Consider the following 57,963-nt stretch of genomic DNA (forward strand, 5'->3'; position numbering starts at 1 on the left):
AGAGTTTTACCCCAATTTGGTTGAAATTTTGCACAGGGAGAAGATTTAGCATTATAGCTATGCCTGCCGTCGGTTGAAATCGGTTAAGATTTAGATATAGCTCCCATATGTAGCTTTCGGCCGATTTACACTCATATGACCACAGAGGCCAATTTTTTGCTCCGATTTAGTTGAAATTTTTCACAGGGAGTAGAATTAGCATTGTAGCTATGCGTGCCAAATTTGGTTGAAATCGGTTCAGATTTAGATATATCTCCCATATATAGCTTTCACCCGATTTACACTCATATGACCACAGAGGACAATTTTAGTTGAAATTTTGCACAGGGAGTAGAATTAGCATTGTTGCTATGCGTGCCAAATTTGGTTGGAATCGGTTCAGATTTAGATATAGCTCCCATATATATGTTTTTCTGATTTCGACAAAAATGGTCAAAATACCAACAATTTCCTTGTAAAATCGCCACTGCCTAGTCGAAAAGTTGTAAAAATGACTCTAATTTTCCTAAACTTCTAATACATATATATCGAGCGATAAATCATAAATAAACTTTTGCGAAGTTCCTTAAAATTGCTTCAGATAAAATGTTTCCCATATTTTTTACTAACATTGTGTTCCACCCTAGTGCATTAGCCGACTTAAATTTTGAGTCTATAGATTTTGTAGAAGTCTACCAAATTCTGTCCAGATCGAGTGATATTTAAATGTATGTATTTGGGACAAACCTTTATATATAGCCAACAACACATTTGACGGATGTGATATGGTATCGAAAATTTAGATCTACAAAGTGGTGCAGGGTATAATATAGTCGGCCCCGCCCGACTTAGACTATCGTTACTTGTTTTTTTTATATTTTAAGTCTAATTAATTTAAAACAAGTATATAAAGGGTGATTCTTTTGAGGTTAGGATTTTCATGCATTAGTATTTGACAGATCACGTGGGATTTCAGACATGGTGTCAAAGAGAAAGATGCTCAGTATGCTTTGACATTTCATCATGAATAGACTTACTAACGAGCCACAACGTCGAATTTTCAGTGAATGGGCCCTAGAAAAGTTGGCAGAAAATCCGCTTTTTTATCGACAAATTTTGTTCAGCGATGAGGCTCATTTCTGGTTGAATGGCTACGTAAATAAGCAAAATTGCCGCATTTGGAGTGAAGAGCAACCAGAAGCCGTTCAAGAACTGCCCATGCATCCCGAAAAATGCACTGTTTGGTGTGGTTTGTACGCTGGTGGAATCATTGGACCGTATTTTTTCAAAGATGCTGTTGGACGCAACGTTACGGTGAATGGCGATCGCTATCGTTCGATGCTAACAAACTTTTTGTTGCCAAAAATGGAAGAACTGAACTTGGTTGACATGTGGTTTCAACAAGATGGCGCTACATGCCACACAGCTCGCGATTCTATGGCCATTTTGAGGGAAAACTTCGGAGAACAATTCATCTCAAGAAATGGACCGGTAAGTTGGCCACCAAGATCATGCGATTTGACGCCTTTAGACTATTTTTTGTGGGGCTACGTCAAGTCTAAAGTCTACAGAAATAAGCCAGCAACTATTCCAGCTTTGGAAGACAACATTTCCGAAGAAATTCGGGCTATTCCGGCCGAAATGCTCGAAAAAGTTGCCCAAAATTGGATTTTCCGAATGGACCACCTAAGACGCAGCCGCGGTCAACATTTAAATGAAATTATCTTCAAAAAGTAAATGTCATGGACCAATCTAACGTTTCAAATAAAGAACCGATGAGATTTTGCAAATTTTATGCGTTTTTTTTTTAAAAAGTTATCAAGCTCTTAACAAATCACCCTTTACGACCTACCGAATCGTAATATAATTATAATTATGAATGGTGGTTAGAGGACCCATAGTAACACTACGTACACCATTCATACCGGATGAAATTATCTCATCCAAGAGGCTCCGCAAACCAAATTTGGGGATAGGTGTATATGGAGGCTAGTTATAAATATGGACCGATATGGACCAATTTTTTCATGATTATAAGATAGCATATACTAACATTGCGTACCAATTTTTTTACCAGAGCGAATACAAATTGCTTCTCCAAACAAATCTGGGTGTCGGTTTATATGGGTGTTATATCTAGAAGTGGTCCGATATAGCCCGTTTGCAATACCATCCGACCTAACAGGTTGGCTGATAAGTCCCCGGTCTGACACATACACGCTCACAAAAAATCGCTTCTGTAACATATACTCCCAAACATATTTTGCTTCAAGCATATACATTTTTGGGTATTGCCCAAACATTTATATGTTTGATCTCTTCCAATATATAATATGTTTGAAAGCATATTGGTCTAAAAAAATATATGTTTGGGTAGTCAATTTCCAAACATTTTGTATTTTTGCATCCAAATTCAATAATGTTGTCTTCCAAAAAACAATATGTTATTATGTGACCATATAATATGTTTGGAAGCATTTTGCACTCAAAAATATTATATGCTTAAAAAAATTCTCCCAAACAATATTGTGCTCTAAATTTTATTTATTTATTTATATATTTACAATCATAATGAATTATGAAAATAAACAGGTAATATAGGTGCTAACAACATAGGTTTTCGACCTGAATGCTCAAAATTTTGTTTCTGCCCAATTGTATATTCCCCCACATCTTTCTCACTTCCACGAGATTTTTTAGTTCTTAGCACCTTTTTCTGTAATACAAAAATTGTAGAATAAATTATTCAATTTTATGATTTTTTTTTTATTTTAATTTTACCTTTTGCCGGACGGGGATTCGAACAGCGGACCACACAGTTTGTAAGGATCAAAGAAGTAGCTGATCAATTGCCCAAGGAAAAATAAAATGTTAATTTTGTAATAACAAGCAACAACCACCAACTTAATTCAAAATCGCTCCCTGTTAAATAGCGCTCCAAGCTACTAAACACATATATGTTTATAGGCTATTTCTAAATTAATATATGTTTGCATCCAAGCATATTATATTTACAAACATTTTATGTCCCAAACATAATATGTTCTAACATATTAACATATATGTCCCAAACATGTTATGCTAGTTTATGAACATTATATGCTTGCACTCAAAAATATTGTGTTTAAAAATTTGTGTTCCAAACATATAATGTTTATAGCCAAACATATGAAAAACAGTCTTTTTCAACCGTGTAGATGGCATCGCTAGTATTAAATGCATATTATTTTTATATAGTACCAATCTTCGTGTCAATGATTCGTGTCAAAATTTGACGTCTGTAAGTCAATTTGTTTGTGAGATAGAGCGTCTTTTGTGAAGCAACTTTTGTTATTGTGAAAAAATGGAAAAAAAGGAATTTCGTGTTGTGATAAAATACTGTTTTCTGAAGGGGGAAAAATATGGTGGAAGCAAAAACTTGGCTTGATAATGAGTTTCCGGACTCTGCCTCAGGGAAATCAACAATAATTGAACGCAGTGGACGCTCGAAAGAGGTGGTTACCGACGAAAACATCAAAAAATCCACAAAATGATTTTGAATGACCGTAAAATGAAGTTGATCGAGATAGCAGAGGCCTTAAAGATATCAAAGGAACGTGTTGGTCATATCATTCATCAATATTTGGATATGCGGAAGCTCTGTGCAAAATGGGTGCCGCGCGAGCTCACATTTGACCAAAAACAACAACGTGTTGATGATTTTGAGCGGTGCTTGCAGCTGTTAACTCGTAATACACCCGAGTTTTTCCGTCGATATGTGACAATGGATGAAACATGGCTCCATTACTACACTCCTGAGTCCAATCGACAGTCGGCTGAGTGGACATCGACCGGTGAACCGTCTCCGAAGCGTGGAAAGACTCAAAAGTCCGCTGGCAAAGTAATGACCTCTGTTCTTTGGGATGCGCATGTAATAATTTTTATCGGTTATCTTGGGAAGGGAAAAACCATCAACAGTTACAATTATATGGCGTTATTGGAGCGTTTGAAGGTCGAAATCGCGGCAAAACGGCCCCATATGAAGAAGAAAAAGTGTTGTTCCACCAAGACAACGCACCGTGCCACAAGTCATTGAGAACGATGGCAAAAATTCATGAATTGGGTTTCGAATTGCTTCCCCACCCGCCGTATTCTCCTGATCTGGCCCCAGCAACTTTTTCTTGTTCTCAGACCTCAAAAGGATGCTCGCAGGGAAAATTTTAGCTGCAATGAAGAGGTGATCGCCGAAACTGAGGCCTATTTTGAGGCAAAACCGAAGGAGTACTACCAAAATGGTATCAAAAAATTGGAAGGTCGTTATAATCGTTGTATCGGTCTTGAAGGGAACTATGTTGAATAATAACAAGTAAGTAAAGTAGAAAGTCGGGCGGGGCCGACTATATCATACCCTAAACCACCATTACAGAATTAGTAATCATAAGCATTTGTGGGGTAACATAGAGGGATAAACCACAGTTGCATATTTAAGAAAATTAAGGGGTACATGTCTATGGGTGCTTTGTGTCAATCTGACTATAGCTCATAATCAATATTGCCCGGGAAAATGTTCGGTTTACCCTACAAGGACAAAAAAAGTTCCCTACTTTCCCATACATTCTCAAACAATTTTCTCTACTATATTTTTCGTTAAATTTAAAAAATTTTACAAAACAAAAATGGTTCTAAGTACTTTATTATCTTAAAACATGAATATGCAATGAATATAACTTAGAATATAAATTTGTATTACCACCACGTTTGCCACAGTTGGTAGAATTCTACCCAAATTAGTAATCTTTTTTGTTAAATCTCTATAAAAATAAAATTTTGGAAAAAGTTTCTATAAACAAATTTTTGTGAGAAATTTTTCTATAGAAATAAAATTTTGACAATAAATTCTATAGAAATAACATTTTGAGAAAAAATTCCACAGAAATAAAATTTTGAGAAAAATTTTTATAGAAATAATATTTTGAAAAAAAATGTCTATAGAAATACAATTTTGACAAACTGTTCTATAGAAATAAAATGTTGACAAAATTTTCTACAGGAATAAAGTTTACCACACATTGTTAAAGATCAAGCCTTGCCGGCTTCTAATTTCCTCCTCTAGAGGCACCAAAATGTAAAAATTATTACAAATTGTGTTGAGTGAAAATGTCCTACATTGTGGCCTTACGTCCCTACAAGACGCTAAATATTAGAAAAACTCTACATATAGGGAATTTCCCCTACTTCTAGCAACACTGGCTGTGTTGATATTGCGCCTACGGAGCTAGTATGCCACTAATATTGAAGTCCATTATTAAAAAAGAGAAAATCGTTAAATTAGTGTGGGTAATAAATACAAATTTGTAAAAATCGAGCAATATTCTTATGTAAGAGCTACAAGTACGTATAAGTACGATCGGCTAGTACATCAAAATTTGAAATTTGAGTAACATTGGTTAATAAATAAGAGTACTATGGCCAAATTTGGGAAAATCGAGCGATGCATATATATGGAAGCTATATCTAAATCTGAACCAATTTGCATAATAATTTGCGGGTTTGATTAATACCACAAAAGTTTACCTAGTGCAAGATTTGAGAAAGATCAGTTAAGAAATGAGGCCTGTATGGTCAAACATAAGGAATTTTTCATAATCGCGTGATACATATATGGGAGCTATATCTACATCTGTACCGATTTCGATGAAATTTTGCACATATACACACAAAGAAAAAATAAGAAAAGATTTCTTAATTCAAGCCGCAGCGGTGTCAGAAGTATAGCTAGTACGGTTTTTCTAACACCAAGCTAAGATTTCTCAATTCAAGTATAGAATTTTTAAGTACATGTGGCTTAAATTTAGTATTTTTTAAGAAACGGAATACTGATTTCAAGCTACGAACCACACTTAATTCAATATTTGAGCTATCTTGAATTAAGACATATAATGCTTGTATTAATCCCGAAGCTCTTTTCATTATAATCCCGAAAATGCTTCCTTTAAGCTTTCTTAATTCTTATTTTATGCCGGCTCAGTTCTTGATTTACGTTAACCAGTTATCAATTCAATCTATTTAGTACTGGATTCAATCCTGAAAATGTCTCAAATTTGTCATGATCAGTTCTTAATTTAAGTATGAAAGGTACTTAAGTTATGTACACACATTGCTTATTTTAAGATCGACCTTTTCTTAATTCAATCATTCATCGTACTTTATTTAGGAAAACTCTGCACTTAATTCAAGCTAGAAAAAATTGTATTTGAAGTTTTTATAAGTGCAATTCAATCCGAGAAATTACTTAAATTAAGAGAGAATATTTAATTTAAGTTTTGTATATATTCGATATAAGTCGGAAACAATCATAATTTAAGTATAATTTAATCCCGTATCCAAACCCCATAAATAAAACGCGTTTAATTTAGATCACATTTTTATTTACAACAAAAGTTTTATGGCTAAATTATATACATACAATAAGTAGTCAATGAAATAAAAAAGGCTAGTATACATGTTTGGGTCTGGCATATACTTTCCCATTATTGATGGGATACAAATGCATTGGAAATGTATTGAATTCATTGATATTTTTCATTTGAATTTGTTCTTTAACTGAACCAACTTCATAGGCTCTGAAGTGTTTATCGAAACTTTTAATTGAAATTTCTTTACATAAAATAAAAACATTTTCAATGTCATTAACATTCTTGTGATAATTAATATAAACATAATTAAGATATTAAGAAAATAAATTAAAAAATAAGGCGATAAAAAATATGTTATTTTAGAATAAAATATATACCTTCAGAGATTCCTCAGACGGCAAAACCCATACAATTTCATCAAGGAGCAAAGTGAATTCATTAATCCTAATTTTTATATCATTAGATACAGCCTCGCTTGTAATTATATTTATAAGTTCATCTCGATAGTCTTTCGTCAGACTTTGATACTTGCGTTCATATTGAATAATTGCCCTTCCAATAGCATTTTCGCATAATATGTCCGCCAAGCTCTAAAGAAAAAAAGTCCGTAGTTCAACTAACGCTAAATTTAACATACATGTTTTTAGTTAAATGATATGTTTTTAGTTAAATTTAATTTTTTTTTCGAAATTTTGCACGGCTCAATAAAGTTTCATACGGTTTCCAAAAATAGTAAGAATGCACTACTTTATGGTTAAAATGGTCATGATTTGCGCCAATGATTTTTTCTTTACTTTTAGTTTATTTCTTCTCTATTTCGTAAATTACAGTAAAAAATTAAAATTAAATCAAAAAATTATTAAATTTTCTTGTTTTAAACACGCTTTGTTTAAATCTCAAAATAGGGTGCACATTTTAGTGCAATTTTGCCACCAGGTTGTTCATTCTTCCTATATAACAGTTTACTTTTTTCTGTGTAAGAAATAATAGTTTAATTTTACCCTATTTAAATTTTTTTTCCCACGAAAATCACAATTCTTCTTGTGGACATCTTTCGCTTGAGGACCCGCGATTGGCATTGGTACCTCATCGTGGTGTACCTAAATGAAAAGAAATATTTTCAAATTTAAATAAAGCTATTTTTAATGGTCCAGTGTTACCTGTTCATTTCTCCATTTGTAAAGTTTTTCTCGAAATTCAATTCGAAGTCCGAGAACTGGAATGGCTTCCTTTATGCCTTCGTTTTGCAAATAAATTAAATTTGAGCTGTTTATTTTTGCGTCTACACAACACATAGATAAAAATTATAAATAATATTCTATTTAAAAATTGTTTGTTATTAAGTAGTGAAAAGTGAACATTAACGAAAATGTAGATTTATTTCTAAAATTTTAACAAAACTATTTCACTTATAGTAGCATGATATAATTATTATATGATATAATAAAGAATATAAATACAAAAATATAGGAATTAAAAAATTTTTGAATGTCTTTAACGCTATCGAAAGTTCAAAACAGGCTCAATTTAAATAGTTTTACTTTTGAACAATTTTAAACTCCAATTTTTTCCTTCAAAATATGATTTTTAAACTACAGGAAAAATTTAATATGTTTAATATTTATTTTTAATTAGACAAATCTATTAACTTATTTATATCATGCTGTTATTAGTAAATCTTTTTGTTAAACTTGTCAAAATAAATCTACATTTTCTTCCATGTTGAGTTCACTTTTTGGGCGTGAATAAACACAAACATCCACACATGCCTCATTAATACACTATAATGAAGAAGCTTACAAAAATAAGTATACACATTTTCTCAAACACAAGTCTCTTTTCGTTTTAAGTTTGGATGTATGTGCACATGCATATTTCAGTTTGGTAGTATGTACGTATGTATGAAAAAAATTGTTTGAAAACATCACATTCAATATTACTCACATTTTTTCAATTTCCTATTTAATTTCATACTTTCTTATTTCAAATAATAAATCGACCAATTCTAGTAAACTCTTTGAGAGAATCAAATAAAGGCACTATATACATTGGTACAAGCGCACACAAATATTGCTCTGCATACGACAAATATTACATTTTCTAAATAGTGTACCAAACGTTTTCGCACAATTTTTTCTTAGCTAAAAAAACTCGAACACATTTTACGTACATACATACCAACTTAAAATATGTATATGCACATACTACCAAACATAAAACGAGAAAAGGCTTGTGTTTGAGAAAATGTGTATACATACTTATTTTTGTAAGCTTAGGCATGCATGGGTGGGTGCCAACCAGAGTTTGTGTTTATTCACATATTTTAAATTGGTATGTATGGCATGTACGTGAAATATGTGTTGGTAAAAAAAAGTTTAGAAACAAAAAAGCGATCTTTCCTAATAAATAAATTATTGTGTACACAATTACACAAATAAGAAAACATATCTCCTAAAAACATTTATACCAACATATATTTCACGTACATGCCATACATACCAATTTAAAATATGCATTTACACATACATATATACTTGTACCATTACACATTTATATTATTTTTTCACTCACTTTCACTTAAATTTATACTTACCTTTTAGGTATGCGAAAGCCGCACAACAGTTTATTGTTTTTAAAATTTGTTTTAATTCTTTGTCTCCATCTTCCTGTTGGGCTTCGTCCGTATTTACTTCAACCGCACTCATCTTTTCACTATGACTCCAAAACTGAAACTAAAAGCAAAAGTCTAAATGCCTGAGCTAAGTAGAACAGGGATGGAAAATATACACCGTAGCACTAAAAACGTACTTTTGCTAATTAAATCGTACCTTAAAGCAGACAAACTCACTTTTGTCCAAATACTTGTTTTTGAGGTAGGATAGGGTATTTGAAAGAGAAAATTGTAAGTAAATTTTTCTAGATATAAATCCTTACGATTAATATAAAAATGTTTATTTGTTTATATCAAGATCCGTTAGGGCACGGTTAGCTAACATTTAATCGAATCAACGGATATATCAGTCATCCCGCCTATATACTTATATGTCAGCTTGGAACTTAACTGTTAAAAAATTTGCATAAACCGGAGAGAAGATATTCGCAATTTACTACCTGTTGAATATCTTAATATTAAATAGTTTGCTAAACACAGAAACAAAAGTTTGTTACTAAAATTTTGTTCACAAAAATATATATAAAAATTTAAATTTTTATGTTTTTCTGAGTTCGATAACTCGAAATGATCCAATTCTTAGCAAACCCCAAATAAAATTTCTTACCATTTGTAATGAAGTTAATTAGTTCCATGCATGTCCAGAAAAGTTCTTGGATACAATGTTTTCCATCCCTGGCGCATATATCGAGTATGATGCGCTTATGAAGAGAGTAAAGAGGCAGAGAGAGGAGGTATATTCTTACAAACATAAGCTTTACTTGAGTACAGCAGTATTATCATATTAGTTTTAGGGGATGAAAGCAGTGTTGCCGTTTGACAATTTTCTTCTTGAATGATGGGTATAGATTAAATTATGAGAAAGATTTTAATAAATAAATAAAATTATGAGATTGTTCGTATTAATTGATTCTTCAATATAAAATGTTTGCTTTTGTTTCTCACTTTCACTTCGAAAGCTCGCATGGCATTTTTTGATAATCGGTAGTTTATTACTAAATGTATTTTATGCGTCCTTTATGGTAGCATCATTTTGTAATATAAATTCATTTCTTATTAACTCTGTCACCAAGCTCTTTTTTATGAAAATTTTTATAGGAACATAATGCATCATCGTTTACATAGATTCTTTCAATATGTCTGAAAACGGTAATTAATTGGGAATATTGTATTTTTTCATCCAAATAGTGTTTATAGAATATATAAACAATTATTTAAAACCTCATTCACATTACACTTCCAAAATCCACTTTAACTAGATTTCAACTGTCATTTGCCTTATAAATAAGGGATTTAAAATTCACTTTTTATAGATTTCAAGCCTAATGTGTATAAGGTATAACTTATGTTTGATATGAAAATAAACATTTGAAATTTACGGATAGTTAATTGACTTGTGGAAGTTTTTTAGTTTTACATAATTTCAACAAGCGGAAACACTGACTTTGTATTCTGTGAGCATACAAATGAGAGTAAACTTTATATTTTTTCTCCCTCTATTTTCTCTATTTTTTCCGAACTAAAAACAAGAGTGTTTGCACTTCAGTGAGCACTAATTTCTCATTTTTAGCTTCCCTGAGCTTGATTTCGTTAGATGATCTCTTCTCAACTTGATTAAAGTACAAAATAGTACAGACGTACTTAAAATTTTAAGTACAAATCTGGGCTAAAATCAAGAATTTAAAACTCAATTTAGTTTAGTATTATTTTTTTGTGTGTAGTTAGTACTGTAGGGAACTGGATCTAGCCAACTCTTAGTAAGATCGGTTAATAAATAAGGGTTCTATGGCCAAATTTGGGAAAATCGGGCTATACATATATATGGGAGCTATATCTAAATTTGAACCGATTTCGATGGCTTTTGCACATATAGTTAGCGCTATAGAAGACTACATTTAGCAAAATTTGGGTAAGATCGGTTGATAAATAAGGGTTTTATGGTCAAATTTAGAAAAATCGGGCGGTACATATATATGGGAGCTATAGCTAAATCTGAACCGATTTCGATGATTTTTTGCACACATAGTTAGTGCTATAGAAGATTATATTTAGCCAACTTTGAGTAAGATCGGTTGATAAATAAAGGTTTTGTGGCCAAATTTGGGAAATCGGGCGATACATATATATGAGAGCTATATCTACATCTGAACCGATTTGAATGAAATTTTGCAGACTTGAAGGCCGATGGAAAAGATTACCTTTTGCCAAATTTGGAGACGATCGGTTTGAAAACAAGCGCAATGTGACCCCATTTGTCGAAATCGGGCGATACATATATATGGGAGCTATACCTAAATTTGATCCGATTTCTTCCAAATTCAATAGCGTTCGTCCTTGTGCCCGAAAAACTCCCAGTACCAAATTTCATCAAAATCGGTTAATAATTGCGACCGGAATCCTGTGAACAACAAATACATGGACAGACGGACGGACGGACACCAAGCGCTAGATCGACTCAGGAGGTGATTCTGAGTCGATCGGTATATATTTTATGGGGTCTAAAATCAATATTTCTGGTAGGCACATTTTTTGGCCGATCAAACTTATTATACCCTGACTATGTGGTTTAGGGTATAAAAACGAATTTTGACAAAAAAAAAATGTGTTTTTCTTTGTTAGACCGATCGGGCAGCACTCAGTGATAAGAGAGAAGTTCACCACTATGCTATCACAATGGACTGAATAGTCTAAGTGAGCCTGAAATATCGGGCTGCCACTATGGTTTAGGGTATAAAAACGAATTTTGACAAAAAAATGTGTTTTTCTTTGTTAGACCGATCGGGCAGCACTCAGTGATAAGAGAGAAGTTCACCACTATGCTATCACAATGGACTGAATTGTCTAAGTGAGCCTGAAATATCGGGCTGCCACTATACCTAACCTAACCATATATACTTTATGGGGTCTACGATCTATATGTCTTTTGAAACCGGGCATGTTATAATTCGATTTAATCAAGTAATTTTTACTTGCTCTTTGTCTGTCATGACTAAAAATGTTGAAGTAGTATTGCAGAATCTCTGTATTTAAAGTATGATAAGTAAGAATTTTATTTCCATAAATTTGGTACATAACATAGTGACACTTGATATACGACTTCGACAATAATTTTAAACCCTAAAATCTGTAAATAAATATTTGGCGGGAATACGTTTGAAAATTTTATTCCATCGTCGCAAGAGATATGCATTCATGGTACTCTCCACCACAGGAGTAAACAATTCAAGCAGCTGTTCTCGATTAGAATTGAATAGATCGTTGGTGCTATCGGACAATTCGTTCTGACCTTCACCAAAAAGATTATCAAATCGCACTCGAATATCTCCGACACTAACTAATTTCGTTGCTAGGAATATGAGTTGGAAGAATTTTTCGCCATCACGTTCCACTTTTTCTGTTATGAAGGAGACGTCTACAACAAGTTTAGCTGAAATGAGATGAAAGGATAGTAAATCATATTAAAAGGATATTATATCAAAACTTCAAATACAAATATCTATGATCGATGTTCCTTTGCCATTGATGTCCAGTACCAATATTCTTCCTTTCATCGTGTAATCTCCTTTGGTGTGATATTTTGGAATGTTGATAACGTACTGGAAGTTTGACCCATGTTGAACCCTATATAGAAGACAGTATGAGAATAAAATTTAATAAAATCATTTCTGTGATTGAAGAAATTTCATTTAAAAAATAATTGGATCAACTAATTTCATGATTGAATCCAAAAATTATTTTTTTCTTTGTATGGAGACTATGACCTGTCATTACAAGAAAACTAATTTCTATAGGTTTTTACCTCCATTACTCGAATGAGCACGCACTGAAAAAAATATTATCGTGAGGCCAAATATTTCATGTCCTTAAAATACGAATGCTAATTTTGCTTAGCATCAAAGACGTATTTCTCTAATATAAAGCTTTTTTCTTTGTCCAAATGTCTATAAAATTTTCAATGAAGTCGTATTGTCCTTATAATTAAGTGATTTGACTTAAAAATTGGTATCGTAACATGAAAGAACAATTTTTTGGGGTAAGGTCAACTTGACTTTAAAAATTCTTTAAAATTAATGAAATTGTCTTTAAATTTGTTGTCTTTTTGCATCTTGACTACAAAGCAAAAATCGTTCAAAATTAGGACATGTTTTTCAACACACGTTTTTACTTGAAATAAAGCATAATTTCTACTGGAAGTCGAGTCTGAATTTGGAAAATAAAGTTGTCGTTAACTCGTTTTTAAAGGACTTTGATAGCATATGAAGAAAAAAATTAAAATTTGCTTCCTAAAAGCAAGGACACAAAACCTAAATTTAAAAGAGAATTGTGTCTTAAAAGCATCCTTACTTGTATTCTCCGCTTCTTTGGCTCGTTATCAATATCAAAATATTTAAAATAAAGACAACATGTTTGGAAACGGACATGTTTTTTTTCAGTGCGTGTAGTAAAATTGGTAAATTGGGTATATGAGACCTACATCAGAAACTTCCTGATTTAAACCAAACTTGAGTCAAAGTCTTCGTGAACCTAGAACACCTGTAGGTTTCGACAAGGCAAGAAATCAAATCGTGAGATCGGTCTATGTGGGCTAACCAAAAACATGAAACGATACATCCCATACATGGCACACTTATTTATAGACCCAGAATGCCTCTGGATTTTCAATTTCAAGCAAATCGGATAATAGTTGTGGTGTCTAGATTCTCAGTAAACCATTTCGGGGGTAGGTTTATATGGAGGCTATACCAAATCCCGGACCGATATTGCTTATGTTTGAACTTGACGTGCCGGCAGACAAACAAGGAATCATGTCAAAAGTAAAGAAGTGTCAAAATTCAGGACTATTTAATGCTTTTAGAAACAGGCGTACGTTGGTACACGGTCTTGGAATTTCTCGCTGATCAATAATATATACACTGAAAAAAATATTGACCTAATATGGAAGATTATGCAACTTAAATTTTAGGACTCAAAATTTACGCAATGCTAAGAACAAAATTCTTTAAAATAATGACATTTTAATTAAAAGAAAGTTTGTAATCCTTGCTTCAAAAACTTTTTTCATTCAATTTAGGACTCAAATCTTGAAATTTTGCGTCCCTCTGTTAAAGTTGTAGATCTTTGAAGTAAGGCAAATGTTCCTTAAAATAAAGAAAAACATTTTTAATTTAAAGTAATCGTCTTTAACTCAACTGACATATTGCATTTTTAAATTTAAGATAAAAATGCTTCAAATATAGGCTAAGACTTATTTTAAGGATTTGCATCTTTGGCATAATTTGGATTTTGAAACTGGAATTTGTTTGTACATGAATACCTTTATTAATATATAAATTTATTAATATATACAGAATAAAAATTCGATGAATGAGATCTGTATCCAATTTTAATTTTATCGATCCTAGATTTAAAGCCAGGGAGGTCCCTAAAAAAGTCTTTATTTTAAAGAAGGCGCATCTTTGGCTCGGAATCAATACCAAAATCCTTAAAGGAAGGTCAAAATCTTTGGATCCAAGTAAACTTTTTTTGTGAGTGTAGATGATGTCTGAAATGTAATGCTAAACCAAAGAAAAGCGCAATATTTTGGTATTTTTTAGTGTCCGTGAGTGCAATGGTACTGAGTCCTGTTGGAATGTTCGTGGTCTGCGGACGAAATGTTTGTCTGCCAACACTGAAAAAAATTTGGTCGTGAGGGCCTAGAAGACGAATTTCTCTGATATAAAGTTTTGTTTTTGTCCAAATGATGTCATTTTGTCCTTATAGTTAAGTGATTCGACTTAACAATGGGTATCTTTACATGAAAGAAAATTATGTTGGACTAAGATCTACAATATGGCTTTAATAATTCTGAACAAAAATCTTCAAATTTAATGAAATTGTTTTTAAATTTTTTGACTTTCTGCATTTTGACTACAAAGCAAAACGGAGATGTCTCTCGACACTTTATTTTAAAGACCTTTTGCTCTTGAAATATATCATACTTGAAGTGGAGTCTGAACTTTAAAATTGAAATTGCCGTTAACACGCTTTTAAAGGACTTTGATAGCACATGAAGAAGAAGAGCTGAAAACACGAATAAGGTAAAAAATCCTAGAATTAAGTACGCAAACTTCAATTTAAAAGAGAGTTGTGTCTTTAACGTATACTTGCTTGAATTCTTCGCTTTTTTGGCTCGAAATCAATACCAAAATCTTTAGAATCGAGGAAGCTTGTTTTTTAGTACAGGGCTTCAATGACCCCACGGTCGATGAATACGAACGGCAGTGAGCATCGACCGTACACTCACAAAGCAAGTTTACTTGGATCCAAAGATTTGGACCGTCCCTTAAGGATTTTGGTATTGATTCCGAGCCAAAGATGTGGTATCTTTAAAATAAACACATTTTTAGGGATCTATCTGGCTTTAAAGCTGGGATCAATAAAATTAAAAATAGGATACAGATTGTTTTTGCCATATATTAATAAAGCTATTTAATAAAGCTAAATCCAAATAAACTTTAAACCAAAGATGCTAAATCCTCAAAATAAATCTTAGCATATATTTGAAGAGTTTTTATCTTAAGTCAAATGATTCAATATTTCACTTAATTTAAGGAAGATTTCTTTAAATCAAAAATGTGTTTCTTTACTTTAAGGAAAATTTGCCTTAGTTTAAAGACAAATTTCCAAAATTATGTCCCAAATTTAATCAAACAAATTTTTGAATCAATAATTATAAACTTGATTTTAACTAAAATTTCATTATTTTAAAGGAATTTTTCCTTAATGTTTTGTAAATTGCGCATCCCAAAATTTAGGTTGCGTAATCTTTTATATCAAGTAAATATTTTTATAAACTGTACGGAGACCCCCCTTGTAATATCGGTAACGCTTGAGTTCTGATAGCTAATCGAAGGTGTACATTTCTAGCTGACCTCTTCCCAAACTAAATCATGGGAGAAAACCAAATTTGGCATTTGGTCGAAGCATCGATCATTGATTTGATAGATCTGGCCTTCAGTTGGTGGATCATTTCTGGCATTGTTACCATGTTTTTTAACTTTGTCGCACCGTTTGTAACACATGGAAAAATGTGTATATATATTCTGGGTCGTGGAGAAATTCCGAGATGATATAGCGATATACGTCCGTATGGATGTCCATCCGTAATACAAACAATATAGAAGAAATTATTCGATGTCATAATTTCTTTTAAATTTCGATCGAACGAAGAATCGCATCATACAATTTGAAACACATTATTAATTAGGCTGCTTAGCTGGTATTTTCATCAACAAATAATTAACGTAATAGACGTCAAAGAACTAGCAATGCATACCGTCAAACAGTTTTATATATAGACCATAGGATTGGGCACCTACGAGCAGACGTAAAGAAACTTTATTTGATAGAAACATACCCTTTAGTTGGACAGTTTCTAACAAATACAACTTTTGAAAACGGAGATTGTGCAATATTACATATATTTAAAAAATGTTCGCAAGATTTCGAAAAGATCTTCGGTACTATATTAAATATTTACTATGAATCTTCAAACTGTGTCTTATTGAAAACTTAGAACAAAAAGAACAGTGTTTGATATAAACGAAATGGACTGTAAGTTATGAATAAAAAGAAGTTTCTGTATTGCAAACAATTTTGTAACAAAAAACTTTATTTTGAAATTTTTCGAAGAAACGAACAAGGTGTTCGAGTGAGTGTGAGTCTCTAAACTCAATGACTCCAAGTTCACACATTTTTATAAAAATTAAATTTCTACAAGAAGAGAGGGAAGTATAACAGGCTCAAATAGCTTAGTTACTTCCTCATGGGGATTCAAAAACATATTTGTCATAAAAATATTATTTTCTTGCCAAACATAAACATGTTCCATGTTCTCCGTGAAAAAGTAACAGTTTGCTTTAGAAACATGTTTGAGGGCGATAATTTTCTTTCTTTGGTGTATATACGCGAAGAAAATGTATTTTCCTCCGGAACGAAATTTTAGACAAAAGTAATTCCCAGTTATGTAAAGCATATAAACCTGAACTTGTGGCAAACGTTGTAAGGATTGTCTCTAATATTTTATATATGCTTTAAAAAAAATAAGCGTCAAAAACAATTGTTTGTTTCAGTGTAGAGACCCGGATGTTCATGCAAATCGTTTTGAGGAGAACATTTTTCAGCTTATGGTTATTTAAAATTCGACCCGGATGAACCTATTAACAGCATTTAATTGTTAACAATACAATTTTATATAAATCGTAATTAATACCATTTGGTACCCTGCCTTACCCAACTGCCTTACCCAACATTCTGAATTGATGAACTCGACAATCCAGTTGCAATAATATCATAAACGTCTAGATCTATTGTGACCAGTGATTCTGATTGGTCTACATGAATCTTCTTCAACTTCAGGGGATCAAGCGAGGAGAATGCTTTCGATCCGGGAATATCTAAAATTGTTAATTTGAATGTAAAATGTAAGTAATTTCGTTAAATGCTGAATAGCTCACCTCCTTTCCATTTCAGAAAAATCGATTGAAATAAATCGGTCACACATTTACTATTGTCAGGATCTCTCAATGTACATGGTGTGAAGAATGTGGCTATAATCGTTACCAGAATTCCAATTTAATTTTATTTTAATGCATATTCAAAAATATTGATAAAAAAAACTCCTACATACGTGTTGATTTAATAAAATTGTCGGCCTGAACATTTGATATTATCAGCGATGCAATCACGGCAATGTAGAAAGCATTAATCGTTCTATAATCGTTCGATAACTTCATCGTCATCATAATGCTACCGAAAATGTAGAATGTTTTTAACTGACTAACCTATACTTTTTCCAATCTCACAATTAAATATTTTTTTGTCAAAATACTTGCAGATGAGTATGCAAATAAGTAAAGAACAAAGAATAGTTGGTTTCGATGTACGTTATATAGTGGTTAGAAAAAAAACAGCGAATAATGAGTAAGAATGACAACAAAATTCGGGAGAGTTTATGTACACTCAAAAAAAGTTTACCTGGATCCAGAGATCTTAATCTTCCCTTAAGGATTGTGGCATTGATTCCAAATTTGCCAAAGATGAGGCTTCTTTAAAATAAAGGCATCTTCTAAGGACTTATCTAGCATTGAATCTGGGAATAAAAAAAATAAAATTAACATAGGATATAGATTTTATTTATCGAATTTTCATTCTCCTTTTGCGATGTGATAATAAAGCTAATCACGTACAAGCAAATCAGCCATTTGTTTGTACATGATTCCAAACTATAACAACTACATAAAAGCAAACAATTTTTTCTTAAACTCAAACAAAACTTTAAAACAAAATTAACTCAATCAAAAATGGTTTTCTTTACTTAAAGGAAAATGTGCCTTAGTCAAAAGATGATTGAATATATTTTTGAATCAAAGATTGCAAACTTTATTTTAATTAAAATTTCATTATTTTCAAGAAATTTGTCTTTTAAATTGCATCAATATTTTTTTAGTGTAGCATAGACTATTATGCTATTCTGAAAGAAATGTTTTAAATGTTTTAAGGAATGACATTTTAGAGAAACGAATTTTTCTTTTGACGACAAAAATTTTTTCTTTGACGGAATTAAAAAATGATTAAGGGACATTCGTTGAGACGTTTATGATAAATTGGGGTTTATTTGCTGTAAATACTTTTCCCGGAATTTCGTTCCGGAGAAAAGTATTTTTCATTTGTGTTTAGGGAGCCACCATGTTGCAATGATTAGCATGCCCGCCTTATAGGCCATGGGTTCAATCCCAGTTTCAACCGATCACCAAAAAGTTTTTTCAGCGGTGGTTTATCCCCCACAGTAATGAGGATGAAATTTCTGAGAGTTTTATAACTTTTTAATGGTTTCACTGAAATGTGAAACGAAATTTGCAATCGGCTTTAACCCTGAAAAGTCATCTTTATTTTTTGTACACAAACGTCATCCTTCGTCATTTTGACTACGGCTTATTTCAAGACGCTTTAATTTGCATCGTGAGCAAAAATGAGAACGACAATTGAGTTTATTTTCTTATTCAATTTGTTTTTAATTGGAATAAATAAATTCATAAAATAGTTGAATTTATATAACTTAAATTTATCATTTTCCAAACGACTAAAATGCATTTTAGATCGAAAATGAAATTATGCGTCGTCATTTTGACGAAGGATGACTGTCTAGGGTTAAAGAGGAAGTCCCTTGTCATTGGACTTAACATAGAATCGGGCTGCACACAGTGATAACATTGAAAAAACAACATACATGGTTCCAAAGATTTTGTCCTTACAATAATGATACTGGTATTGATTCCGACCCAAAGAAGCGGAGAATTGAAGTATGGACAAATTTAAGACACAAGTCTCTTTTAAATTTACAAGTCGACTACAAGTAGAAAGTACGATTTCTTTTTTTTGCTTTGTAGTAAAGATACAAAAAATCAACAAATTTAAAGACGTTTTTATTAATTTTGAAGATTTTTTTTTCGGAATTATTAAAGACAAGTTGACCACAGTCAAACAAAATATTCTTTAATTTTAGGATACGCATGTTTAAGTCGAATCACTTAATTAAAAGCACAAAACGAAAGAGAAATACGTCCTCTATACTAAGCAAAATTCGGAGTCGCATTTTAAAGACATGAAATCTTTGACCTCACGATAATATTTGTTTCAGTGAAGGGAGAAGTTCACGACTGTAGTAGCACAATGGATTGAATAGTCTAACAGGTCTACCGGTATGAAGTGAGCGTCAAGAGACAAATGTCTCGATAAGGAACATTTGTTGTGAACGAGCCCTTATTTTTTTTTTTGTTTATTTGCTATGACATCTGTGAAAAATATTTAGTATACATCAAGTCATTAAACACACAACATCATATCTTTTCATCGTGTTAAAAAGGTCGAATTTGTATGAGAATGCTTGTCGAGGCATATGGTGATCACGCTCTATCAGAAGCAACATGCAAAATATGGTTTCAATGGTTCAGAAATAATTAGTTTGATGTGAGAAATGAAGAACGTGGAAGACGCCGAATTGCCGTTGGACATGACACTTTGAGTTAAAAGCAAATGACAGCAATGTTGCACTACAAACAATTTCTGGCCATTTAAAAGCTATGGGAAAGATCCAAAAGTGTGGAAAATGGGTTCCACATAAAAAAAAAACAATGCTCATTTCATACCGGTATACCTGATAAAATTTAATGTTCCAAATTTCAATATTCATATTTTATGGAATTTTTGAATTCGATCCTTCATTCGAGGGACCTTCATCGTCTATAACATTATTTTTAAGAAAACTCCGACAAAAGTGCTCTTGTTGATTTATAAAACCATGTCCCCACCAGAGATGGTCTGTATGAAACTTTTTTAGGTTTGCGACTGTCGCAAAGTTGTAAACGTCGTAAACGTCACATACCCGTCGTAAATGTAGGAAAAGTAACAAAAGTTGCAAACTCAAAATATTTTAGTCGCGTCAGCTAGGCAGCGAATTCGATGATATCCAAGACGATGATATGTGCTAAGAAGTTTCAACTCTTAGGAATGTTCACAATTTTCGGTTTTAGTCCCCACATTTTCCCTATTGCATTTTGCACGAGTACCGTGGATTTTCTCGTCCTTTCTTAGCTTTAAGTTCAGTCTCCTGTCCAGTATAACCCCAAGGTATTTTGCACACTCGCCAACGGGAATTTCGATACCACCTAAGAAAATAGGCTTGACCATGCGAAAACTTTCACAAATTTCTGCAGAAACTCACAGCGAATGCTGTCAAACTAAATTAAAAAATGTTCACTATTTTGTCTATTCAAAATTTGGTTTTCTACAGTAGGTTTACGACTTTTGCGACATACGTATTATACCGTCGCAAATGTATGTCGCAAAAGTCACAGTTTGTGACAGGCCAACCCTGGTCCTCACATGCCAATAAAATAAATAAAACGTAGATACGACAATATGAAAATGGTAACTCCTCGTGTCAGCTTCACTGTGTGATAGCTATAATGAGACATATATATTCCAAACCATTCATATTTTGTAGTTAAAAATGTTATTTGAATAGAATTTAATCAATTGGCATATAGATTTGAAGAGGTGATTGACAAGTAGTACCAGTTCCAAAAGCAACACAATGACAAGCAAATTTTAACTCGAAATATCTTTAATTGAACTATAAGTATATTTGAGGGTAGGTTCGGCCAGGCCGAATCTTTTGTACCCTTCACCATTCACATTGCGTCGAAAGTTTTACTAAAAATTGTCGTCCATAATCGAATAACCTGGGTTGTGGCAATACTTGCCGATTACAATGTATCTTAAAGCTTTTTATCATCGTCTCCTAAATTGGAAGTTAGTCCATGAGGGGTGTATATTAGACAAATAAATAATTCTGAACCGACATGAACCAATTTTTGCGCGATAATTAGAGAGCTATATGCACTGAAAAAAACATTGTCGTGAGGCCAAAGATTTCATATCTTTAAAATACGAATGAAAATTTTGCTTAGCATAGAAGACGCATTTCTCTAATATAAAGTTTTTTTCCTTGTCCAAAAGCCAATAAACTTTTCAATGAAGTCGTATTGTCCTTATAATTAAGTGATTTCACTTAAAAATGGGTATCATAACACGAAAGAAAAAATGTTTGGGTTAAGGTGACCTTGACTTTAATAATTCAGAAAAATTCTTTAAGTTAAATGAAATTGTTTTTAAATTTGTTGTCTTTTTGCATCTTGACTACAAAGCAAAAAATCATTCAAATATGGGACATGTTTTCAACACTTTATTTTAAAGACGTTTTTTACTTGAAACATAGCATAATTTCTACTGGAAGTCGAGTCTTAATTTGGAAAATAAAGTTGTCGTTAACTCGGGTTTAAAGGTCTTTGATAGCATATGAAGAAACAAGTTTGTACAGCACACACAAAAAAAGTTTTTTTCTGATTCAATCACGAAATTAATTGATCCAATTAATTTTTTAATTGAAATGTCTTCAATCACAGAAATGATAGTATCAATTAAAAAATTAATTGACAGTCAATTAAAAAATTAATTGATCCAATTAAATATTTAATTGATACTATTAATTTGTGTGATTGATTTTTATTTCAATTAAAAAATTTGTTAAATCAATTAAATTTTTAATTGAATATTTTTTAAAACTCAATTAAGATTTTAACTGGAAAAATTTCTGTGCAGTAAGTTCGGCCGGGCCGAATCTTAAATACCCACCACCATGAATCAAATATTAGGGTTTCCTTTGAAATTTCAGGGGGGTTTCAGGACAGATCAAGCAGAGCAGTTCAACCAGTACACTTTCCGATGATAAATTTAAAGATTTATCTATGAAGACTATATCAAATTCTGGATTTATAAGAACCATTTTTGTTTGAGTTTTAGAGGAATCATTAACATCTCTTGTAAATGTGCAAGAGAGCCACCGTGGTGCAATGGTTAGCATTGTCGCCTTGCATACACAAGGCCGTGGGATCGATTCCTGTTTCGACCGAACACCAACAAGTTTTTTAGCGGTGGATTATACCACCTCAGTGATACTGGTGACATTTCTGAGGGTTTCAAAGCTTCTCTAAGGGTTTCAAAGCTTCTCTTCTTCATCCGATCCGACTGAAATTTGGTACATGGTGTTAGTATATGCTCTCTAACAACCATGCAAAAATTTGTCCATATCGGTCCACTTTTACGTATAGCACCCATATAAACGGACCTCCAAATTTGGCTTGCGATCGGTCTAAGAGAAGCAAATTTCATCCGATCCGGCTGAAATTTGGTACATGGTGTTAGTATATGGTATCTAACTACCATGCACAAATTGGTCCATATCGCTCCATAATTACATATAGCCCCCATATAAACCGATCCCCCGATTTGGCTTGCGGAGCCTCTAAGAGAAGCAAATTTCATCCGATCCGGCTGAAATTTGGTACATGGTATTGGTATATGTTCTCCAATGACCATGCAAAAATTGGTCCACATCGGTCCATAATTATATATAGCCCCCATATAAACCGATCCCCCGATTTGTCCTCCAGAGCCTCTTGGAGGAGCAAAATTCATCCGATCCGGTTGAAATTTGGAACATGGTGTTAGAATGTGGTCTCTAACAAACACACAAGAATTGGTCCACATCGGTCCATAATTATATATAGCCCCCATCATTAGCGTAGCTAGACAATTTTCCTAGGGGGGGCTATAGCCCCCCTAGCTGAAAATTTATAGACTGAACTTATAGGTTCAATTAATGTTTTATTTCATAAAAATGAATAACAATATAGGCATCAAAATAACTCGACAATTAATTTATAATAAAGCAACTAAAAGTAGTTCCACACTTTTCCCTGCAAAAAAATGGGAGTTGTTCTAATGTCACAACTTTAAAAGCACTTCCAAAAATGTCCTCACAAAGAAGTTAATTATTTTAACTACACAGGAAGTTTTTTTACTTCATTTTTTCATATTTTAATGCGTAATTTTTTGTTTTCTTTTAAAAAAAGGTAAGAATAAATAAAATGGTACAAATTATTCAAATTTTGCCACAAAAATGCTAAATTCATTATAGAAATTTTTATAGAATTTTTGAAAATATTCGAGGGAAACGTTTCAAACAAGCGTTAGAATGCATTAGAAATCATAAAAAATATAAAAATTAATTATTTGGGAAAATATAACAAAATTTTTTAATTCACATTCAAAACACTGAATTTGGATCACAACTTAAGAAGTGATGCAAATTCATTGCAACGGCTGTTGAAACGGTGGACATTCGTTCTATGACAATTTCATATTACATTCATCGCTTCTCAGCCAATTTTGCTCCACTTCCAGACCCAAAAAGAAGATTTTCTCTTCTTTTTGGCTATGTTTTTTGCAGCATTATTAAGATATTAATTTATGAAAGAATAGTATCAATTACTATTTTTTTAATTAAATTGACTAAACCAGACTAAACAAAATAATAAAGGAGCTTTAGTTATTCAACTAAATCAAAAGTTCAACCACAGATTTATTTTATAAATATCAGATTTGAAACATTGCCATCGGCAACTGCTACCACAACTAAATTAATTCGATTGTGCATGAAAGTCTTTAGCGGAACTTTGTGCGGTTGTATATACTTGTTTAATTTTTAGAAAAATGTAAAATCGTAAATAGGTTTTCAAATTCTGGGGGGCTAAAATTTTTCTGGGGGGTCTAAGCCCCCTCCCCAGAGGCCTTCCTACGCTTATGGCCCCCATATAAACCGTTCCCCAGATTTGATTCATCCGATCCGGTTGAAATTTGCAACGTGGTGTTAGTATAAGCCGCTAATATCCATGCCAAAATTGGTCCATATCGGTCTATAGTTATATATAGCCGATCCCCAATCACACAAAAATTGGTCCATATCGGTTCATATTCATGGTTGCCACTCGAGCCAAAAATAATCTACCAAAATTTTATTTTTATGGAAAACATTGTCAAAATGTTATATCTATAGAAAATTTTGTCAAAATTTTATTTCAGTAGACAATTTTGTAAAAATTTTATTTCTATAGAAAATTTTGTCAAAATTTTATTTCTATAGAAAATTTTGTCAAAATTTTATTTCTATAGAAAATTTTTTCCAAATTTTACTTCTATAGAAAATTTTTTCCAAATTTTACTTCTATAGAAAATGTCGTCAAAACTTTATTTTGTCAAAATTTTATTTCTATAGAAACTTTAAACTTAATTATATACGTATTTAATCGGCCTTTTTTAGTTTAATATATACTACGTATGGACAACTTTATAATTTAGAAGACGGTGTTAGGAAGTTTTAAGATACCTTGCCATCGGCAAGTGCTACCGCAACCTAAGTAATTCGATTGTGGATGACAGTCTTTCGTAGAAGTTTCTACGTAATCCATGGTGGAGGGTACATAAGCTTCGGCCTGGCCGAACTTACGGCCGTATAAACTTGTTTATTCTCATTTATACAATTTAAAAATTTGACTTTTCATCCCTGACCTGAAGTACATCTAAATCAGTAATACAAGTAAAACTTTTTTAATATATTCCACAACATTTTAAAATATCCCATTGTCGTCTCCGCCTGATTTTAGTCTTTTCTTTTCATTAGTAACAAATATCGATGATATCGCTTACACTCAAAATGTACACTTGATGAAAATCAACTTTTATGTATTTGGAGCTGCTGAATTCGAAGAAAAAGATATCCCGTTATTTTTAAATTGTCGCTCTTTTTTCACTAAACACAATATATCTCGAGTTAGAAATGTCCGATTATAACGTTCTTGGTACTTAAATGAAAGGTAATAACATACGGATAATCGTGTGTAATTGGATCTGTGATAAGTTCAATGCGAAAAATCAAAATTTTCAAAAAAAATCGTATTTTAAAATGGAAATTTTAAAATAACGGGATATCTCAAAAACTGTTCCATAAAAACATTTTTTAAAAATTTGTTTCGAATTCAGCAGCTGATTTTGCTCGCGCATCGCGAAAATCCGAGCTATTCGCACGCAAAGCTGACAAAATCGCTAAAAGTTTCCAAATCAACCGTTACAAATGTAATTAAAGTGTTTGGGGAACGTTTGTCGACAGCCAGGAAGTCTGGATTGGGGGGAAATCGAAAACCGGAAGCCGCTGAGACGACAAAGAGAGTTGCCGGTAGTTTCAAGCGAAACCCTAACCTCTCTCTTCGAGATGCCGCAAATAAGCTGGGGGTATCGTCTACAACCGTGCATCGAGCCAAAAAACGAGCCGGACTATCGACTTACAAGAAGGTAGTGACTCCAAATCGCGATGATAAACAAAATACGACAGCCAAAGCGCGATCCCGGAGGCTGTACACGACGATGCTGACGAAGTTTGACTGCGTGCACGCAGAGAAGAAACATGATTGTCACAATCATATTTGAAGAGCAAAATAATATCATAGGAGTTTTTTTTTGCGGCGACCATGTAACATTTTCACCTGCATCCATGTTGGCTCAGTGAACATGGTTCTAAGAAAAATATAATTGTCCTCATCTAAAATGTTATTTTATTGATAAAAATAATTTTGTTTGAATGAAAAGACATGGTCACAACCTAAAATGTTTTGATCTTTATGAAAAAACTTTTTTCATTGTCGAAAAAAGGACGCCATTTGAGAAAAGAAAACACAAAATTAACTTTATTTATTTGTTTTTATTTATTTATAAACTAATTCATTGTTTATTTGTATTTATAAAGCCGTTCAAGCAAACATCATATATTTTTACACACTCTATTTTATTTTAATTTCAACAATAAGTAATTATTCACATATTTACATCGCGCCCATCAAATGTACAAACGCAGACATCATGTAACTGCAAATAAAAATAAATGATACCACATAGCAAAATGCAGAACAAAAAACAGGTACATTTTTTCAATTACACTTTCCTTTTTTGTCTTCACATAAAACCACGTGCCACTTCTGAATAAATAAATTAACACAAAACACAGTAAATCCGTATTCTCCGTCCATTCCAAGAAACAAACAACACACGACTGACGCGCAAAATGAAAATCGTATGTACCTGCTCAATGGTTTTATAAAATTTTTTTTCGCTGCAAAAAAGTTAAAAAATTAAATGGCCACGAAAAGAATATAAATGGTCTTTATGGCCATGTAATGCTTCTAGACATGTTTATACTTAACCTATAAAAATACTTTTTTCCCTGTAAAAAAGTAAAAAATTGAATGGTCAGGTACATGATTTTCCCAACCATTTAATGGTCTCAAATTCTATCATTTAAATGATAGAAAGTGTTTGCGGCATTTGAGAACCATTTAAATGCTTATTGCCAACATATATTTTTCTCCATTCGAAAATTATTTTTACAAAGACAAAATACATGATTTTCGCGGCAATTACATGCTCTAGATAAGCATTAAATGGATGCGGCAACCATGTTCAAATATGGTTTTTCTGTGCATGTGGTAATGGACGACGAAACCTACGTCGAAGCCGACTACAAGCAGCTTCCCGGACAGGAGTTTTATACGGCAAAAGGAAGGGGAAAGGTAGCAGATATTTTCAAGCACATAAAACTGTCAAAGTTCGCAAAGAAGTATCTGGTTTGGCAAGCCATCTGTACTTGTGGCGTGAAAAGCAGCATTTTCATAGCTTCCGGGACTGTCAACCAAGAAATTTACGTGAAAGAGTGTTTGAATAAACGTCTGCTGCCTTTCCTGAAGAAACACGGTTGTTCCGTACTGTTTTGGCCGGATTTGGCATCTTGCCATTACGGTAAAAAGGCCATGGAGTGGTACGCCGCCAACAACGTGCAGGTGGTTCCCAAGGACAAGAACCCTCCCAACACGCCAGAGCTCCGCCCAATTGAGAAATACTGGGCTATTATTAAGCGGAACCTAAAGAAGACCAAAAAACTGCTAAGGAGGAGCATCAGTTCAAAGCAAACTGGCTTTCTGCGGCGAAGAAGGTGGACAAGGTGGCTGTACAAAATCTGATGGCAGGTGTCAAGCGTGAGGCCCGGCAATTCGGATTTGGAAAAGCGAAAGCCTAACTGAATATTTTTCCTGAATTTTATACTAATTGAACTTGAAAAAGAAATTTAATTTGATTTTTTAAATAAACGATTTCACCGATTTACACGCGTTTTCCCTTGACCAAATTTTGACCGTATCACCCATTAGGTATATCTTAATCAATTTGGGCATAGATTTCTTTTAATACCCAATCATACAGTAGCTTTGGTTTGTTGCTGACTTTAGCTGTTTCTTACCCCCTTTTTATTTGAATTGATTTCATTACGAGAACAATAATAACAAATTACTATTGTATCTTTCAAATGAAAAAAAAAAAAATAAAAATAATTATATTAAATTTTTAATTAGAAAAAGTTTTCCTACTTTCTTTCGTTAAGTGATGTTTAACTATTGGACAAGATGATACAACCATTGGCAATTTCTTCCAAATTCAACATTTTTGTCATCAATTTTCTTTGTTTTCTTTTTCTTTCATTCTTTTTATTTTAATTTATAGTTTAACGAATCGCACCACTTTACTGGAGGAAGTTCTGGAACAATTAGTCACAGACATGGATCGTATATTACAAAAAAAATTGATGCAAATCACGGCAATGGAAAGTAATGAAGGAAATAATGCAGCTATGAAAATTTTGGCTTTAATGAAATGAACGTCCTGAAAAAAGTGAACCTATTATCAAAGAAAATGCAGGTAGAAAAATTTAATTCAAAGAAATATTTTAAAAATAATCAAGTGTTTTCTGTTGTTTATTAGAAATTTATATTGTGGAAGAAAAAAATTGGAGTTAACAATTTTTAAAATGTCTTTAGCGCGATATGAAGTTCAACACAGACACAATTTAAGAAAAATTTACTCATTTGAGAAACTTATGAACTCAAGTTATTCGAAATTTATGCAAACTTCACCCATTTTAGGAAAATATGAACTATTCCCGTATTTAATAAAATAGTGCACAACTTTTTTCTCATTCAATCTCGAAATTAGTTGATCCAATTAATTTTTAAATGAAATGTCTTCAATAATAGTATCAATCACCAAAGTCAATTAAAAAAGGAAATAAATAAAAATATGAATAAAAAAATTGTTCCAATTGAAAAATTAATTGATACAATTAATTTTTGTGATTGATTTTTGTTTTATTTAAAAAATTTGTTAAACCATTTAATTTTTAATTGAATATATTTTAAAATTCTATAAAAAGTTTAATTGGTAAAATTTTGGTGATATTTTTTTTTCTGTGCGGTATTTGCGGATTTGGTTTTATAAATTCGTAACCATTACGTTTTCAGATCATGAATGCATGGTGTTATCGTTGTCAGTTCATGATCTTTTCTATATGTTAAGACGCATTTAAATTTTTTTTAATATTTTTATTGCTGGGACATTATTATATGAAGTATACGATTCTTTTCAATTACAGTTGTAATTAAACTGTGTACAAAGCTAATTAAATTTTTTAACCTATATACAATGAATCCAACATAACTTTGAAAACCACATATTATTGTAATCAAAGCATAAACATGACATTGTTGGTTGTTGACCATGATCATATGTATCAGGAATTTCTTTGTTAGTAAAAATGAAAACGTCTAAATAATTCTAGTATATAGGTGCTTGCAAGGCTGTTCATTCTATTAATTGTTATTCAATTCATAGTGGTAAATCGAACTAAGGCAAATGCTTCTTTTATAACCATAACAACTAATGATTAAACTGGAGAGTCATCTATCCAATGACCAACCCCTGGTGTGTATGGTCCTGACACGGTTCTGATCAAATGGTGTGAGTCGCCGTAATGACCGACGGTCGCTACTCTCTCGTATCTACACGGACGAAAAAGACTGTTTTTCATATGTTTGGATATAAACATTATATGTTTGGAACTCAAAAATTTAAACACAATATTTTTGAGTGCAAACATATAATGTTCATAAACTAGCATAATATGTTTGGGACATATATGTTAATATGTTAGAAAATATTATGTTTGGGACATAAAATATAATATGCTTGGATGCAAACATATATTAATTTAGAAATAGCCCATAAACATATATGTGTTTACAAAGAGAGACAAAGTGTATGCTGGAAGTAAAATAATGAAAGTAACCAATTGGCGCATTACAAATATATATACACAAAGAAAATTTCATTAAATATACGAAAAATACTAAAGGGTGATTTGTTAAGAGCTTGATAACTTTTTTTAAAAAAAAAACGCATAAAATTTGCAAAATCTCATCGGTTCTTTATTTGAAACGTTAGATTGGTCCATGACATTTACTTTTTGAAGATAATTTCATTTAAATGTTGACCGCGGCTGCGTCTTAGGTGGTCCATTCGGAAAGTCCAATTTTGGGCAACTTTTTCGAGCATTTCGGCCGGAATAGCCCGAATTTCTTCGGAAATGTTGTCTTCCAAAGCTGGAATAGTTGCTGGCTTATTTCTGTAGACTTTAGACTTGACGTAGCCCCACAAAAAATAGTCTAAAGGCGTCAAATCGCATGATCTTGGTGGCCAACTTACCGGTCCATTTCTTGAGATGAATTGTTCTCCGAAGTTTTCCCTCAAAATGGCCATAGAATCGCGAGCTGTGTGGCATGTAGCGCCATCTTGTTGAAACCACATGTCAACCAAGTTCAGTTCTTCCATTTTTGGCAACAAAAAGTTTGTTAGCATCGAACGATAGCGATCGCCATTCACCGTAACGTTGCGTCCAACAGCATCTTTGAAAAAATACGGTCCAATGATTCCACCAGCGTACAAACCACACCAAACAGTGCATTTTTCGGGATGCATGGGCAGTTCTTGAACGGCTTCTGGTTGCTCTTCACTCCAAATGCGGCAATTTTGCTTATTTACGTAGCCATTCAACCAGAAATGAGCCTCATCGCTGAACAAAATTTGTCGATAAAAAAGCGGATTTTCTGCCAACTTTTCTAGGGCCCATTCACTGAAAATTCGACGTTGTGGCAGATCGTTCGTCTATTCATGATGAAATGTCAAAGCATACTGAGCATCTTTCTCTTTGACACCATGTCTGAAATCCCACGTGATCTGTCAAATACTAATGCATGAAAATCCTAACCTCAAAAGAATCACCCTTTATATGTGAATATAAACAAGTATAAATTTACATATTATGAGTAAACATATATATGTTGTGATATAAGACTTCGCCAAAAATTGTATATGCTTAAGTAAAATATTAAAATGAGTTTTCGGAGAGAAAATTCATTCGGAACCAAGATAAAATATATTTGAAAAAAGAGCATGAGTTTTGTTTATCATTTTCGCATTACGGGCACAATTTTTTTGTTTCGTCAAAACAAATCGGAACGTAGGACGAGTAAGTCAAAATATTCAAACAAAGGTAATTAAAGGGATCTTCATAAAAACTAACGAAAATGAGAAATAATTTTAGCGGCAAAACCAGAATAACATTACAACTTTTTCCGGTAAATTGTAATATAACATGGTGGGGAAAGATCCAAAGCAACAATTGAATAAGTTTATTTTCTTTAAAAGAAATTATTAAAGAAAAGTAAAAGGGTAAACATGGCCATTTTAACGCGATAATACCAATTTATACCAAATTATTCGTTAATAAAAATTCATATTTATTTGTATTTCTAAATTAATGGTGTTACATGCTAGCAAACAATTGTTCACACCAAAATAAATTTATGTGCTGTTTTAAAATTACCGTTTAGAATTTAAATATAATGTGCTTTTGAATGGTTATCGTTAACCTTAGGATTCGATGGAAAAATATTTATATATACTCGACTTCACGTTCTTCTTTTGTAAGAGTTTTTGAATTTCGTCGAAAATTTTAAACTTGTATACAAAAACCTTTATTTGTTACACAATTTTTATTGTTGCAATAAAAAAATAATATTTGATTTGAACTCAGTCCATTTCGTTTATATCAAGCACTTTTCTTTTCTGACTTTAAGTCTTTTATAAAACACACTTTACAATTTCGTAGTAAAAATTTAATATAATAGTATGTAATGCTGAACACCTTTTCGGGAACTTCCGAACGTATCTGGAATATATGTTAAAAAATATATTAAAAAAAAAAATAAAAAAATGGTGTTGGTCGAAGCAGGGATCGAACCCAGGTCCCCTGTCACGCAAGGCGGACGACCAATACAAAATGATTGGAACTTGGACTACCCAAACATATTATATTGTTTAGACCATGCTTTCAAACATATTATATATTGGAAGAAATCAAACATATAAATGTTTGGGCAATACCCAAAAATGTATATGCTTGAAGCAAAATATGTTTGGGAGTATATGTTACAGAAGCGATTTTTTTTGAGGGTGTATTGACTGTAGGGTTCCAGCAAAAAATTTTAGCCAAAAATGCATGAAAATGATTTTTAAGAATCCAGAAGTGGTACAAAATTGGTTCAGAAACAATGCATTTTACATCCCCTGCATTGATTTCGCATTGGTTCTTCAATTAAAAAATTAACTGAATCAACGAATTTTTTAATTGAATTAATTAATTTTTTAAATGACTTTGGTGATTGATACTAGCATTTCTGTGATTGAAGACATTTCAAGTAAAAATTAATTGGATCACTTCATTTCTTGATTGAATCCAAAAATTATTGTTTTGTGTGTATGTACTAGACCGAAGCGGTTTTTTGGCTGAAGCCGATGTTCGGCAAAAAATCAATAATAGGCCGAAGCCGATTATTTTCCAAAAAGTTGTAATTAAAGAAATTTGGTGTTTTAGTGCAATATTAGAATTTTTTTTCAACAAATGCATAAATACAACAATGAAATGTAATTCAGTCCAGTAGTTTGATATTATTATAACAAAAAAGGATTTTATTAACATTTTTACGTTTTTTTTTGTACTGGGTGTTTTGACTGAGACAAATTCAACACTTGGACAATTCAATATGAAATAAATTATTCAAAAAGCTTCGGCTTCGGTTAATCGGTCTCTTGAAGCCGTAGGCCGATTCGTGGCCGATTATCGAATATCGAGCCGATGCTTCGGTCGAGCTCTAGTATGTACCCTCCAAAATGTTTTGCGCATATACCCTCTCAACATAATGTAATCTAACTTCTTTGTTCCATTATACCTTATTTTATTCCAGATACACGGTCTCTTAAACAAATTTCCTAATTTATTTTCAGATTCTATTTCTATGCTGTCAAAGTTCCGGATTATCTTTTGCCTCGTCAAAATACGGCTAAATACACAATTATCCGCTGCTCTTATTCGGCGCAGACGTGCCCCAACTCTAGGTGCCCGATTATTATTCCCACGACATTTCTGATTTTCATCTTCCTCTCTACCAGTATTCCCCCCCCCCCTAGTATTTTCGTTCATTCATCCATTCACCTATTTCGCGTAGCTTCTATGGGCTTTGCGTTCTCCAAATTATCTTGCTTTTGTGTTAAATGCAATGATATGGAACTATCTGTGCATCGTAGAATAGGTTAGATATAGTGTCAGCCCGATATTTCAGCCTCACTTAGACTATTCAGTCCATTGTGATATCACAGTGGTGAACTTCTCAACCATTTTTGGTAGAATTCTACCAACTGTGTCAACCGTGATATACAATAATTCTAACATGGCAAAAAAATTTGTATCATTGCTCATATTAAATCATGCAACGAAGGATTAATATATAAGAGTTTACCTATTAGCGGGAAATTCGCCTATTTTTCGCCTCTCCGTTTGCGAAGCGCTGGCGTTGAAAGTTCTACTAAAGATGATCATCCACATTCGAGTTACTTACCGATGGCAAGGTATCTTAAATCTTCTTAACATTGTCTTTTGTTAAATAAAAAAGGCAGATTAAATTCCTATAGGCCAATTCAGTTCTTGATCGGTTTATAGAGAGTAATATAAGAATAATTATGAACCGCTATGAACCAATTTTTTTCACGGTAAATATGGAGACAAATTTAAAAGTGATCAGATGAAATATGCGTGTTCAAGATGATTCGGAAATCAAACCTTGGGATCGGTTTATATGCAGGCTATATATAATTATGGACAAATTTTTGTATGATTACTAGGGACAATATACTAACATCACGTACCAAATTTCAACAGGATCGCATGAAATTTGCGCTTCTATACTTACACCATGTACGAAATTACAACCGGATTGGATGTAGTTTGCTACTCCAAGAGGATCAGCAAGCCACCCCGGGGGTCGCTATACCTAAATGTGGTCCGCGATTTGGAATGCCAGACGTTCTACATCAATAAATACTACTTGTGCTAAGTTTTTAGGTGATAGCTTGTTTCGTTCGAAAGTTTCAGGACGGACGTCGCTAGATTGATGTCCGCTAGATCGTCTCAGAATTTCACCACGACCAGGAATATACATACATATATACTTTATGAGGTATGAGACCAATATTTCGCTATGTTACAAACGGAATGACAAGGATAATATCCCCCATCCATGGTGGAAAAAGTAAAATTTTTCATAAATGAATCTTATAGCAAATTCTACATCTGCCGAAAAATTAGTCGGTACGCTTTTCAAATATTTTTTTATGCCCTTACCGTGTTTTATTTAATTTAGTTTTATTGAAGCCCTGTACTGCAAACATTTCGGCCGAAGACCATGTACATTCCAACACGACTGAGGACCATGACAAAATCAGCACGCGGCAACCAAAAATGGAGTAGAAAGAAGTTGCTCGCGTCATTTGTACCTCCTAACGGCTACCAAAATCTCCGGATATCAATCCGTTGCCCGGGGCATTTTGTAGAGTAGCAAGCGTACTAAAAATACCAAAGAGTCAAGAGCACTTCGTGAAGCGTGTGATGGCTTTGTCGGACGTTTGAAGGCCATAATTCGTGCCAAAGATAACCAAATCGAACATATCTAAAATGGTTCTAAAATTTGATGTTATATCCGACTTTTTTGCATTTGGTCAACAAAATATGAGAAAAAACAAGTAAGGAAATGGGGCCGACTATATTATACCCTACACCACTTTGTAGATCCACATTTTCGATACCATATCAAATCCGTCAAATGTATAAAGCTTTATAAAAGGGTAAAACTAACATATAAGTGCATATCGGACGAAAGATATATATGGGAGCTATATCTAAATCTGAACCGATTTCTTCCCAAAATAAATAGGGTACTATTCTGACCCAAACCAGGAACTTGTGCCAAATTTGAAGTCGATTGGACTAAAATTGTGACATAGACTTTGATTAAAAAAAAATGTTCACAGAGAGACGGACATGGCTATATCAACTCAGGGACCCACCCTGAGCAATATTGCCAAAGACACCATATGTCTATCTCGTCTCCTTCTGAGGGTTGCATACACTAACTTATAATACCCTTTTCCACAGTGTGTGTCGCAGGGTAAAAAGGAGTTATATTTTGTTGCCTTATATACATAAGCGTAGGAAGGCCTCTGGGGAGGGGGATTAGACCCCCCCAGAAAAATTTTAGCCCCCCCAGAATTTGAAAACCTATTTACGATTTTACATTTTTATAAAAATTAAACAAGTATATACTCGTACAACGCACAAAGTTCCACTAAAGACTTTCATGAACAATCGAATTACTTGGGTTGTGGTAGAAGTCTGATATTTATGAAATAAAGCTGTGGTTGAACTTATGATTTAGTTGAATAAAAAATAGTAATTGATATTAAAACTATTCTTTCATAAATTAATATCTTAATAATGCTGCAAAAAAGCGTCGACAAAAAAGAAGTGAAAATGTTCTTTTTGGGTCTGGAAGTGGTACAAAATTGGCGGAGAAGCGATGAATGTAATATGAACTTGTCGTAGAACGAATTTCCACCGTTTCAACAACCGTTGCAATGAATTTGCATCACTTCTTAAGGTGTGATGCGAATTCAGTGTTTTGAATGTAAATTAAAAATTTTGTGATATTTTCCCAAATAAATAATTTGTATACTTTTTTATGATTTTTAATGCATTCTAACGCTTGTTTGAAACGTTTTCCCTCGAATATTTTCAAATATTATCGATTTTTCTATAATGGATTTAGCATTTTTGTAGCAAAATTTGAATAATTTGTACCATTTTATTTGTTCTTACTCTTTTTTTAAACTATTTGAAAAAAGAAAACAAAAAATTACGCATTAAAATATAAAAAATTGTACTAAAAAAACTTCCTGTGTAGTTAAAATAGTTAACTTCTTTGTGAAGACATATTTGGAAGTGCTTTTAAAGTTGTGCCTTTAGAACAACTCCCAATTTTTTGCTGGGAAAAGTGTGGAACTACCATACGGGAAATGGATCAACCACAGAACTGGTACAGGACTAGTCCCTGGTGTGTATGGACCAGTCCCAGTTCTGATCAAAACGTATGGAAGGGACCGTCCACTTTAACATGGGTTTGTCATTGACGGAGTAAACTTACATTTTAGGACGCGTCTTGGACTCATCCCAAACGACACGTCCTGGGACAATTTAGCAGGAGCAACCCATAAACAGGTCCTCAAGAACCAGTCTCGGACAAACTCATAGAAATCTCTTTCAATTTGGGCTACTAATCGAACCCGAAATGAAAAAAAAAACTTTTGAAATATGTCGAACAAAAGGTTATTCTGATAATTTTATTTCACTAAATGTGGAAATTGCAACTAACTGGAGCACAGGTACCAGTTCTGTGATAGGTTCGTCATGGCAATTTGCACCAATTTCCCCGTAGGGTACTTTTAGTTGCTTTATTATAAATTGATTGTCGAGTTATTTTGATGTCCACTTTTTTATTCAATTTTATGAAATAAAACATTAGTTGAACCTATAAGTTCAGTCTATAAAGTTTTAGCTAGGGGGGCTATAGCCCCCCCTAGGAAAATTGTCTAGCTACGCTAATGCTTATATATCAGTCACCCTGTATAGAAAACCTCAAGGTTACAAATTCGAATAAAACGTAAGAATCTCTTATGTAGCAGTATCGAAGAATGCACCGATGTAGGAATTCTGTGATATAATTTTTCAAGGATTTCGTAATTTTAGCAGAATTTACTTTATATTAATTCGACTCACAAAATGTTACTTATTTATTTTCTCCCCCAATCATATCATGATTGTGGAATAACCTATATTAATGTGTCTGCCTTATTTTGCCTTAGGTCGTTGATATCTGCACTGAAATCGATCAAAACAAGGAAACTACGCAAATTCAACATAAATTAGTCAACTAAAAAGAATGACGGTGAAATATATACGGGCTAATTGTAGGATTGGAATGCGTAGTAGAAGACAATGACACTCTCAGCAAAAATTCTCAGCTATGCCAAATGCAGCTGCAGCGCTTTCAGCAGCTTAAATTAGTTTTTCTAGAATTACGGCCATTTAGAATATCTCGCTGTGCTACAAATGAAGGAGCGCAAATAAACTGCTAACATTATGACAGACAAGTTTGTTGTTAACAATATTAAGTGAACGAGAAGAAAAAATAAAAGTTGTTTTATGTTTTCCAGTTGGCTGCTTTTGTTCTCCATGTTATTCAATGCATTAATCAAGAATGTGAAAACCCTTAAGAATATACAGTGGAACTGTAGTAAATTGAACATTAAATTTAGTTAGTATAGGAATAGTCAAACTCACACATATATTGATGGGGGTTTGGGTGAGAGTATCTGGAAGGAAATAGAAAAATTAAACACGCTGAGATTTAGATTTTTTTCTAGTCTAATATCGGAGTGGTCAAAAGCAGACTCCCTCTACGAAAGTAGATTAGTTAGTTGACTCACTTATGAACTACCAGTAAACAACTGGGGAACTAGTCCAGATCTTTGTCATTTTCATTATGTATGCCCTGTTTCTGTATATCGAACGAAACCCCAGTGGAATGAAAAACAGTCACTCGAATTCGAATCTATTTGTTTTTATACCCTAAACCACATAGTGGTCAGGGTATAATAACTTTGATCTGCCAAAAAAATGTGCCTAGCAGAAATATTGATTTTAGACCCCATAAAATATATACCGATCGACTCAGAATCACCTCCTGAGTTGATCTAGCCCTTGGTGTCCGTCCATCAGTCCGTCTATGTAATTGTTGTTCGCAATTATTAACCGATTTTGATGAAATATGTATATATATGTATCGCCCGACTTCAAATTTGCCACACAGTGATCTAATTTACCACCCTTCAAGTGTGCAAAATTCAGATTTAGATATAGCTCCCATATATATGTATGTATAGCCCGATTTTCCCAAATTTGGCCATAAGTCCTTATTTATCAAAGTTATCTAATCTTCTATAGTACTGAGTATATGCGCAAAAAATCATAGAGATCGGTTCAGATTTAAATATAGCTCCCATATATAAGTATGTATCGCCTGTTTTTACAAAATTTGGTCATAATAGCCTTATGTATTAACCGATCTTACTGAAAGTTAGCACAAATTAACCTTCTGAGGTACCAACCCGACCTGGGAAATATCATTTAAATCAGTTCAGATTTAGATATAGCTACCATATATATGTAGCGCCCGATTTTCAAAAATTTGCCCCTTATAACCTTATTTTTGACCATAGTGGACTCATTTATTAACCTATCTTACTAAAATTCATCACAAGGTAATCTTTTGTAATATCATCCAAACTTACAAAATATAATCCAAATCGGTTCAGATTTAGATATAGCTCCCATATATATGTATCGCCCTTTTTGAAAAATTTACCCCTTATAACTTTATTTCTGCCCATAATAGCCTTATTTAGTAAGCGATCTTACTCAAATTTAGCACATGGTAACCTTCTGTGGTATCAACAAAACCTGGAAAATTTCATCCAAATCGGTTCAGATTTAGATATAGCTTTAGATATAGCTCCTATATGCATCGATTTTCCCAAATTTTGGCCATAAGACTCTTATTTATTAACGACAGTTACTCAAATTTCTAATATTGAAGTATTAGCCAATCGTAGTTAGACTTACATGTAGCTCTTACATAAACATATTCCCGAGTTTCACAAATTTTGATTTATTACCCTACTACTAATGTAGCGATTTTCTCTTTTTTGAGAATGGACTCAATATTAGTGGCATACTAACTCTATAGGTTCAGAATCAATTATAGCTCCTAATATCAGACATTTCTGTTCAGATTGTGATAAAACTCCCATATCCAGGTACCCCTTAATGTTCTTAAATATGGAAATGCGGTTTTCCCCAAACCTATACCATTGGTACCCCACAAAAAATTTTTACTAATTCAGTAGGGGTGGTTCAGGCTATGATATAGTCCGTCCCGCCCGACTTTCTACTTTACTCACTTGTTTTTTATACCCACCACCATAGAATGGTGACGGGGGTATAATAAGTTTGTCATTCCGTTTGTAACACATAGAAATATCGATTTCCGACTATATAAAGTATATATATTCTTGATCAGGGAGAAATTCTAAGACGATATAGCCATGTCCGTCTGTCTGTCTGTTGTAATCACGCTACAGTCTTCAATAATAAAGCAATCGTGCTGAAATTTCGCACAAACTCGTCTTTTGACTGCAGGCAGGTCGAGTTCGAAGATGGGCTATATCGGTCCAAGTTTTGATATAGTCCCCATATAAACCGACCTCCCGATTTGGGGTCTTGGGCTTATAGAAACCTTAGTTTCTATCCAATTTGCAATTGGAAATCTAGAGGTATTTTAGGACCCCAAAGAGGTGTGCCAATGGTGAGTATCGGTCCATGTTTTGGTATAGCTCCCATATTGACCGATCTCCCGATTATATTTCTAGGGCTTCTAGAATCGGTAGTTTCTATCCAATTCGCCTGAAATTGGAAATCTAGAAGTATTTTAGCACCATAAACATGTGTGCCAAAAATGGTGACTATCGGGTGATATTTAGGTATAGCCCCCATATAGACCGATTTCCCGATTTTACTTCTTGGGCTTCTAGAAACCGTAATTGTTGTCCACTTTGCCTGAAATCGAAAATCTGGAGGTTTTTAGGAATATAAATAGGTGTGCAAGAAATGATTTTATTTTTTAGGCTTCTAGAATCCGTGGTTTTTATCTAATTGGCCTGAAATGAGAAATCTATAGGTATTTTAGCATCTTAAATATGAGACCCGAAAATGGCGTGTATTGGTCCATGTTTTGGTTTATCTCCCAAGTAAACCGATCTCCCGATTTTACTTCTTGGGCTTTTAGAAACCATAGTTTTTATAAAATTTACATAAAATTTTAAATCTAGAAGTATTTTAGAAACTTAAAGAGGTGTGCCGAAAATGGTGAATATCGGTCCATGTGCACTGATAATGAAAATTGCTTGAAACTGAATTATAGTTTCCAGATTTTACTTCTGGTAATCATTTAAATAATGGGGGTAAAAATCTACAGATGTTAGATTTTAAATCAAGGCGTTATTTCATCGTTTTCTTGCACACTTGCACACGATGTTTATGATTCCTCTAAAACTCAAACAAATATGGTTCTTATAAATCCAGAATCTTATCTAGTCTTCATAGGTAAAATCTTTGAATTTATCTTCGGGAAGTGTACTGGTTGAACTGATCTGCTTGTCATCAAATCCCCCTGAAATTTTCACAGGAAACTATAATATTTGATTCATGGTGGTGGGTATTTAAGATTCGGCCCGGCCGAACTTACTGCTTTATATACTTGTTATTTTTATTTTTGAAAGTTCGTTTCTATGAGAGTACAATGGACTAATTTTTGTATCTTTGTTAGAGGTCATATGTTAACACCACGGATCCAATTTAAACCGAATTTTTGCAGCTCCAAGAGGCTCCGCAAAATCAAATCGGGGATCGGTGTATATGGGGGCTATATAAATCTGGACCGATATGGACCAATTTCAAATTTCAGCCAAATCTGGAGGTATGTTTATATGGGGGCTATATGTAAAAGTGGTCCAATATGGCCATTGGCATAACCTTTCGACCTAGGTTAGGTTAGGTTAAAGTGGCGGCCCGATTAAGATTCAGGCTCACTTAGACTATTCAGTCCATTGTGATACCACATTAACTAAAAGTACCTATTACATATGGGCACTTCTAGTTTTAACCGCTGAACCTTCTCGGTTATTTTCTTCTGTTGAACGTTTTCCAAGTCCGCCAGTAATTTAAAGCTATATGCCCCTAAAATTTGCTTACGCCTTACACAAAATGCAGGACACTCACACTAAAGGTGTTTAATTGATTCCTTTTCCTCCACGTCATGACAGCTTATACAATAGTCATTATACTTCGCACCAATAGTTTTTGCAAAATCGCCTATCAGGCAGCGACCCGTTATAAAGGGTGATTCTTTTGAGGTTAGGATTTTCATGCATTAGTATTTGACAGATCACGTGGGATTTCAGACATGGTGTCAAAGAGAAAGATGCTCAGTATGCTTTGACATTTCATCATGAATAGACTTACGATCTGCCACAACGTCGAATTTTCAGTGAATGGGCCCTAGAAAAGTTGGCAGAAAATCCGCTTTTTTATCGACAAATTTTGTTCAGCGATGAGGCTCATTTCTGGTTGAATGGCTACGTAAATAAGCAAAAGTGCCGCATTTGGAGTGAAGAGCAACCAGAAGCCGTTCAAGAACTGCCCATGCATCCCGAAAAATGCACTGTTTGGTGTGGTTTGTACGCTGGTGGAATCATTGGACCGTATTTTTTCAAAGATGCTGTTGGACGCAACGTTACGGTGAATGGCGATCGCTATCGTTCGATGCTAACAAACTTTTTGTTGCCAAAAATGGAAGAACTGAACTTGGTTGACATGTGGTTTCAACAAGATGGCGCTACATGCCACACAGCTCGCGATTCTATGGCCATTTTGAGGGAAAACTTCGGAGAACAATTCATCTCAAGAAATGGACCGGTAAGTTGGCCACCAAGATCATGCGATTTGACGCCTTTAGACTATTTTTTGTGGGGCTACGTCAAGTCTAAAGTCTACAGAAATAAGCCAGCAACTATTCCAGCTTTGGAAGACAACATTTCCGAAGAAATTCGGGCTATTCCGGCCGAAATGCTCGAAAAAGTTGCCCAAAATTGGACTTTCCGAATGGACCACCTAAGACGCAGCCGCGGTCAACATTTAAATGAAATTATCTTCAAAAAGTAAATGTCATGGACCAATCTAACGTTTCAAATAAAGAACCGATGAGATTTTGCAAATTTTATGCGTTTTTTAAAAAAAAAAGTTATCAAGCTCTTAACAAATCACCCTTTAGCAGATATCAGGAGTGATATCTGACGTCTCGAGAACTCTTGCATATCTAGTGTGCGGTTTAAGTTTAAATGGGCCATATTTGCTGGGTGTCGTTACAACCCTTGCAATTCTCCCATCGAACATTTGCCATCATAACAGCATTCTCACGCAGTATGAGCTTTCGACCTACATCAATAGCAACAATTTGTGCCAAGATTCAGGCATTATCGTGATTTCAATAGATGGACAGACGGACATTGTTAAATCGACTCAGAATTTCACCACGATCCCGAATACATATATACTTTATGGGGTCTGAGACCAATTATATACCCCTATCCTATGGAGGAGGGTACAAAAATAAGTATTTTTAACTTTGTGTAAACAATGTGTTTACTTGTTTCTTGACACATATTACATACGTTCGTTTCCAACTCGTTTGAAATACGAAAGAAAGCACTCGTTCGATATACATACAGGAAATGGGTATTGGAGGACAAAAATTAATATTTTTAGAGAAAATAATGTTTAACAATCCTTATTAAAAAAAACTGTTTATTTAACTCAAAAGTAAAATTGCAAAAATTTCAGCTCTCTAACAGAAATTCTATTATGTTTTATTTTCCTTAATTTTCCCCTAGCACATCTTTTTGAAATAACGATTTTTATTTTGGTGGAATAGATTCTAAATGCAACGAACAAGAATTGGAATTTTTCACTTATTAAAGTCTGTGTTTACCATTATTCCCTCACCTTCAAAAAAATCGCATCTCAACCCTAATCTACTTCAAGCACATATACATATTTCGCCTTAAGCATATATCTCCAAATTGATTCGTTCTAGTTAAGCATCACAAATAATTTGTCAATGTTATTCCTAAATTGACTATTTATTCTTTGCATTACGTTTTGCAAAGGCCTCATTGGAAGCGAATTTTTATCGAGGAGTATGGCTTGAAGTTGTTCTGATGGATGGATCTGAAGGATCAAAATATAGCGGTGACCGTGATTGATGGATCCAATAGTTTACATCGGTGTTAAGAGTTTTGCCGTTTGGGAGCAACTTATATTTGTTAATTACCTGTCAATTCATCCAAACACACAACAGAACCTCTTCAATTAGTCTTCTGATTTTACTGCCGCGTGTCTACCTCGACCGTTTTCACTTAAAGTTGCCGTTTTTTGGCCAGTCTTCATCGCATTAGATTGATTTTGTAGCGATTCAGCAGCGACCCGCAGATGGAAATGAGGTCAGCTCAAGTTCCTTGGAGCTTCTTTTCATATCCAGCATTATTCACATGGTACCAAACGGTTTGGGCAATCTTTAGATTTTTGGCAATCGAATGGGTTCGTCGAATTCGAAAATGTCTATACATGGTATATATTAGACACGAAGCCGACGAAATGATTGGCTGTTTACATTATTAGGTCCATATGAACGATATGCATACTTTCATCTGCTTGGCTTGCGTTTTTTCACCTTTATCGAAGAAAACCTGTAAAATATAGCGTTTTTATCTCTTTGCTAATGTCCAAACCAAAATTATAAGATTATAAAGAAACTTTGAAACATCTAGATCGACAGCCATTAAACATACAAGTTTTGTTGTTTAACCAACGAATAGCAGTAAAGTGAAAAGCAATAAATTCATATGGAATGATTGTTCAACTTGATTCTTTGTACATATATGAAGAACTCGTTTAATTAAAGACTTGGGGAAAACTATTAAATAAAACTACAAACTAGTCAATTCAATCAAACTATTTTGATGGGTTCTCCAACAAAAATTAAAAATTGTTGCAAATTCAATATAATGAAGAATGAGTTTTCATTTTAAAACCCACCAAAAGCATTTGCGTCTGTTATTTCTCTAAAGAGGAATTTAAACACCTAGAAAGAGTAAACTGTTTTATAGGAAGAATGAACTACCTCGAGGAAAATTGAACTAAATTGTACTCCAAATTTTGAGATTTCCACAAAGCGTTGTTAAAAACAGAAAAATTTAATGGCCTGTTGTAGTTTTTAACAGCAGTCCAAGAAATTACATATAATTGAACTTGAGAATGAGAACTTGAGTTTTTGATATTTGGCCGACCTTTGGCCGACTTTTTAAAATTAGGGCTTAAATTTTCCAATTTGCGTGGAATTTTCGGGGAAGGTTGAGGGTTCCCTGGCCCGACTTTTCCGATTGACTTGTAATTTACAGAGGATGCTGGAGGAGATTATGTAATTAATGCGGGGTACCAGAGTTTTGATATTTGACAAGTAGTGGAACCTTGCACCACATTTTGAAACTTAAAGAACAGTTCTCCGATTTTCTTGATATTTTCGGGGGGAAGATTAAGGGTTGCCTCTAGAAAATTACCCCCTCTTTAATGAAATTTCATATTTTGGAAAATTGGAATTAAAAGTAGTTAAAATGTCTTTAGCGCTATATAAAGTTCTAGACAGACACAATTTAAGTAAAATTTACTCATTTGAGAAATTTATGAACTTTGTGTCGGCAAACTTCACTTATTTTAGGAAAATATGATCAATTTGCACATTTATTAAATTGTGTACTTCATTTGTATAAAACTTTTTTTTCTCATTTTTAGTTCACGTCATTAAAGTAAGCAAAAATAATTAACATAAGAAAAATTTTCTCACAGTTGGCAAAGCTGAACTTAAATCAATTAATTTTCATGAATTAAAACAAAGTTAAATCAGCTATAAAAACAATTCATTGTCTTTTTTCTGGGGGTTAAAGTGCCTCCTCTTTGCCCGGCGTTTTGAAACAAAAACAGACTTGAGTAATTCCACCAATAAATTGAAATCCGTATTCATGTAAATTTCGAAAATAACTTCAAAACCTTTGGGATCAGAAGAATTATCTTATCCATCGACATTTTCTGAAGCATATGATTGACGCATAATGCGATATTTTTTAATAAATAGTCTCTCAGTTTTAAAAAATCAGGAAGGCGCAGCAAAGCGAGCTGTGTTCAGCTACACCGAAGAGAACGTAAACTGTTTTTAGGATGAATAACTCGTGCGAAAATTTAAGTAAATTGTACTCCACATTTTGAGATTTCCACAAAGCGTTGTTAAAACGAGGAAAATTAATGTCCTGTTGTACTTTTTAATTGCAGTTTATGAAATTACACCCTCTTATAGAAGAACAAGTATATACGGCCATAAGTTCAGCCAGGCCGAATTTTATGTACCCTCCACCATGGATTGGGTAGAAACTTCTACGAAAGACTGTCATACACAATCGAATTACTTGGGTTGTGGTATCTTAAAACTTCTTAACATCGTTTTCTAAATTGTGAGTTAGTCCATACGTGGTATATATTAGACAAAAAAGTTATGTATAGGTAAGTCTACAAATAATTACGAATCAATATGGACCTTTACACAGTACGTAGAGGGGCTATATACAATTATGAACTTGATATGGACCAATTTTTCTGTGATTGGGGATCGATTTATCTGATGGCTACATATAACTATAGACCGATATGGACCTAGTTAGGCATGGTTGTTAACGGCCATATACTAGCACAATGTACCGAATTTCAACTGACTCGGATGAAATTTTGTCCTCCAAGAGCCTCCAAAACTAAATCGCGGGATCGGTTTATATGGGGGCTACATATGGCATGGTTGTTAAATATCATATACTACCACCAAGTACCAAATTATATAATAATTATGGACTGATATGAACCAATTCCTGCATGGTTGTTGGGCACAATATACTAAAATCACGTACCAAATTTCAACTCAATCGGATAAATTTTGCTCTTCCAAGGGGCTCCGGAGGTCAAATTTTTTTATATGGGGCCTATATATAATTATGGACCGATTTCGACCAATTTTTGCATTGGTATTTTAGGCCATATATTAATACCACGTACCAAATTTCAACTGAATCAGATGAATTTTGGCCTTCCAAGAGGCTCCGTTTATATGGCGGCTATATATAATTATGGACCAATGTGGATAAATTTTTGCATGGTCATTAGAGACCATATACTAACACCATGTACCAAATTTCAGCCGAATGGGATGAAATTTGCTTCTCTTAGAGGCTCCGGAGGTTAAATCTGGTGATCGGTTTATATGGGGCTATATATAATTATGGACCGATGTGGACTAATTTTTGCATGGTGTTTAGAGACCATATATTAACACCATGTACCAAATTTCAGCCGGATCGGATAAAATTTGCTTCTCTTAGAGGCTCCACAAGCCAAATCGGGGGATCGGTTTATATGGGGACTATATGTAATTATGGACCATATATATACTTACACCATGTACCAAATTTCTGCCGGATCGGATGAAATTTGCTTCTCTTAGAGGATTCGCAAGCCAAATTTGGGGGTCCATTTATATGGGGGCTATACGTAAAAGTGGACCGATATGGTCCGTTTGCAATACCTTCCGACCTACATCAATAACAACTACTTGTGCCAAGTTTCAAGTCGATAGCTTGTTTCGTTCGGAAGTAAGCGTGATTTCAACAGACGGACGGACATGCTCAGATCGACTCAGAATTTCACCACGACCCAGAATATATATACTTTATGGGGTCTTAGAGCAATATTTCGATGTGTTACAAACGGAATGACAAAATTAATATATCCCCATCCTATGGTGGAGGGTATAAAAATTAACTAAAATTGAAGAAGAAAATAATTGCCGCCAAATCATGGCCATTTTAACGATATTCACTAAAATTTTCGTTTGCTTTAATTCATATTGAACTAATGTATACGGCCATTGACCTTTAGAGACATACTTAAAAAAGGAAGATTTCGTTAATAAAACATCCCGAATTATTAGGATAATTCGTCCTTTAGTCACTTCTTAACATATCTTTCAATAAAATTATCCTAAAAATATCAAAGAAATTTATCATTATTATCGGATATATTTTGGGTCCTAAAGTATCCGCATTTTTTATATAATGTGTAAAAACGCCCCAGTCTAACATACCTATTAGTTTGCAACCATTCGGAAAAATGCTCTCACTTTTTATGTAAAGCAGCCAACTACTACCAACTAAATATGTTATTCCAATGTTTATATTTTGATTTTTGTTTGTTTTTTCTCCTTTCTTGTAAATAAAGAATGAAAACAAGATTGAAACGATTGTTTTTCAATTTTTATTTTTGTATTTCTATTTTTTTCTATTTTAAACCAGTTGAACGACTTGTTATGATCTAAGCACATTTCGCTTTCATTGTGGTTACTTGGTTTGATTTTGCCAACCGAAACACTTGTTGTTGTGACGAGGGCGTACATTAAAATCCGGACTACATTCCAGTCTGACCGAAAATTGTTGGCTAAACAAACGAAATACTTGAATAGGTAACGAGCATAAATGAGAGCATGTATTTATGTACACCCAAGGGGGATATAAAAGCATTAAATAATTTAAATGATGATAAGGTAAAAATTTATGCAAGATCTAGCATAAGACAAAAGACGCGAAGTAGAACGTTAAGGGGCATCTTGGCCGTCATGAAGGTTTAACAAAAAAGTATGGATTATAAGAAAAATATTTAGACAACTTCTTGTAAAAGGGAGAACTCTGAATAATTCGGACGCCTCGAAAAATAATCTACGGGAATATAAGCTATAATTAAAAAGGGTTCGACACAAAAATACATATATTAACATTTTTATGAGTAATCCAACAATGACCAAAGAGGAGTCTTGGAAGTACTAAGGGGTACAATTTTTAATTGCAGAATACACTAAAAAAAGCATGCCCGGTTCCAAAGATTTTGTCTTTACTTTATAAAATTTGGTATTGATTCCGAGCCAAAGAAGCGGAGAATACAACTAAGGATACTTTTAAGACACAATTCTCTTTTAAATTTGGGTTTTGTGTACTTGCTTCTAGGAAGCAAATTTTTATTTTTCGCCTTTTCAGCTATTTTTCTTCATATGCTATTAAAGTCCTTTAAAAACGAGTTAACGACAGCTTTATTTTCCAAATTAAGACTCGACTTCCAGTAATAATTATGCTATGTTTCAAGTAAAAAAGTCTTTAAAATAAAGTGTTGAAAAACATGTCCTATATTTGAACGGTTTTTTGCTTTGTAGTCAAGATGCAAAAAGACAACAAATTTAAAGACAATTTTGTTAAATTTAAAGAATTTTTCTGAATTATTAAAGTCAAGTTGACCTGATATCCATTTTTAAGTGAAATCACTTAATTATAAGGACAATACGACTTCATTGAAAAGTTTATCGACTTTTGGACAAGGAAAAAAAAACTTTATATAAGAGAAATGCGTCTTCTATGCTAAGAAAAATTTGCATTCGTATTTTAAAGACATGAAATCTTTGACTTCAAGACAATATTTTTTTCAGTGTATGTGGCAAAGCCTCTGCTATCAATACCACAGAGGCTCAACGACTCAGAACTTTTTTCGTACAATTACACTTTTTTGCTGCTTTCTTTGTTATGCACTACATATAATACAATTTATATTTCATTTATTCATTTTATATTTTAATATTCGGTTTTTATTTGCACTGAAAAAATATTGTCGTGAGGTCAAGATTTCATGTCTTTAAAATACGAATGCAAATTTTGCTTAGCATAGAAGACGCCTTTCTCTAAGATAACGTTTTTTTCCTTGTCCAAAAGTCGATCAATTTTTCAATGAAGTCGAATTGTCCTTATAATTAAGTTATTTCACTTAAAAATGGGTGAAAGTAAAAATGTTTGGGCTAAGGTCAACTTGACTTTAATAATTCAGAAAAATTCTTTAAATTTAATGAAATTGTCTTTAAATTTGTTGTATTTTTGCATCTTGACTACAAAGCAAAAAATCGTTCAAATATAGGACATGTTTTTCAAAACTTTATTTTAAAGGCCTTTTTTACTTGAAACATAGCATAATTTCTACTGGAAGTCGAGTCTGAATTTGGAAAATAAAGTTGTCGTTAATTCGTTTTTAAAGGACTTTGATAGCATACGAAGAAAAACAGCTGAAAAGCGAAAAATTAAAATTCCTAGAAGCAAGTACACAAAACCCAAATTTAGAGAATTGTGTCTTAAAAGTATCTTTACTTGTTTTCTCCGCTTCTTTGGCTCGGAATCAATACCAAAATTTTTAAAGTAAAGACAAAATTTTTAGAACCGGGCATGATTTTCTTTCAGTGTGATTTTCACTTATTGTCGCTTAATTGAAACGATTTGAAATCGTGGGGTTGCTCACAGAGTAGTTTTATGTAGAATTAATCGTAACTCTTAAATGCGCACTGGTAAAGATACAACCATAAAAATTGTGACCGAATTCTATTAAATCAAGTTTGTTGTATTTAATACATAACGCTATTTCTAAAAGTATGTTTTTCCAAAAAAAATTTTGTACTTCTCAGTAATCTGCAGTCAAAATTCAAAATCAAATTGTGACCAAAAAATAAAAAAAAAACTATAAATTGGAAATTAAATAATATTTACCTGAGATGAAAGTAATATTGTTAACAAAACTGTGTAGTGTAAAAATATCACTATTCTCTACTGAAATCAAATTGCTTATTTGTAAATAAAAACTTTGGTTAATAAATTAATAAAAACTTAGTTTTGTTTTTTTTTTTTTTGAAAAAAATGTGGTTTCCAGATGTCCTTTATTTACCTTTTTGCGTATTATATATTTTTTCGAAGTAATCGGTGATCTTGTGCACTTAAGGTTTAACATATGTGTTGTGTATCGCTCCGAATTCTGATATAGTCCCCATATAGATCAATCTCTAATTTGACTTCTACGACATTTTTTATCCGATTTGCCTAAAATTGGAAATCTAAATGTATATTATGGCCACAAATAATTGTGCCGAATTGCAGACGGTAATAAAATAAAACGGAAACTTTCGTGAATAATCCCGGTTTCGCCCACAGGCGTTGACGAATTCATGAACGACATTCGTTTTTAGCAGAAAATTAATACAAATTTTACATCAGTTAAATAGAAAAACTTACCAAAAATTGTATAAAATGGTGCTACATATTTGAACACACATATGAATTATTTTCAATATTTTTTTGACAATGTTAGTACTGTGTTTACCTATCACGAGCTAAAATACGTGTCTCAATGCACTTTGAGCAAACTTAAATTGAACAAAAGTAACCAGTGTTGCTCAATTTAAAATTGCAGGAGATATAATAGCTCAGTAGAGCTGTATAAGTGTTGGCCACCATGTAGCACAGCTCTACTTCAGAAATTTGGATCTTATCTATTCGTAAGGGTAAGAAGAATTGATTTACTTAGAAATAAATATTTTATAACGAATTACATAGACTGAAAAACACTTAACGCAAAACAATTTTTAAAGCGAAGTCTATGAACTTTCTTTTGATTAAAAATGGCTTATTTTAAAGAAATTTGTCCCAAATCTTGCATAAATTGCATGTCCTAAAATGTAGGTTTATGTCGCATTGGGTCAATATTTTTGTCAGCGTATGATTTTTTGTTATACCTTTCCTTCAAGCGACGAGTGCATCATTACTTTATGAATTATGGCACACCTGTCTGTGGTCTTAAGATACCTCTAGATTTCTAATTTCTAGCAAACCTACTAGATGAAAACTACGGACTGATATTGTCCATCTTCGAAATGGATCTGCTCGCAAACAAAAAGCGAATCTCTGCAAAATTTTAGGACGATTGCGTCATTATATATAGCCTCATATAAACCGATTTGAGTCTTTGGGCTCCACAAATAAATGTGTCTTAAATGGGATATAGCTGTTCATGTTTTGGTATATTCCTTCCTATAGACCAATCACCCGATTATACACGGTTGAAAAAGACTGTTTTTCATATGTTTGGCTATAAACATTATATGTTTGGAACACAAATTTTTAAACACAATATTTTTGAGTGCAAGCATATAATGTTCATAAACTAGCATAACATGTTTGGGACATATATGTTAATATGTTAGAACATATTATGTTTGGGACATAAAATGTTTGTAAATATAATATGCTTGAATGCAAACATATATTAATTTAGAAATAGCCTATAAACATATATGTGTTTAGTAGCTTGGAGCGCTATTTAACAGGGAGCGATATTGAATTAAGTTGGTGGTTGTTGCTTGTTATTACAAAATTAACATTTTATTTTTCCTTGGGCAATTGATCAGCTACTTCTTTGATCCTTACAAACTGTGTGGTCCGCTGTTCGAATCACCGTCCGGCAAAAGGTAAAATTAAAATAAAAATAAAATCATACAATTGAATAATTTCTTCTACAATGTTTGTATTACAGAAAAAGGTGCTAAGAACTAAAAAATCTCGTGGAAGTGAGAAAGATGTCGGGGAATATACAATTGGGTAGAAACAAAATTTTGAGCATTCAGGTCGAAAACCTATGTTGTTAGCACCTATATTACCTGTTTATTTTCATAATTCATTATGATTGTAAATATATAAATAAATAAATAAAATTTTGAGCACAATATTGTTTTGGAGAATTTTTTTTAAGCATATAATATTTTTGGGTGCAAAATGCTTCCAAACATATTATATGGTCACATAATAACATATTGTTTTTTGGAAGACAACATTATTGAATTTGGATGCAAAAATACAAAATGTTTGGAACTTAGACTACCCAAACATATATTGTTTAGACCAATATGCTTTCAAACATATTATATATTGGAAGAGATCAAACATATAAATGTTTGGGCAATACCCAAAAATGTATATGCTTGAAGCAAAATATGTTTGGGAGTATATGTTACAGAAGCGATTTTTTGTGAGCGTGTATACTGCACTTTTTATCCGATTCGTAGCCGATATGCTTGAAATTACAAATCCAGATATATTTTGGCATGAATATGGTGTAGACACCGCAAATAGGTGTGCCGAATATCGGGTGTATCGGTCACCATTGTGGTTTACCTCCATACACTGAAAAAACAGTGAACCCACCAGGAAGAAAAATTTTGGTTAATTTTAGAAAATTTCGATTATTTTTAGAAAATTTTCACTAAACAGTATTACAAACGTTGACATCACGCTGACATCACAAAACTAAGTAAATATTTTTCGACAAATTCAAGAAAATTTATTAGACGTAATTAATTTTTTTCACTTGTTAAAGAAAATTTTGTTGTTTGAAGGAAAAAATTGGAGTTCAAAATTGCAAGAATGTCTTTAGTGACATACGAAGTTCAAGATAGACGCATTATTGGTAAAATTTACAAATTTTAAGAAATTCTGAACTATTTTGTGGGAGACACGAATTTAGTTAATCTTTATGCTTTATTTATGTATAATTTTTTCCTCTGTTTTAGTAAATTTTAGTTTAGTTTATCATATAGCCCTCAGATACACCGTTGTACTGTTTTAACATATTGTGGATAGAAGACGCACTAATCATCAAAATTGCCCGAAATTAGAAATACAATTACCCGATCTTACTTCTCGTGTTAATTTGAATAATTGGGGTAAAAATCAATTTTTAATTTTGACCTAATATTAAAAATGTTGGAGCAAACCTAACCTAATCTGCATTTTAGGATAGGCAATATAATACCAAGGACAAAATTTATTAAAAATATAGAAATTTCATTTAAAAATGGGACAGTCATCCTTGGTCAAAATGACGACGCTTAATTTATTTTCAGTCTAAACTGTATTTTGGTCGATTGAGAAATGACAAATTTAACTTATTCTAATTCAAAAATTTTATTAATTTTTGTATAATATTAATTAAAAATGAATCGAATAAAAAATTAAACTAAATTATGGTTCCAATTTTTGCTAATGATGCGATTTAAACCGCCTTGAAATAGACCGTAGTCAAAATGAAGAAGGATGACGTTAGTGTACAAAAAATAAGGATGACTTTCCAGGGTTAAACTTAGTACACGAAATTTTGAAATTTCCTCCCTTATTCTTCCTTAAACTAAAGAAAAACATATTTGCTTCAAATAAATAATTTTTAAATTAATTTAGATTGAATCTTTGGATATAAGGTAAAAAGGCTTCAAATCATTCGATTAAAGTTTTCTTTTTGAAATTAAGGAAAAAGGTTTCTATGTTAAAGTATCTGTTAACATTTCGATTTTTTTACAGGAATTTAGTTGTGAAGCTATTCACGTTCATAATAAAAGTGTTAAATAAAATTTCATTATTGTATTGAAATTTGTCCCTTATATTGTGTAAATTGGACATCCTAAAAAATCGGACGGGCCGAATCTTAAATACCCACCACCAGGAACAAATAACACTTTCCTTTGAAAACTCTTCATCGTAGCGGGTTACTTGATGATATGTAGAATTTCAGGGGGGATTGATGACAGATATTCTCCCAAGCAGATCAGTTCAACCAATACGCTTCCCGCAGATAAATTGAAAGCTTTTACCTATGAAGACTAGATCAGTTTCTGAATTTATAAGATCCAATTTGGTTTTAGCTTTGGAGGAATCATAAACATCTCTTGTACGTGTGCAAGAGAATGATTGAATAACGCCTTGATTTGAAGTCAAAAATCTGTTGATTTTGACCGCCATTATTTAAGTTATAACGAGAAGTAAAATCTGGAACTTTCAAGCAATTTTCGTGATCAGTACGCCTGCTATACCCCCAAAAAGTAAATCCGATACACACCATATTCAGCACACCTAACTCCAGCAAACAAAGCGTCGCCAACAAAGTAATGAAAATGTTCTTTCTGGATCCGGAAGTGGTGCAAAATTGACGCAGAAGTGATGAATTTAACATGGGCTTGTCATAGGATGGAAGTCCTCAATTTCAACAGCCGTTGCACTGAATTTGCATAACTTCTTTAGGTGTGATCCGAATTCAATGTTTTGGATATAAATTAGAAATTCTGTGATATTTTGTCAAATAAATAATTTTTATAATTTTTTATAATTTTTATGGGATTCTAACGTTTGTCGGAAACGTTTGACCTTAAATATTTTCAAAAATTCACAATTTTTTCAGATTGGATTTAGCATTTTTTTCAAAAAATTTAAATGATTTGTACCATTTTATGAATTCTTAGACTGTTTTTAACCAATTTGAAACAAAAAAAGTTTAAATTATCCATTAAAAGTATGAAAAACCCAAGTTACAAAAAATTGAATTAAAAGAATTTCCTGGGTAGTTAAATTAAAAAACATTATTGGGAGTGCATCTTCTGGAAGTGCTTTTAAAGTTGTACCTTTGGAAGAACTTCCAATTTTTTTGCTGGGTAATCGTGGTCCTTAAATACTCCTAGATTTCCAATTTAGGCAAAAAGGATAAAAACTACGAATTCTAGAAGCCCAAGAACTAAATTCGGGACATCGGTCTATATGGGGGGCTATACCAAAACATGTACCGATAGTCACCATTTACTTTATATGGTCGGCAACCGATATTTGGAAACGGAATGACAAACTTCATCACCCAGTGAGGCCAACTCCCGAAGGGCAAAAAGCACCAAAAATTTTATAAATTTTAACATACCAGTTCCCACCATAAAAACAACTCAATGTACAAAAAAAAAAAACAAACAAACAAACAAAACAACGTTGAATGAAGTATTACAGAACCTTGGGGTACTGATTTGTAGAATTATTAATTTTATGAAATTATGAACCTCTATCCAAGTGAACAGCTTTATAATTTTTTAATGCGTATTTTATTTTCTTCATTTAATTATTTTTGATCAAATTCAAATTATGCTTCTTAAAGGAGGAAAATTAATTTGTCGACATTAAATTTGCAAAGATGTATTACAGAAGCTTTGGGTACTGATTTGTAGAATTTTTAATTTTATGAAATTATGAACCTCTATCCAAGTGAACAGCTTTATAATTTTTTAATGCGTATTTTATTTTCTTCTTTTCATTCATTTTGATCAAATGCAAATTATGGTTCTTAAAGGAGGAAAATTAATTTGTCGACATTAAATTTGCAAATATAATCTAGTATTTTAATATTTGAGGGGAGTCTATTTCTCACTGAAAAAAAAGCATGCCCGGTTCCAAAGATTTTGTCTTTACATTAAAAAAATTGGTATTGATTCCGAGCCAAAGAAGGGGAGAATACAAGTAAGGACACTTTTAAGACATTCTCTTTTAAATTTGGGTTTTGTGTACTAGCTGCTAGGAAGCAAATTTTAATTTTTCGCTTTCTCAGTTTTTTTTTCATATGCTATCAAAGTCCTTTAAAAACGAGTTAACGACAACTTTATTTTCCAAGTTAAGACTCGACTTCCAGTAGAAATTTTGCTATGTTTCAAGTAAAAAGCTTCTTTAAAATAAAGTGTTGAAAAACTTGTCCTATATCTGAACGATTTTTCGCTTTGTAGTCAAGATGCAAAAAGACAACAAATTTAAAGACAATTTCATTAAATTTAAAGAATTTTTCTGAATTATTAAAGTCAAGTTGACCTTAGCCCAAACATTTTTTCTTTCATGTTATGATACCCATTTTTAAGCCAAATCACTTAATCATAAGGACAATACGACTTCATTCGACTTCATCGACAAGGAAAAAAACTTTATATTAGAGAAATGCGCCTTCTATGCTAAGCAAAATTTGCATTCGTATTTTAAAGACACGAAATCTTTGATCTCACGACAATATTTTTTCAGTGCTTATTCCCATTATTAGTGCTTTTGTGAATTTCATACAAACGATTTTAATGGCATCTTTATCAAGTTCAGAAATTCTGTACTCGTCGCTAGACTTTTCGAAATAATATCCAAATTAACAATATTGATTAAAAAAGGGTCAATATCACCATCATAACAATTAAATTCTATAGCTGTCAATATATTTGAGTTTCTTAACTTTTGACAGTCTAATTAAAATGTTTGTATGAAAATATGTCGTCAATCTAATTTAATACTGTTCATATTTAAAAAGCAACAAAAGCACTAAATGAAAATGCCAGAAAGCACCAAGTTGGTTCTTTTTTTGAAAAGGCACTAAAAAGCCAATTTGGTGCTTTTTGGAAATAAAAAGCATTAAATTAGGTGCTAACAGCACCAAATTGGCATCACTGTCATCACTATTCTATGGTGGTGGGTATAAAAATGTTTGCATGAATTCAAAAATATTGACCTTCCCTTTAGGATTTAGGTATAGAGTCCGAGACAAAACTGCAGCTTCTTTAAAATAAAGAAGTTTTTAGGGAGCTATTTAGCTTTAAATCTATCATCTATTAATTCATTTATCGAGTTTTCGTTCTCTTTTTGCGATATATCAATTGCTAAATCTAGTTTATCTTTAATCCATGGATTCAATGTCTCATCTTATTTAAAGATGATTTCTTTATAGCAAACATGTTTTTATTTGCTTTAAAGAAAATTTGTCTTATGCCCAAAAAATACGACTTTAATTTTTTTTAAATTAAAATTTCTCCTTTTAATATAAATTTGTCCTTAATATTTTGTATCCTAAAATTGCGTATCCTAACATTTAGGTTCCACAATCATTCATATTAGGTCTATATTTTTATATCCTGCGCCACACTGTGGAACAGTGTATTATATCTTAGTACATACGTTTGCAATACCCAGAAGGAGACGAGATAGATATATGGTGTCTTTGGCATTATTGCTCGGGGCCAGCCCCTGAGTCGATCTAGCCATGTCCGTATGTCCGTCCGTCCATCTGTCTGTGAACACACTTTTGTAATTAAGGTCTAGGTAGTAATTTTAGTCCAATAGACTTCAAATGTAGCACAATTATGTGGTTTGGGTCAAAATAGAACCTATTGATTTTGGGAAGAAATTTTAAATATAGCTCCCATATATATCTTTAACCCGATATCTACTAATATAGCCCCAGAAGCAAGAATTTAAGCCTGATTTGCTTCAAATTTTGCACAAGGAGTGCAATTGATAGTGCCGTAAAGTGTGCCTAATTTGGTTGAAATCGGTTTAGATTTACATATAGCTGTGTGGCAAGTGGCACCGTCCTGCTGAAACCACATATCGTTCACGTCCATATCTTCCAATTCGGGCCATAAAAAGTTCGTTATCATCTCACGATAGCGAACACCATTCACAGTAACTGCCTGACCGGCCTCATTTTGGAAAAAATACGGCCCGATGATGCCGCCAGCCCATAAACCGCACCAAAAAGTCACTCTTTGTGGGTGCATTGGTTTTTCGACAATAACTCTTGGATTCTCATTCGTCCAAATGCGGCAATTCTGTTTATTGACGAATCCACTGAGGTGAAAATGTGCCTCATCACTGAAGATGATTTTCTTCGAAAATTCATCATCCACAGTTGCCATTTCTTGGAACCATTCTGCCCATTCGCGACGTCCATGGTTCAAATTCAGTAAGTCTGAAATAGAGAAATGTCAAATAAAATTCGGAAAAAAACTAGGCGTTTAGGTGTGGTTCACATTCAACATCGGCCCTTGCAATTTCGGTCGATTTATACTCATTTAACCACAGAGGCCTAAGTTTTACCCTGATTTACGAGAAACTTTGCACAGAGAATAGAATTGACGTTGTACCTATGCATGCCAAATTTGGTTGAAATCGGTTCAGATTTAAATATAGCTCCCATATATATGTTTTTCTGATTTCGGCAAAAATGGCCAAAATACCGACATTTTCCTCGTAAAATCGCCACTGCTAAGTCGAAACCCCGATAAATCATAAATACGCTTTTGCGAAAGTGCCTTAATTTGCTTCAAATTTAAATGTTTCCCATATTTGTTTACTAACATTGTGCTCCACCCTAGGACATTAGCCGACTTACATTTTAAGTAATATAGATTTTGTAGAAGTCTAACAAATGTTGTCCAGATCGAGTCTGATTTAAACAACGACAAACACCCAACACATTTGACGGATTTGATATCGTATCGAAAATGTTGATCTACAAAGTGATACAGGGTCTGCCCCGACGGACTTTAAACTTTCCTTACTTGTTTTCAGTGAAAGTGTCTTTAGGGAATTCCCTAATTTGTTTCCTTCCAGTCCATGTTTTTAAGGTGAGCGTTGTTCGAAATGTCGTGAGAGCAGGACATTAACAGGCTGAAAATACACTCTCACTGGCTGCATATCAATTGGAGTAGGGTGATTAGACAACCTCAACAACCATTACATAGATTAATGCAAATTCTTAACATGCTATGATTTAATCTTTTTTTGTTTCTTTATTTGTAAACAAACACTTTTTTG

General features: G+C 33.0%; 2 protein-coding genes and 1 long non-coding RNA gene across 3 annotated transcripts; 1 reads left to right on the top strand and 2 right to left on the bottom strand.

Moving 5' to 3' along the window:
• Nucleotides 1-6,457: 6,457 nt before the first annotated feature.
• On the bottom strand, nucleotides 6,458-9,092 carry LOC142241715 (uncharacterized). Its single transcript, XM_075313501.1, has 4 exons — nucleotides 8,968-9,092; nucleotides 7,535-7,656; nucleotides 7,376-7,474; nucleotides 6,458-6,964 (listed from the first exon to the last, which is right to left on the bottom strand). The coding sequence occupies exons 1-4, from the start codon at nucleotides 9,077-9,079 to the stop codon at nucleotides 6,734-6,736; spliced, it is 564 nt and encodes a 187-aa protein (XP_075169616.1). The 5' UTR covers nucleotides 9,080-9,092; the 3' UTR covers nucleotides 6,458-6,733.
• Nucleotides 9,093-12,070: 2,978 nt separating this feature from the next.
• On the bottom strand, nucleotides 12,071-17,845 carry LOC142241725 (protein takeout-like). The gene is made up of 5 exons (XM_075313509.1): nucleotides 17,714-17,845; nucleotides 17,541-17,633; nucleotides 17,330-17,480; nucleotides 12,536-12,666; nucleotides 12,071-12,472 (listed from the first exon to the last, which is right to left on the bottom strand). Exons 1-5 carry the CDS (start codon nucleotides 17,826-17,828, stop codon nucleotides 12,156-12,158), a joined length of 807 nt encoding a protein of 268 aa, XP_075169624.1. The 5' UTR covers nucleotides 17,829-17,845; the 3' UTR covers nucleotides 12,071-12,155.
• Nucleotides 17,369-17,708, top strand: LOC142241733 (uncharacterized). Its single transcript, XR_012723784.1, has 2 exons — nucleotides 17,369-17,500; nucleotides 17,557-17,708. It is a non-coding gene; the product is annotated as an uncharacterized LOC142241733 (long non-coding RNA).
• Nucleotides 17,846-57,963: the final 40,118 nt, after the last annotated feature.

Source organism: Haematobia irritans, chromosome 1 (genome assembly GCF_050003625.1).
Source record: "Haematobia irritans isolate KBUSLIRL chromosome 1, ASM5000362v1, whole genome shotgun sequence".
Classification (NCBI taxonomy): Eukaryota; Metazoa; Arthropoda; class Insecta; order Diptera; family Muscidae; genus Haematobia; species Haematobia irritans.

Bases quoted from the DNA above. Each gene is read 5' to 3' on its own strand.
- LOC142241725 (XM_075313509.1), bottom strand. From the start codon at position 17,828: ATGATGACGATGAAGTTATCGAACGATTATAGAACGATTAATGCTTTC. The intron at 17,634-17,713 runs GTATGTAGGAGT...TAACGATTATAG, and splicing joins CAATTTTATTAAATCAACAC to CCACATTCTTCACACCATGT. The intron at 17,481-17,540 runs GTGAGCTATTCA...TAACAATTTTAG, and splicing joins TTTTCTGAAATGGAAAGGAG to ATATTCCCGGATCGAAAGCA.
- LOC142241715 (XM_075313501.1), bottom strand. From the start codon at position 9,079: ATGAGTGCGGTTGAAGTAAATACGGACGAAGCCCAACAGGAAGATGGA. The intron at 7,657-8,967 runs GTAAGTATAAAT...TGTGTTGTGTAG, and splicing joins GGCTTTCGCATACCTAAAAG to ACGCAAAAATAAACAGCTCA. The intron at 6,965-7,375 runs GTAAAATTAAAC...TTTTTTCTTTAG, and splicing joins GGAAAAAAAATTTAAATAGG to AGCTTGGCGGACATATTATG.